General features: G+C 48.7%; 1 protein-coding gene across 1 annotated transcript; it reads left to right on the top strand.

Moving 5' to 3' along the window:
• Positions 1 to 40,884: 40,884 nt before the first annotated feature.
• LOC140391873 (uncharacterized) lies at positions 40,885 to 64,682 on the top strand. The gene is made up of 2 exons (XM_072476863.1): positions 40,885 to 41,033; positions 63,396 to 64,682. Exons 1-2 carry the CDS (start codon positions 40,885 to 40,887, stop codon positions 64,492 to 64,494), a joined length of 1,248 nt encoding a protein of 415 aa, XP_072332964.1. The 3' UTR covers positions 64,495 to 64,682.
• The last annotated feature ends 7,407 nt before the right edge of the window (positions 64,683 to 72,089 follow it).

The following is a 72,089-nucleotide window of genomic DNA, read 5'->3' as shown; positions in this document are numbered from 1 at the left end:
TCGTATTTGGGACCGGTTGACCGTAAGGGTGGCACACCGCTCATCGTCCGGATCGATGCTGTATACCGATAGAGGCTGGATTCTTTGCTTCGGGGACACCCTGTTTTTTGTAATGATACCGACTCGAAAAGGCGCCTTTGGGTCCTTGTGTCAATACTGGGTGGCAGGTCCGAATCGAGCTCGGTGACCATGGGTTGAATGGACTGGACATTCCTGCGAGGCTGGCTGGAGCGACGAGAGCTGCATAAAGCAGCATAGTGGCCAAGTTTGCCACATCGCAGGCATCGTCAGGATTTGGCAGGACATTGCCGCTTTAAGTGGGCAGAGCCACAGTTACCACACATTGTAGCGTCAGTACGTTCGCTGCGCCACTGCGCATGCGCGGTGCAGTCGTAAGTGGTGCGTGCCTGCGCAGTACGTTCGTCGACGTCGCCGTCCCCTTGTTCGGTGCGCACAAGCGCGGGAGTCCGCGAAAAGCGCGTGAAATGGCCGCCCTCTTCCACGCTGAGGCCCCTGATTTGCTCAATTGCTTGGACCCGTCCTGCCTCGTGGGGACCTTGCCGTGCCATTTCAGCCGCTTGGATGTGGGAATACCGACTAGTGGCGTGTTCATGTAGCACGCAGGTCTCGATGGCAATCGCTAGGGTGAGCTGCTTTACCTTGAGGAGCTGCTGGCGTAGGGGGTCCAACTGAACACTGAAAACGATCTGGTCGCGTATCATGGAGTCGGAGGTGGACCCGTAATTACAGGACTGTGCAAGGATGCGGAGGTGGGTGAGAAAGGACTGGAAAGGTTCATCCTTACCCTGCAAATGCTGTTGGAATACATAGCGCTCAAAACTTTCATTCACCTCGATGTCGCAGTGAGTGTCAAACTTAAGGAGGACCGTCTTGAATTTTGATTTATCTTCACCATCAGCAAAGGTGAGAGAATTGAAAATGTGGATGGCATGTTCCGCGGCCGTGGATAGGAAGAGACCGATCTTCTTGGTATCCGAGGCATCTTCCCGGTCTGTGGCTTCCAGGTAGAGCTGGAAGCGATGTTTGAATATCTTCCAGTTGCCCCTAGGTTACCGGTGATGCGGAGCGGCAGCGGCGGCGGACGCTGTCCATTTTGCAGGATGGCTGTATGCTGGTGGAAGGCAGATCACTTGCAGGTAGGTCTAAGGAGTTCTAACATCCCTCAACTCCTGGTATCATGATGTGTTGGGTGCTCTGGATCCGTGGAACACAGACAGGCCACCAACACTTAAAATAGTGCAACACCATTTTATTAAGCTAGAAACTGTTGAGCATACTTTCACTGTGGGTTAACACGATGTTAGATTAAACTAAAGACCTATGCCTGTCCGGACCAGTCTATGCACTCAGCACATGGTGAAGATCTGTGCTGTAAGCTGTAAGCTCTGTCCTTCTGAGAGGCTGCATCCCGAATGAGCGGGAACTCTGATGCCCCCTGGCTTTATAGTGAGTGTGCTCTAACTGGTGATTGGCTGCGGTGCTGTGTGTGTTGATTGGTCTTGCTGTGTGTCCATCAGTGTGTGTGTCTGCACCATGATATACTGGTGTATATTATGACAGGGATGACGAACGACCGCCAGAAAAGAATGCAGGAGAAACTGGAGGAACTGGAGAATAGGTCCAGGAGGCAGAATCTCAGAATTGTTGGCCTCCCTGAAGGCAGTGAGGGATCGGATGCGCGGGCCTATGTGACGGACATGTTGGAGACGATGATGGGCGCTGTGGCGTTCCCTCGGCCCCTGGAATGGGACAGAGCGCACAGAGCCCTCGCGAGGAAGCCCAGAGCGAATGAGCCGCCGAGGGCCATGGTGGTACGTTTTCACCGTCTCATGGACAAGGAACACGTTTTGCGGTGGACCGAGAAAGAACGGAGCAGCAAGTGGGAGAACTGAGTTGCACATTTATCAGGAGCTGGGAGCAGATTTGGCCAAGAGGCGAGCTGGGTTCAATCGGACAAAAACAACCCTCTTTAAGAAGGGGGTGAAGTTCAGGATGCTGTACCCAGCCCGTCTGTGGGTCACACATGAGGAACGGGACTTCTACTTTGAAACGCCAGACGAAGTATGGACCTTTATTAAAGAAATGAAGCTGGGGGCGAATTAAAAGACACTTAAGCCTTGGAGAAGTACTGTGGCAGCGATTTGTGTTGCTGGATTGTAAAAATTTAAGTAGCTCTATGTGAAATAATGGGCTGTGTGGAGGGTTAATGGTTGATCTGTCTTGCAGGGACCTTGTTAGAGGGGGGGATGGGCTTTGAATTTAGTTCTGCTTTTTGGGTGACTATTTTTCTAAAGTGATTGTTTCTTCATTGTTTTTTTCTGTTGTTTGCTTACTGGGGAATGAGATGCTTTTAAAGTATTTATTCATGTGGGGAGGAGAGAGGCGAGTACAATAGGGAGACAGACTGCTTGGTGCCGGGGGCGGGAGCTATCGAGTCAGCATGAGTCAGCTGACTCTTGGAAGCGCAGTAGGGGGTTGACAGGTGTTAAGCTGGAGCTTGACTTGGGGGATTGGGTTTTTAGTGTTGTTGCTAGGGGGGAAGGGAGGGGGGGAGCTGCTTTGCTGACAGGGGAGGAACTGTTCCTAGGGGACAAATGGGAGGTCGGGAAAGGCGACAGCCCGAGTGGGGACTCGAGGAAGCGGAGGGTGCAAGCTCGAGGCCGGCCTAAAAAGGGTGATGGCTAGTCGGCAGGGGGGTGGGGGGTGGTTGGAAGCCCGTCCAGGCTGATCGCATGGAACGTGAGAGGACTGAATGGGCCGGTCAAGAGGGCTCGCGTGTTCCCGCATTTGAAGGAACTGAAGGCGGACGTGGCAATGCTACAAGAGACACACCTAAAGGTTACAGACCAGACGAGATTGAGAAAGGGGTGGGTTAGCCAAGTGTTCCACTCAGGACTGGACTCAAAGACCAGGAGGGTAGAGATCTTGATCAGCAAACGAGTGGCATTTGAGGCAGGGAGAATCGTGTAAGACAAAGAGGGTAAGTACATAATGGTGAGTGGGAAGCTGGAGGGGCTGCGAGTGGTAGTTGTGAGCATGTATGCTCTGAATTGGGACGACGTGGAATTTATGAGGCGGGTGTTAGGTAAGATTCCAGACTTAGAGTCACATGACCTGATCATGGGAGGGGACTTCAACGCAGTCATTGATCTGTAATTGGACCGGTCAAAATCCAAGACAGGGAGGAGGCCGGCCGCGGCAAAGGAATTGAAGGGTTTTATGGAACAGATGGGAGGAGCAGACCCATGGAGGTTTGCACGGCCGAGGACGAAGGAGTTTTCCTTTTTTTCACATGTCCACAAGGTATATTCTCGCATCGACTTTTTTGTTCTGAGCAGGGCGCTAATACCGAAGGTGGTGGATACTGAATACTCGGCATTGCAGTGTCGGATCATGCCCTGCACTGGGTGGATCTATGAGTTAGTGTGGAGAGAGGGCCACGCCCGCTGTGGAGACTGGTTGTGGGGTTGCTATCAGACGAGGCGGTCTGTGGGCAGGTTAACAAGTCCATCCAGAACGACCTGGAAACAAATGATACGGGGGAGGTCTCTGCAGCGACGGTCTGGGAAGCTTGGAAGGCAGTAGTCAGAGGGGAATTAATCTCGATATGGGCCTACAGAGAAAAGGTGGAACGGACTGAGAGAGATAGATTAGTGGAGGAGATGCTGCAGGTGGACAGGAGATACTCGGAGGCCCCGGACGTGGGGTTGCTGAGGGAGCGGCGGAGGTTACAGGTGGAGTTTGGGCTGTTGACCACAGGGAAAGCAGTGGAACAGTTGAGGAAGGCAAAGGGGGGGGGGGGTGCGATCTATGAGTACAGGGAAAAGGCAAACAGAATGTTGGCGCACCAGCTCAGGAAAAGAGAGGTGGCCAGGGAGGTAGGTAAAGTAAAGAGTAGAGACGGTAACACTGTCCTGGACCCAGCGGGGGTGAACGAGGTGTTTAAGGACTTTTATAGTAAATTATATGAGTCGGAACTCCCGGCTGGGTTGAAGGGGATGAGGCAATATCTGGATCAGTTGAGGTTCTCGAGGATGGAAGAGGACCTGGTGGAGGGGCTGGGAACCCCAATTGGGATTGAGGAAATAATCAAGGGGCTGGAGGGCATGCAGACGGGCAAGGCCCCGGGGCCTGACGGCTACCCGGTGGAATTCAATAAGACGATTTCAGAGATATTGAGCCCACTGCTGGTGAGGACATTTAACAAAGCAAGAGGGAAGGGAGTCCTCCCCCCAACAATGTCACAGGCCTCGATTTCATTGATCTTGAAACGGGAGAAGGATCCGGAGCAATGCTGGTCATACAGGTGGATTTCTCTACTGAATGTGGATGTCAAACTGCTGGCTAAGGTACTGGCCACAAGGATAGAGGACTGTGTCCCGGGAGTGATAGGGGAAGACCAGACGGGATTTGTTAAGGGCAGGCAACTCGAGGCCAATGTTCGAAGGCTTTTTAATGTTATTATGATGCCCTCAGAAGGAGAGGAGGCGGAGGAGGTGGTAGCGATGGATGCGGAGAAGGCTTTTGATCGGTTGGAGTGGAATTACCTGTGGAAGGCGCTGGGAAGGTTTGGGTTTGGTGAGGGCTTTATTGACTGGGTGCGGTTGCTCTATCAGGCACCAGTAGCGAGTGTGCGTACGAACCGGCTGAGGTCGAGGTATTTTGAACTACACCGAGGGACGAGGCAAGGTTGTCCCCTCTCCCCGTTACTGTTTGCTCTGGCCATAGAGCCATTGGCCATGGGGTTAAGAGCCTCTAGGAACTAGAAAGGGCTGGTTCAGGGGGGGTGGAGCTCCGCGTCTCGCTCTACGCAGATGATCTGCTCTTGTGCATTTTGGACCCATTGGAGGGGATGGGGTTAGTAATGTGAATCTTGGGGGAATTTGGCAATTTTTCGGGGTATTAATTGAACATGGGGAAAAGCGAGATGTTTGCGATCCAGGCAAGAGGGCAGGAGAAGAGAATGGGAGAACTGCCGCTTAGAATGGTAGGGAAGAGCTTTCGATATCTGGGAATCCAGGTGGCCCGGAAATGGGAGGTACTACACAAGTTAAACCTATCCCGGTTGGTAGAACAAATGGAAGGGGACTTTAAGAGATGGGACATGCTCCAGCTATCACAGGCGGTGAGGGTACAGACCGTGAAAATGATGGTCCTCCCCATCTTCATCCCTAAGGCCTTTTTCAAGCGGGTGAATAAGATTATTTTGGGCTTTGTGTGGGCGAGTATAACTCTGCAAGTGAAGAAAGTGTTGCTAGAGCGCAATCGGGGAGCGTGGTGGGGTCTGAGGATCTGGGGCAGTGGAGGAGATATAAGAGAGTGGAGGGAGCATAGATTTGGACCCTGATTTATAACAACCACAGGTTTGTGGGTAGGCTAGGCGGGTTCCGGGGTTGGCAGAGGGCAGGAATTAGAAGGATGGGGGATCTATTTATAGATGGGAGCTTTCCCAGCTTGAAAGCCTTGGAGGATAAATTTAAATTGCCAGCAGGGAATGGTTTTAGGTATTTGCAGGTGCGCGACTTCCTGAGAAAACAGATGCCGGCCTTTCCGCTGCTGCCGCCACAGGGGATACTGTAGAAGTCAATAGTTTCCTGCTTCTGGACTGTAGCAGAAAGATTCAACAACGCTCGTTAAGGCAAAATAACAAGGCTTTATTTACGAAAAGACTGCATGCAGTAATGGATGAAACTTGAGGTCAGAGAGCAGTTAGTACCACTGCTGATTCCTTCACAAGTCCCCGCTTTTACAGAAAATCAGGTCAGTATTTATACATTATCATTATCAAGATTGCGTGACTACAGCTTAGTCAGGAATTCGAACCGAAGTAGAAACGGAAGCAATGTCATAAACCAAACATGAGCTGTTGATCTTCTCGGACTCTTTGTCTCATCCCTCATACCATTATCTTGTTCTTTGATAGAACATTAAAAGGTCGGAGGAGACTCATCCATTCCTTATCTTGCCTTATTCATACCACCTGGGTTATGCCGAGTTAGCCTTATCAGAATTTATAGAGGTCAGTCATTTTGGAATATCTTGACCTTCTCTGATCTTATTCATGCCTTAGGTCAGCTTTTCTTACATTGTACCGAATAGTTGACCAGTTTTCCCATCATGCCACTACTTAATTCGTACAACATCACAATACAGGATAGAGTAGTTTCCAGTACCTGGGAGGGAGAGGGGAAGGTATCGGATATTTACCAGGAGCTTTTGGAGGCGGAGGAAACTCCGGTGGAGGATCTTAAGGGCAAGTGGGATGACGAGCTAGGAGGAGAGATAGTGGCGGGTCTATGGGCGGATGCCCTCCTCATCATGCGCCAGGCTTAGCTTGACACAATTTAAGGTAGGCCACCGGGCACACATGACAGTGGCTAGGATGAGCAAGTTTTTCAGGGTAGTGGATAGGTGTGCGAGGTGCACGGGGAGCCCAGTAAATCATTTCTACATGTTTTGGGCATGCCCGAAGCTTGGAGGGTTTTGGCAGGGTTTTGCTAAGGCAATGTCCACGGCGCTAAAAACACGGGTGGTGCCGAGTCCGGAGGTAGCGATCTTTGGACTGGCGGAAGACCCGGGAGTTCAGGGGGCGAAAGAAGCTGACGCCCTGGCCTTTGCCTCCCTGGTAGCCCGGAGACGGATCTTGTGGAGGGACTCGAAGTAAGCCCCCGAGAGTAGAGACCTGGGTTAGTGACATGGCTGGGTTTCTCAGTCTTGAGAAAATAAAGTTTGCCTTGAGAGGGTCAACGTTAGGGTTCTCCCGGAGGGGGCAGCCGTTCGTCGACTTTCTCGGGGAAAATTAAAAATGTCAGCAGATGCAGTATTCCAAGGGGGGGGGGGGCGGATTGTTGTTGTATGGTTGAGGTGTGTGAAGATTGGGGTGGGGGGGAAATGTTTATTTTAATATGTTGATGTCATTGTTTTTGTTACTGCTATAAAAAATTTCAAATACCTTAATAAAATATTATGGAAAAAAAAACAAGCTGGGCTTGAACAGCACCAAGTTTGGATCTCATGACCTCTGTTGGAGTTTCCACGAAGCAATGAGATGTTTGTTCTGCAGTGGAAGTTGAAACAACAACCACCTGACGCTCCGCTTTGGTCTGGTCTCCTCGTTCAGTCTTGAAGTTCACCAGCACTTCCGTTCTCACTTCCCAGCACGGGCTCCTATCTCGGCATGGTGGCCACACTGGAGCGAGACTCCTCCACGCTGCTTGACAATGACTATGTCTGGCTGGCCTGTTAATGCATCAAACATCTCATGGGGCTGAAGCGTCTCAGGGGGTTGCGCCGGCTGAAACCTTTGGCAGGTGGGGCAGTTGAGCACCATGTTGGCGATGTCGTTGCTGATGCCCGGCCAGTACACAGCTTCTCGGGCCCTCCGCCTGCACTTCTCAACCCCGAGATGCTCTTCGTGTAATTGTTCGAGGACCAGCCTGTGCATGCTGTGTGGAATCACAATCCGGTCCAACTTTAGGAGGACACCGTCAATGACGGCCAAGTCGTCCCAGACATTGTAGAATTGTGGACACTGTCCTTTGAGCCACCCTACCGTCATGTGGCGCATCACACATTGTAGAAGGGGGTCAGCCGCAGTATCCCGGCGAATACGGGCCAGACTTGTATCATTAGCTGGCAGATTGGCCGATGTGAAGGCCACATGCGCTTCGACCTGACATGCGAATCCCTCCGAATCGGGCGGTGTGCTCACTGCTCTGGACAGGGCACCTGCGATGATGAGGTCCTTTCCTGGGGTGTAGACCAGTTGGAAGTCGTACCTCCGGAGCTTGTGCAGAATGCGCTAGAGGCGAGGGGTCATCTCATTCACGTCGTTTTGTATGATGCTGACCAGGGGGCGATGGTCGGTTTCCACGGTGAACTGAGGGAGACCATATACGTAGTCGTGGAACTTATCTATGCCGGGAAACAAACCCAGGCACTCCTTCTCGATCTGCGCATAGTGCTGTGCTGTGGGGGTCATGGCCTGCGAGGCATAGGCGACCGGGGCCCATGATGCAGTGTCGTCCCATTGCAGGAGTACCGCCCCAATGCCGGACTGGCTGGCATCAGTCGAGATCTTCGTATCTTGAGAGGTGTCGAAGAACGCCAATACCGGGGCTGTGGTGAGCTTAATCTTGAGCCCCTCCCATTCCTTCTGGTGTGCGGGCAGCCACTGGAACACCGTGGTCTTCTTCACTAGGTGGCGAAGAGCCGTTGTGTGGGAGGTAAGGTTGGGAATGAACTTCCCCAGGAAGTTGACCATCCCGAGAAAGCGTAGCACTGCCTTCTTGTCTGCCGGCTGCGGCATGGCTGTAACGGCGCTCACTTTGTCTGCATCCGGACGCACTCCTGACCGGGATATGTGGTCCCCCAGAAACTTTAGCTCAGTTTGGCCAAAAGAACACTTGGCTCGGTTGAGGCGCAGGCCGTGTTCTCATATCCGAGCAAAGACACGCTGGAGACGACTGATGTGTTCCTGCGGTGTGGTGGGCCAGATGATGACGTCGTCAACATAGACGCGCACCCCTTCGATGCCCTCCATCATCTGTTCCATGATTCTATGAAATACCTCGGATGCCGAGATGATGCCAAACGGCATTCTGTTGTAGCAGAACCTGCCAAAGGGAGTGTTGAAGGTGCACAGCTTCCTGCTGGATTGATCCAGTTGAATCTGCCAAAAACCCTTTGAGGCATCAAGCTTTGTAAAGATTTTAGCCCGCGCCATTTCGCTCGTCATCTCTTCTCGTTTGGGTATGGGGTAGTGTTCCCTCATGATGTTGTTGTTCAGGTCTTCCGGGTCGATGCAGATCCTGAGTTCGCCAGAGGGCTTTTTAATGCACACCATGGAGCTGACCCATGGCGTGGGCTCCGTGAACCGGGAATGCACTCCTTGGTCCTGGAGATCCTGCAGCTGCTGCTTGAGGCGGTCTTTGAGTGGTGCTGGGACTCTACGCGGTGCGTGAATGACCAGGGTGCCGTCCGGTTTGAGCCGTATTCTGTAAGTGTAGGGTAGTGTGCCCATGCCCTCAAAAGCATCCTGGTTGTGGGCGAGGAGCGAATGGAGCTGCGCCCTAAATTCTACATCCGGGAAGTCGGACGTGCCTTCTGGAGACAGAGTGTGTACCCGCTGAACGAGGTGGAGAACCTTGCACGCCTGTGCGCCTAGCAGGGTGTCCTTCGATGATCCAACTATCTCAAAGGATAGTGTGGCTGTGTATGCATTGTGTGTGACCTCGAGCTGGCAGGATCCCATGGCCGGGATAACATTTCCGCTGTAATCGACCAACTGACAGCGGGATGGCTGAATTGGTGGTCTGACCTTCAAGGTGTAGAAGGCTGACCATGCTATAAGGTTGGGGGAGGCACCAGTGTCTAAACGGAATGTGATTGGTGATCGGTTGACCGTTAGGGTGGCACACCATTCATCACCCGGATTAACGCTGTTCACTGGCATCGGCTGGTGGGTTCTGCTTGGGGACACCCGGTTCCTGTCAATGACCGCAACGCGGAAGGCTTCCCGGTCGTCGGTATCACCGGTCTGTACATCTTCAGGGTATGACTCGGTGGATGGAGGCTGAATGGCCTGCACGTCCCTGTGAGGCTGGCGGAATTGGGGAGCATTGGCAGGCTGAGCTGCTCGACAGCAGGCAACGTAGTGGCCCATCTTGCCACAGCGGAGGCATTGTCGATTCTTTGCTGGACATTGCCGCTTTAAATGTGAGGATCCGCAGTTGCCGCACGGCGTGTCATCATGGTGTTCGTTGCGCCATCACGCATGCGCAGTTTGGTCCTCCGTAGAGCGCGCCTGCGCGTCGCGTCCCTCTGCGTCGACGTCTCTTTTGGCATGTACAAGCGCGGGAGGCCCCGGAAAGCGCACAAAATGGCCGCCTTCGTCCAGGCTGCGGCCCGGGAGGAACTCAATCGACTGGACCCGCTCGGCCTCGTAGGACCCCTGCCGTGCCGATTCGGCCGCCTGGAATTGGTAGTACCAGCTGGTCGCGTTTTCATGGAGGACGCAGGCTTCGATGGCGATGGCTAAGGTGAGGCTCTTAATCTTGAGGAGCTGCTGGCGTAGGGTGCCCGAGGTGACCCCAAAAACTATCTGGTCCCGAATCATGGAATCGGAGGTGGCCTCATAACCGCAGGACTGCGCGAGGATACGGAGGTGTGTCAGGAAAGATTGAAAAGGCTCATCCTTACCCTGCAGGCGCTGCTGGAAGAGGTACCTCTCGAAGCTCTCACTCACCTCGACGCTGAAGTGCTGCTCGAGTTTAAGAAGGACCGTCTTGTACTTTGTCTTGTCCTCACCATCCGCGAACACTAGGGAGTTGTAGATGTGGATGGCGTGTTGCCCTGCCGTGGAGAGGAGGAGGGCGATTTTCCTGGTGTCCGAAGCATTCTCCCTTTCTGTGGCTTCTAGGAAGAACTGGAAGCGCTGTTTAAACAGCTTTCAGTTGACGCCGAGGTTTCCAGCGATTTGGAGCGGCTGCGGTGGGCTGATGGTGTCCATGACACAGGATGGCGGATTCCTGAAGATGTGTAGGTAGGTCTCACAGTTGCTGGGTTCCAAACCTGGTACTATGTCGTGTTGGGTGTCCTGCTATACAGACGAACCAACAGGGTTGCAGATGGTACAACTCTGTTTTATTACTATCAATAACAACATCTGTAAACATATGACTGTGTTTCGTTCTTTACCCTTTAACTTGTGGACCCAGCCCTAACACTATCTTAGAGAGGCACTCAGCACATGGTGTATGTCTGAGTGGCACGCTGTGAGCTCTGTGCCCTGAGCTGTCTCCTGCTGGAATGAGCGGGGACTGTGGTGTTACCCGTTTTATAGTGTGTCTGCTCTTGTCCGTGATTGGCTGTGATGTTGCATGTGTGTTGATTGGTCCGTTGATCTGTCCATCAGTGTGTGTGTGTGTTTGCACCATGATGTTTATCTGAATATCATGACAGTTACCAGACCACCGACAAACAAAATGACGGCAGCTAACCTTTGCTCACTGGGTTCTCATTTTCTCCCGTTGATGATATGTAAAATATTTCAGAGGATGGAGCTTTTGAATGCAACCCGAGCTGCCTCCTGCTCAGCTGAAAATGCCACATCCAGCTGAGATTGTAGTTGGTATATTAAGCAGCATAATGAAAGGATGTAACTGGAGACAAGACTAAACGGGATTGATGCTTCACAATATGAAGTTGGACGGTTGTTGAGAGCATGAAAGCTTTAATAAATATAGCTGGTTGGCACGAATGAGCGGAGATTTTCCATTGCCTAAAGGCCTCTCCAGTAACCCTGATGAAACAATTATTCGCTCTGTGAAGCTCTGGAAATGAATGAAGGAATTCCGGGTAGTAGTCCCTCAGAGTCTCACCGACGAGGGCCAAAGATTGCAAAATCGCAGTCTGTTTATTCTGTGTAGATTTAGAAAATCTCTTTTCCACGTGCTCACGGGGCGCTAAGACTGCTGTTCTAGCCGCATCTTGTCGAAGCCAGGCATCCTGGCTACATCTCTGCCATGTTGGCGAGGATGAAGACGCACGATGGAATAGTTAACCATACCATGTCAAATTAATTTTAAAATTTATTGGACCGTATCGAGCCCAGGAACGAGAATGGTTTTCCCGTAAAGCCTGTCATGTTCCGTCATTGTGCGATCCTGGACGAGGTCTTCCATCTGCCGTATCATTGCTATAATGTACAATTTGGCAGCCTCCCAATAAGTACATTGTAATAAAGGTACATTGTAAACCATAAACCCAGCTTTCCTTTTGGTGCAAAGAGCCACTTGATTCCGTAGAGTTCCAGGCAGTCTGTGGAGACTGCACGCTAAGATGCTTGCTGCTTCTCCCATTTGTCAAAGCTATCGAATGCTGCGGATCAATAACTCTATGATTATCTAACGAACCACTGATTAACTGAGTCATACCAATCAACACTTTGTCCTGGATGTTCTCCCTTCACAGTTTTACTTGACCTCCTTAAACAGATTTGAAACAGTATTGAACATATATGCGACACTGTCCAGAGAGCTTAAGAAAGATTTTGATGTAGTGAATTCCAACACTTTATGGAATAGATGGAAGGGCTTAAGTAGCTTAACATTTGACACCATTATTTCACTCAAAGGAAGAAACGTACATCAAGGTCTGCATTGACAAAACTGCTCAGTTTTTATTGGAATCCCTCAATGGTTTGTCTTTAGTTGTATCTTTGTTATTTTAAATGACTTGTCCAATTTCAATTTTTTGAATAAACTGACGACTAAGTCCTATTATATTATCAAAATATAGCGCAGGGTTCTCGACGCAAATCAGGAAGCGCTTCCCAATGATTAGCCATGCAATGTTTTGCACGGCAGGGATTGTGAGAGATTCCCGAGGGAATCCTGCTAACTGGCCACCATTTTGAGTAGGCAGCCCAATAGCGAGGTCCAGCGGATGGGCCGCCACCCCCCCCCCACAGCGCAATTCAGCCGGGGTACCCTTCGCCCACCCCCCAGGTATGGGGGTGACTTGACCCCTCCCCCACCAGAGACCCCCTAATTAAAGAGATCCCCAGAAACCACCTGAATAAGGAGACTCCCAAGACCCCCTAAATAAAGAGATCAACTCAGAGATCCCCTAAATAGAGGCCCCACAAAGATCCCCTAATTAAAGAGGTCCCCTAGAGACCACCGAAATAAAGAGACTCCCCCACAGAGACCCCTAATAAAAAGACCCCCTAAGTAAAGAGACTCTACCAGAGACCCCCTAAATTGAGACCCCTCGCAGAGACCCCCTAAATAGAGACCCTCACAAAGAGATCTCCTAAATACAGACCCTCTCAGAGGCCTCCTAAATAGAGACCTCCCCAGAGGCTCTCTAAATAGAGACCCCACAAAGAGATCTCCTAAATAGAGATACCCTCATAGACCCCTAAATAGAGACCTCCACCAGAGGCTCTCTAAATAGAGACCCCACAAAGAGATCTCCTAAATAGAGACACCCTCATAGACCCCTAAATAGAGACCTCCACCAGAGGCCCTCTAAATAGAGACCCCACACAGAGACCCCTGAATAAAGAGATCCCCCACACAGAGACCCCCTAAATAAAGACACTCCCCCACAGAGACTCCCTAATCAAAGAGACCTCCCCAGAGGCCCCCCCAAATAAAGAGATCCCAGAAGTGAGGTTTGTGCGGCACCGATTCTGCTTTATCCCCAATGCTGGATTCTCCATCACATCGGGAACTCCGCAACTGGCGGCGAAGGGTGGAGAATTCAGCCCAGAATGGCGAATCATGATTGGAACCATTGTGTCCAGTCAGAAAACTGTGCACTTACCTGTTGTGTATGGTGACCAAGGTCCTTCTGTGTAGTATGTCGCATGGTTATGAGGTGACATCATCAGAGGGACTTGGGAGATTTCCCTCTATTTCATCATGGACTGTGAGCAAGGAACACCTCCGCAATAAACTCTGACAATTGCTTAAGCAACCTACGGTGTGGCAACCTGGTTATCCTTTGTCTATATTATCAGTAAAAGTAAGCTCCCACACACAGAACAGTATTAAAGACAAAGCTGGCGATGAGGATGCTTTTCCAGCGAAACAGTCGGAAAAAAAAAGAACTCTGACCTGGACGTCGAGGTGAAAATCGATTTTCGGGAGACTTCTCCACCATCCATAAATGCATGGTAAAACTGGCTGTCGGAAATGGGGGTTTTAGCCTCGTCAAGAGTGCATGTTCATTTTAGAAGTGATGTCAAGCACTCAGGGCCGTTTTTAATTATTTTTTTTCTATGCGACCCGAGAACGCTGGGAGAGTCGGAGGCGGGAAAAGCGAGAATTTGTCCAGTCCGAACGCTCGTGCCTTTGTGCTCGTCGATTTGCACATTTGGTGGGCTGAAAGAATAAATTCATTCTGGAAAGTGAGCCGGGAAAGCCGGGAAATCTTAAAAAAAAATAGCTGTAAAAAAATGAGTTATTTCTCGAACTGCGGTGCCTTTTCCAGCTGCGCGCCTTCGCACGTGCCGGGCTGCAGGATTGGATCGTCAAAGACGGAGAGAGAGAGAGAGAGAGAGAGAGACCTGCTCTGGGGAAATGTAACTGCTAAAAATGGAAAAGTACATCGATAGTAACCAAGGCTGACAGCACAGTGGGTGTACCGACACCTCAAGGACTGCAGCGGTTCAAGAAAGCAATAAATGTTGGCCGAACCAGCGATCCCACATCCCGCTAATGAATTTTAAGACAGCTGAAGTCTTCGATTTTAAAAAGAATGATATTTGCAAAAAAATAATTTCTTAAGATACAGTCCCACCAAGGGAAGAAAAATTTAAAGAATGAACAAAATAAATAGTACAAATTAATTTGGAAGGGAAAGAAATTAAAGGGAGGAAGTCGCGCCCTACGTGCACCTACAGATGACAGGCCGATCTTCACAAACCGAAAGGGGTTCCACTCGATGAATGTGCTGCTGGTGTGTGACCATCACTTGCGTATCATGCTCGTCTGTGCCCAATACCCAGGCTGCGTGCACAACGCCTTCATCCTGGCACACTCGACGATTCCAGCTCGGGGGGGAAGGGGGTTGGCAGTGGTTATCCACTGTGGTCGTGGCTAATGACGCCTATCCGGAGGCCACACACAGACATGGAGACCCGCTACAATGGCACCCATGCTGTGACCAGGGGCGTGATCGAGCGGTTCTTCGACATCCTGAAGATGGGGTTCAGGACCCTAATTTGGCGCCTGGATCGCTCTTGAGGGCTCTCCAGTATGGCTCAGCATGGGTCGCCCGCATCGTGGCCTGTTACAGCCTCCACAACATTGCATAGCAGTGCTGTAGGATGAAAATTAATGCCCGTCCTTGTCTGATGAGAAGGATATGGGGAAGGGGGAGGATGGACAGGGCATGGGGCCCAGGCAGGCACGGGAGTCCGCACAATGTGTGCGCCAGGGCCAATGTGCACGGGACGTTCTGATTGCCTTCAGGTTCACCGACGAGGGAGGGGGAGTGGCCACGAGTACGGACACCGCATCCCACCCCCACACCGCCCGTGATACATATCCGCAGCACTACAGGGTGTAGGCCCTGGTACGACAGTAAGAGCGGGTCTGGTCCATGGGATGGAGATGATGTCAACCCACTCTACGATGAGCTCTGATGCTCTGCATCGTCTGACAACGTTTGACTCCTGCCCATGTTAGCACTGTCCACCTTCCACCTGGGTGATCCCTGCATGCAAACTGGCCATCCCATCAGACGGTCCCGTCGAGTCCCTGGGGTGCCGAGGTGGGAGCAGTGGGGTGGGGGTGGGACCGGAGCGGTGATTGCTCGCTGAAGTGCAGTCACTGCATCAAGCCCAAGCCCAACCCCACGTCCACCCATTTCCCCCCCTCCCCCTCACGCGCTCTCTGCAGCCAGCCCAGGACAGCCCACCTCTCACACACATCTCACAGAGCACCGAAGCAGTTTGGAACATTGTGCACAAATGTTTAATGGCAAAACATTTATACAGATACATGCCCTAACCCCTATCATTAAACTATGCTTTGCACCCATGCCAACTTAACCAGTGCCTACTTTTCTGGCATTACGGGCCCTAATGCTTCGTCTAGATGGATCCCCAGATGGTACATCAGGCGTGGAGGTGGCCTGCTGTGAATCCCGCTCTGAACCTGGGTCCCTTTGGCAGGTGTCTTCTAGGGCGACCGGGCTTGGATGGGCCCAGCTGCTGCTCAGGTATCCCAGGTGGCTTATTGCTTCCTTGTTCTGCCCGCTGTCCACCAGGTGCACCAGTCACAGAAGGATGGAGTCCAAGGTGCTGCGGTGTTCCGGCACCTCCCCTGCCCAATGGCCCCGGGCTACTCCATGGGACGAGGGTGCTAGTGGAGCCAACCCCTGAGGCTCCCCCGCCACCTGCCGCTGCCAATCCTGCAGGCCCACTGCAGTCTCGACCAGGGTCTGCATGCTCGGCCATGGAGCCATGGAGCACAGGGAGTAGACCACCGCCATCTGGGACTGCGCCACATTGGCCAGCGCCTGGGTAATGCCACCGATGCTCTCAGCCATAGCCCACTGTGACTGGGCCACACTCAGGAGCGCGGCTGTGATGTCCAGGTGGCACTGGGACATGGCTGCCTGTGAGAGGGAAGCCCTGTCCTGGGCCTCAGCCACCACCTGCACAGATTGTCGTAGGCCTTGGACATGCTGATCCATAGCCAAAACCCTCGTCCCCCATGGCCTCCACTGCAGACGCCGCCCGTGCAGTGTTGGCCTGGGTGGAAGGCATGGCTGACACGGCTCCTGCAGACGGTTGGACTCCTCCACCTGCACCTGCAGGTGCTGGATGGCTCTGTGACTGCATCTCCACAATCAAAGGGACTGTCCGTTCCAGAAGCCTGAAACCTGTCTGAATGGCGCTAGTCCCTGGGGTCAGCACGCCCTCCTACTGACGGGTGTCCCCAGCTCCACCTGCTGTACGGGAGCAGCTGTGTGGTGTGCACCATATAGTGTCCCAGCAGCCTCTTCATTAATGTGCCCAACCAAGGTGAGTGTCTCTGGAATGGTGGAAAGTCTTGGAGACAGCTATGACGGGAAGTCAGTGTCATCCTCGTGCTCGGGCTCTGGGGCGCCCTGGGTCTCAGGTCTATGGCTCACGTCCGCGTCGGTGTCCCCACCGCTGCCTGGCACCTAGGGCTCAGGCTGGGCTGTGGCTGGCGGCAGGGGATACCAGATGGACCTGCCCCATCACTATCAGCTCCTCCGAGACACAAGACAAGACACATGAAGCGAATGGATGTGGTGGGGGTGGTGGAGCGGGGGGTAGCAGCGGTATGTGTCTGTAGGTGGTGTGAGGGTGGTGTGGGGGTGAAGGTGGTGTCAGGATGGTGTGGGGGTGGTATGCGCGTGTTCTGGATGCGAGGGTGGTGTCAGGATAAGGGTGTTGTTGGGGGGGTGAAACCGTAACTCAGTGGGGCCTCACTTCCTCGCCCAACACCGATCTCCACCCGAGCGACTTTCATCCAGGGCCCACCGACCACGTCCAGGGTCTACTGCCCTGCTGCGGCGAGGGGGCCGTAGGTCTCGGAGTACCCCCGTAGTCTTCTCCGGCTCCCTGTAGTTATAGGAGGCCTTCTCCTGGTGTGGAGTAAACAGAAAATGACAGTGTTAGACAGCGCGACCCACCCTCCCCCCGCATCAAAGAGAGATAAGTGCAGTGAAATCACATGTTTGAGCGATTGGAATGTACTTCGTGCAACTTACGTCTCTTTGAGATGGGCAATGTTCACAAACATTGGAGTTTCACCACTTAGGCCACTGAAGTGTGAAAAGATATGAATGGATCAAAGCTGAAGATGGTTTTTACGAGCTGTCAATTACACCCCACTACGCAAGCCATGAATGGATTGCAGACAGTGAGTCTGTGGGAACCAGATGTAGGCACAGCTGTTCTCCTCAAAGGAATGGACAAGTGGAGCTGTGAAGTAAGTATTACAGTCCTAACGGAACCAGGCACGGTCCCAGAGTGATGTGGCACGGTCCCTGTGCTCCATGGCTGCAAGCACGGAGACTCTGTTCGATACAAGAGGGGGTCTCCGGGACCGGCAGCACCAGGGAACGATGGAGCCCCTGGCTCACTCCAGTCGCACCCTGTCCCAAGGAATAGCTTGGGGGCCACTGGGCACGCCGAGGGAAGAGGCGGTGATAGAGTCCATGCCAGTGACTCCCGCAATGGAGATGCCAGAAACCCTAGCACCTCAAATCCACCACACCCAACCCTGGCGCAGAGTGGCACCATACTATCTGTGGCACCCAGAAGACAACCGGGCCGACCCAGTAACTCGCGAGGATGGCCACCATAGGGAACCCAGCTCACAGGGTGGGAATCGCAACAGGCCGCCTACACTCCTTATGTACCACCTGCAGAACCACCTGGATGGGGCATTAGAGCCCGTAAGGACAGAGAGTTAGACACCAGTAAAGTTGGCACGGGTGCAGCACATAGGTTAGCGATAGGGGCTAGGGATGAATACTTGTAAAAAGCACAATAAACACCTGTTCACCAACGTTCCAAATTGCTTTGGTTCTCTGTCAGAAGGGTGTGAGAGTTGGGCAGGGCTGGGAGCTGAAGGTGGGGCAGGAGAGTGGGTGGATGCGTTGGTGTGGGGCACAGACATTGGAGATGGGTATGGGCCAGAGCCCCCACGGCAGCCTCTGCACATTGCCTCGCTCGTTATCCAACCTCATTCCACCCCCACCCCCACCCCTCCTCCACACCCTACCCCGGACACTATCCCCACCCTGCCACCCCAGGGGTTTGATGTTACTGTGAGGTGGAATGGCCAGCATGCATGCAGGGGTCACCCGGGTGGATGTCGGAGAGTACTACCGAGGGCAGGAGTCAGACTGCCGTTCGAAGATGCAGGGCTCATCGCAGAGCCGGTCGTCATCATCCTCCATCCCATGGACCAGACCCACTGATACTGCCAAGCCAGGGCCCACATCCTGTAGTGTGGCAGGTAGGAAGCACGGAGGGGGTGTGGGGGCTGGGGGTGGGTGTAGGGAGGCTGCACGGGGGGTGATTGGACGGGGGGGGAATGTGTGGGGGTGGGATGGGGCAGTTGAGTCGCTGGTAACCAGGCCCCCAGTCAATAAACCTGGTGGTGCTTAGAGTGTCTCATGCGCAGCGCCAGGCTAGCACATGGTGCGGCCTCCAGTGGTGGTCGGTGTCCCATGCCCTGCCCATCTTGGCCTCCTCCATATTCTCCTCGTTGTATGAGATGTGACGCTGAATTAGGCACCCACAATGTGAGAGCTCCTCCTAGAGCTACACTGGAGGGCCCTCCAGAGCGGTCCAGGTGCCTGAACCGCATCTTCAGGACACTGGTGCACCGCTCAATCATGCCCTTGGTCATGGCAATGGCGTTGTTGTAGCAGATAGGCATCATCAACCACAACCGCCACGGATAATCTCTGTCACTCAGGAGCCAATCTCTCAACTGAGGGTGCACTTTGAATGTGTTGGACAACCGTCACGTGCTCCAGAAGGAAGGCGTCGTGCACACTACCCGGGTATCAGGTACAGACGTGCATGACAAGGATTTGGTGGTCACGTTCATCAAGTGAAACCCATTTCAGTTTGTGATAGGCACCTCCTCATGCAGTGGCACTCTTAGGGGATATTGTGCCCCGTGGATCACCCCCTGTACCTGGGGCACCCCAGCGATGGCAGTGAATCCCGTTCCCTGGGCAACCTTGTGGGCTCGGTCCATATTCAGCTTGAAATATTGCACCACCCAGCATATAGGGCTTCAGAACCGGCATTGGATGCACCTTTGCACGGTGGTCTATGAGATCGCAGACAGGTCCCCACTCAACGCCTGGAAGGACCACGTCACGTAGACATTCAGTGCGACCGTCACCTTGACAGCCACCAGGAGTGGGCATCCTCCTCCATTCCCCACAGTTCCAGGTGCGCCATGATGCAGCAGATGTCGCACGGTCCCCTAACTCAGCCAAAGGATTCGGCAACATGCTCGGCCCGGCAGTTCCTCGAATGACAGGCGCTGCAGGTACACATGAGGCCTGATGCGGTGCTGCCTTCCCACCTCCTCCTCAGCCTGTCGGATGGCTAGCTCCCCGTCCTCACCGGCTGGCCCCTCTTTCTCTGATACAGGCTCCTGTTCTTCAGGGTCCACTTCCTGCTCATGGAGTCAGCCAGGGCTGCGGCGGCTAGGCGGATACCATCCATTCCTGGTTGGATACCGAAATTCATTTCCTGTAGGGGTGAAAAGAAGACATGTCCGCGTGGCGTTTACCCCCTCCTCTCTCTCTCTCAGCAGCCATGGCTCCTGTTTCCTGATTTTAAATGCCACAAGTGAACCTTGCCATCGGTAATTCCTCTTGGCGGAGACGAAGCATCGTGGGAGGCCCGGAGAATGCCGGGACGGGCCCATTAGTGATATGGCAATGGCGTTTACTGTACAATTTGCATGACCACGCCGGCGTGCCGCGTGGAACACATTCACCCTGCTGCTGAAATGCATGGCATTTCGTATGGCGCCTGGCGCCGGCATTTTCGGCTGACGCGCGATTCTCCGCTCGATCGTGCTTCGCGTCGCTGGATGGAGAATCCCACCCAAGGTCTTTTTCCAAGAAAACTCTATCTTAAAGAGAATGCTTCCATTTTGCCATGTCCCTATTCTGCTCTATAATGTTCTCTTTCCGAAAAACAAGCAAAGTTCATTTAAAAAGTTGAAAACATTTATTATCTTTCACGGGGGGGGGTTCATTTAAAAGGTTACCCAAACTTGGTGGAGAAATGCGTCGAGTAAGATTGGCAGGTTGCGGTGTTAGCAGCTGCAACGCTATCCTCTGTAAACTTTGAGCACTGTGTTTTTAAATTCAATCTTTAAATCTCGTTAAACATTAATACAGCGTCAAAACTGACCTTTCCCACCACTTTATTTTTTTCGAAAAGGGATTTTGTTTTCAAAGAAAATATAATCTATAAGTGAAGCATTCTTTCAGATCTCTCAATCCAAAGAGGTGGTTTGAAATAGTCTTAGCTTTGAGTTACATTATCATCTCGGTCAAAGAGATGTATGATCTACATATTGATTGTGTTGCTTTGACCTGAAGTCCACATCAGTCCAAACAGCTGCAGCTTTGTAATACCTACAGGAATTCTACCTTGCTCAAGATTAATTTAATTCGGCAGAACTTTGTATTAATGTCCTGAAGATCTGAGAAAGGGATGTATTTTTAATGTTGCTGAAACTGCCCACTTTTCACTGAGTATGCTTCAAACCTATTTAGGCGGCCGCTGAACCATGTCAAAACAATGGCACAGTAAATGAAAGATCTATATTACTCCATGTCTCATGTCACAATAGAGATAGGTGAAAAAAAAGAGAGTTTAATACTGATGGTTAATCAATGAGGTCAGCGGCCTGGTGTTCGCACTGTGAAAAAAATAATCCTAATAACGTAACAATAGTGAGGTGATGCACTGTCTCAGTTCATCTTTAACGAGCCGTCAGTTACGTGGTCGGTGCATGAGGAGGAGTCGAGGTCTATAAAGCAGGAAAATCGCAGATCGTGTCTTATCACATCAAGAATAGTCATCCTGGGTGGAAAAAGCAGAAATAGCTGAGGTCCAAGTACCGCAGGTCAGCAGGATCATTGACTGCAGGAGAAATAAAATCAAGCATAATAATTTCAGCACTACATTACTAGTTTATATTTACACCAGGAGCAATTTTAACATAACCCACCCATCGGTAAACTGACAGGACCAGATGCAACACTAGTTTTGTATTCCACCCTCGCTTTCTATCGAAATTTGTGGAGTATATCACTGGGAAAGATCTAAAACTAGCGTTCTACCTCAATCCTGTATGTTTCCCCCTGACGGGTTTGATTAAAATGACACCCAAAATGTGTAGAAGAGTGTCTCCAACTGGGGTCTGTTCAGGTTTTCTTCTTGAAAACTTCTGTTATGTAGTTGGCTTTAGTTCTGCATTATTTTGCATTGAGAGGAGGATGCCTTCTGATCATTTTTGGCCAGTTTTTTAAGCATTGAAGGACTAGACTCTCAACTCTGCTGTAGACACAGTAACCTGCTGGATCGGATCGTTCAGCTGGATGGGGCTGGTCAATGGAATGATGGTCGGGCAGCTTATCTGTAGGGTGGGTAATCAACTTCTCTAGGTGACAGTGCAGATGGTGAATGCCATGGCCTACCCCCCCCACCCCCCAATGCATTTGCGAGGTTTTCAGATATATTTTGCATTTCTCTGTAAAGTGGTGACTGTATTCGGTCAATCTTAAAAAGAGTTAACACTTTGCCTTAACCATCAATATTCAAGTCACCAATATTCGCACATTTGACATGTTTGGATCCAAAATTGGACATGTCAATGCAAAAATCCTCTGCAGTAAATGAGTGTCCATCCCATTTCTACCAGCGAAAGGTGGAATCTTTCCTTTGTTTACAGTGCAGGTTAGTCTGATGGTTAAAAGAATGTGATGGCAAGAAAGCTTCTTCAGGCAAAGCCCCCTGCTTCTTGTGTTGGCTGCAACAATGGCAGAACTTTGCATCACCCATTCTTGTCAAGGGGGGGTAGGTTAAAAAAAAATACCAGCCTCCATTACCATGTAAACATGGAGAGGTCTATTATCGTGGCTCCAGGGACATTGATAAGCGAGGACAAAGCAGCTCGAGTTGTTGCGACTGCATTTGTTGGCCTGTCTTGGACTATTCTTTCTGTCTGGAGTCCCAGAAGGTATGTTCACCTTCCGAAAGAAGGTATAACTTCAGCAATTTATAATTGATACTTTAGGGCAGCACGGTGGCGCAGTGGGTTAGCCCTGCTGCCTCATGGCGCCGAGGTCCCAGGTTCGATCCGGGCTCTGGGTCACTGTCCGTGTGCAGTTTGCACATACTCCCCGTGTTTGCGTGGGTTTCGCCCCCACAACCCAAAGATGTGCAGGCTAGGTGGATCGAACACGCTAAATTGCCCCTTAACTGTAAAAACAGCTGACGAGCCAATAAAGCCTCTAAAATGAGTAAACAAATGCAGAAAAACATAGTTAAAACTGAAAACGAAGCACTTTAGCTCAGGATTAAAAGTACCCTTGTTTAAGTTGCCAGGTCCCAGGCTTCCCAAGCACCAGAATCTGTTTCAAACAATTTAACTTTTGAAATAAGATCAGTTTTTGGCAGGAGCACAGCCTGATATATTGGCTTTAATACACCTCCCAGAAAATCTGGGAATGAGCTATCCATAATTAGGCCAGACTTTCCTCCCGTAACCATTCTTTTGTGTGCATGCGTTCCGCCTCTCCTGCACATCAGCCGAATCCTGTTAATGAAAACAATTGCCTCAGATATTCTGCCCTGGGTCAAATGTCTATGCATCTTGATTGTCAGTCAGAAGCCCCTATAGGAGGTCTGCAGGCCTCTTCCCTTAGGGAACAAAACAAAAGAACAAAGATATGCTTTTATCTGAGGCAGTTATTTTGAACTGGTCCTAGATTGTGACAGCGTTGGCATTCCTGTGCTGACTACTGGTGTACAGCGGACCAGCATCTATTGTTTGAACTTCATGTGTTCCCAAGACACCACAAACATTTATAAGCGATCAGTTCTAACTAAAGATTAGCCTTTGATGAATCACCGTGCAGCAGTCCTAATCACACAACTACATTCTCTTTTTGGCCAAAATTGAAAAACCTGCTGCGATTATTGCCGATGAAGTCATTCATTGAAATGGGATGTCAGCCAGGATACTGCATGGTCGGAGCAAATTGGAGGGTTTGATAAATTTGCTACCTTGGGTGTGCCTGAATAAAGGTTGTGATTTAACGGGAAAGAAAACAGAGTCCCGTTGTGGGCGCATTTAGCGGGGTGTTTTCCAGTACTTGCAGCAGGAGAATGACCCCGCTATTCAACGAGACTCTATTCTTTTATTGGGCCTTGACGAGGAAGGTCACAATTTCCTTCATTTCCTGAACTGAGGAGCTCAGCTCGGCAGAGTAGGAGGTTATCATGGCGTCATTTTAAAATCTCGACCTCCCAACGTGACTCCCCCCCCCCCCCCCTCCCCCCCCCCCCCCCCCCTCCCCCCCCCCCCCCCCTCCAATGTCCTAACTTTCTGATTAAGGGGTCCTTGAGCCCCCCTCACCCCACCTCACCTCATAAGGTTGGGGCCCTCCAGGCCTGATCCTCAGCACAGGTAAAATGCCAGATGGCCACCTTTGCGCTTCCAGCCTAGCACCCTTGGCAGTTCCCCTGCCAATATGGCAGTGTCCCTGCCAACGAGGCAGTGTCACATGGCTGGTCAGGTGGCACTGCCAAGGTGCCCAGGTGGCACTGCCAGTGTGTCAAGTTGCCACACTGCCCACCCGGGTGGGGGCCTCCGATCGCCTGGGAGACCACCCCAAGTGCCGTTCCACGTTTGTGAAGAACAGCTCAAGACGAGGACATTCGATCCCAGGCGCTGGGTACATCCGGCGTAGGCATATTCAATCGAGGCTAACTACTCACTTGAATGTGCAAATCTGGGTCCACCCAATGTTGGCAGGATCCAGATTGTGATGCCTTGCGAGATACCGTTAGATTTACTGGCCGCGTTGTGTCCCAAGTCGGATGCAGCTGTTGGATCGCGAACAAAGGCTGCAATATCCAGACTTGTTGATTAGAACCAAGGACAGAGAAATTAAAAGTTACATTTTTTTTTTCATTAACTACAGTTAATTTTAATCTGCCATAGTCATAACTAATCAAGGTTCAATTGATTGCTGCTGTATCCCAATGGGAAACAATAAAAATGAAGAGATCCTTCACAATGTTCCCTCCCATGTTGATTCCCAATGCGAATGGGCATTGCATCTCCTAGTGGTGACTGGACAGCACACACTTTTCGGAATTCCATCCAGTGTGTCGGCCAGAATTCTCCGATACCAGTCCCCCCCAGTACTGCTGCCAGTGAGGGCCGAGAATTTGGTGCTCAGGCAAATCTCCCATTCACTGCAGTAGAATAGGAGGGTCCCGCTGTCATGAGCAGAGACTGCATAGGTTTACTTTGAACGGGACTGTTGAGTATTCATCAGAGAATGAATTCAATGGTGTGATGTACAGGTCTCTGAATAACTTAAAGCAAAGGTAGAAACGCTGCAGCCTTTTAGCTGTTTTTCAAGAAATTGATTTAAGGAACATCTTCAGCAATCAGATTAAGAATTTTGAGATGTTTTGGCAGGAAATCCAACGTTATATTCGTTAAATAGTAACAGTGAACTTCTTGTTCCCTGACTGAGCAGTGAGCTTACCTTTTAGTTATACATGTTAATATTATTAGTGTCCCAGAAACAAATAATTTCTCCTTTCGGGTATGTCGGACTTTGTTTCCGTTGGTAGCAAGGATTGCAAAATGGATGAAGAGCGACAGAGCTGCAAAGAGGTTGTGGTTTCAAGATACTGAGCTGGACATTAGAATACAAAAAGCCCTCAGATTCCTCAGTGATACTCCTGTCATACAAACATGACAATTCGGCAAATCAAAGGGCATCTCACACTCACCTGCGGCCAAACCTGGATGTCAGTGAGTCACCGTACATCCTGGAGCTAAGTTGTGTTATAATGATTTTATCAGTGAAGACCTTTGAAGATGTCCGTGTGCCGAACTATTTCGAAGTGCAAAGTGGTTCGCACAATTGCTTCACGGCTCCAGGGTCCCAGGTTCGATTCCCGGCTTGGGTCACTGTCTGTGCGGAGTCTGCACGTTCTCCCCGTGTGTGCGTGGGTTTCCTCCGGGTGCTCCGGTTTCCTCCCACAGTCCAAAGATGTGCAGGTTAGGTGGATAGGTCATGCTAAATTGTCCTTCGTGTCCAAAATTGCCCTAAGTGTTGGGTAGGGTTACTGGGTTATGGGGATAGGGTGGAGGTGTGAGCTTGGGTAGGGTGCTCTTTCCAAGAGCCGGTGCAGACTCAATGGGCCGAATGGCCTCCTTCTGCACTGTAAATTCTATGATTCTATAATTTGAATGTGTGCCTGGTTGGAGCATGAATATGTGTAGCCAGTAATGAAAAGGCTGTGTGGTTGCGTAAACACGTGACATGGACCAAATATGAAACAGGTTGGCAGCATAAAGGTTTGCGTCAGATCTTCTTGGACCACCTGTCCATTAGTTGTTCCCATAATGATCATATCTCTATGAATATAAGGGTGGAATGCCCCACCAGCAGTGCGTTTGGAGGTATGGGGACATTTAATCAGGAGGGAGAATAGAGGGCGTGGATTTTGTTACCTTCCTGCCTCAGCCCGGGGAGGGGAGGCATGTGAAGGGCCTTCCTGATTGGATGCTGACTGATACCTTAAGTTGAAAATCTATGGCTACTTAAGGGTTTCATTCCACTGTCACCAGTTGAATATTGGCGGCGAGTGGGGGTGTAGCTGTTCAAAGGCACTCGATGCCTGATCGGAGCGTCCAACATTCGGGAAAAGGAGCGGGGTGCCCCACTGAAAGTCAGGCTCCTGTCCTTGCCACCAGCCCTCCTCCTCCCTATCCCACAATTCCCACCATGTGCTCACTCACTCACTTGTGGACTGGGGTCCCTCGTTGGTCCTGAGTCTGTGGTGGGTGTTCAGCTGCCTCCTGCCCTGATGGCACTGTCGGCAGTGGAGAGCTGTCAACCTCCAGTTTCCTCCCACAGACCAAGGATGTGCAGGTTAGGTGGATTGGCCATGCTAAATTCCTCCTTAGTGTCCAAAGATGTGCAGGTTAGGTGGGTTTACAGGATTACGGGGATAGGGTGGGGGTGTGGACCGAGGTGGGGATGCTCTTTCAGAGGGTCAGTGCAGACCCGATGGGCCAAATGGCCTCCTTCTACACTGTAGGGATCCAGTGGTTCTATTCTATGGTACTATGAGCTGTGGGCATTGATGTGTTGGGTACTCTGCTACACAGACGAACCAACACGGTTGTGAATGGGACAACTCAGTTTTATTGCTAACATTTATTTACAGTGGTAAACTGGTCACTGAGGTTCGATCATAACCCTAGAATCTGTGGACCTATTCCTAATACTATCTTGTAGTGGCACTCAGCACATGGTGGATGTCTGAGTGGCTTGCTATGAGCTCTGTGCCCTGAGCTGTCTCCTGCTGGAATGTTCAGGAAATGTCGTGTTCCCTGTTTTGTACTGTGTATGCTCTTGCCTGTGATTGGCTGTGGTGTTGTGTGTGTGTTGATTGGTCCGTTGATCTGTCCATCAGTATGTATGTGCTATGATGTTTACCTGAATATCATGACAGGCATCATGTGCACAGTACATTGGTTATTGTTGCTCATGCCTGGTAGGCAGGTTTCACTGCTGTCCTCTGAAGAGGGTTTTCTTGGAATAACAGAGAAGGATAGATTCCTCAGAGGGCCACACTTCTTTAAATTTGATTGGCAGACCTTCAAAGTTAGATGATACACTGGATTTCCTCATACCACATTCACGCCCCCCCCCCCCACCCACCCCCACCACACCCCCCACCCACCCACCCCCACTCCCCCCCTTTGGCAATTCTTCAGCATCATGCTGCCTGTTTTGTGAAATTATCTTGTATTTTCTCCTAGGTTGGGGAACTAAGGCTGGATTCTCTGATTTTACAACTATGTCTGGAGCATGTGTCCAGTATACGTCGGCGCTGCCCCTGCACCGATGTTCCGTCTGGTGGGTGGCAAGCAGCCGCGCCAGGTAAAGGCTTTACCTGCAGATATGGACGGAGAATTTCCCGGTCCGTGGCCGTGCATGTACACGGCGGAGTCCAACATGGCGCCAGCCGAGCGCGTACCCGGCCTGCCAGATAGTGCCGCCTGTTAGCCCTCCGACTGGGGCGGCACTGGACACAGTCCGTAGCCGCCTCGCGAGGTTGACGAAACCTCAGAGCACACGCACCCCACATCGTCGGGAAGTCGGCCCATCGGGGACGGAGCTTCAGGGGAGGGCCTCCAGTTGACGTCCTGGGGTCATCCCAATGGCGTGCGCCGTACTCACCAATGTCGCCGTTCTGGTGGGGGCAGAGCATCTGAAACAGGCACGACCCCCGATTTGGCGTCAAAACGGATTCTCCGGCCAATCGACAAATGCGATTTTGGCGTCTGCACCGGAGAATCCCGCCCTAAGTTCTTCTGCCGCAATTGAATTGCCCATGATTTGCCCTCCCTGCACTGAGCAATTCAGTGGGCTAAATCCTTCCCCCGTTGGCGCTGGGATCGCAGATCGGTGACAGAATCGGGCATCTGGCTGAAATTGAGGTTCGTGCCAGCCGTCGAACGGACCACAATGCTCTGGCCCCCGCTCGTGGCGGGATTGGAGTTCGCACCTGCCCGCCAGCGAGAGATTGCTAATGGATGCAAATGGCTCATAATGACCCATTTACACCTGCTTAGTGGTCCGACCACCATATCCTCTGGATTCTCTGATCCTCTGGACCGGGAATCAAGTGGGTGGGATTTGCAACAGGTCTCACCAAATGCGAGCCTGATGTGGTGGACCTGGCGGCGGGCCAAAGTGGGTAACTCCATAAGGGGGTTGCCCCCAAAGTCCATCCGAGGGCCACTCTCCACACACACATGCCCCACCGCCCACAATGTGCACCCTGCCCATCTCTCCACAAAGCAAGCCTTTAAGTTTAGGCCATGGAAAGTATACAGAGCTCAGTCTGATATGACATGAGTTGAAATTCTTTCAGACAATGCTGCAATGTCTAACGTTTCGTGAACCTTAAGCGCTGAGAAGTGAGCCATCAATATGGTCTCTGATTCGGAAGATGTTGTCAGTTCAACTATCAGAGAGATATCAGGGTAAACCTGAAGGGTTTGACATGGCAAACAGCCAACAGAAGAGGGAATCGGACCCCCCCGAAAGGCAAGCAATGTGTAAAATGAAGATGAACTCCTTTGTACCGCTTGTAAGAGAAATGTGCATTTCAATAATTTAGTCATTTTCCTCAGAATTCCTGAGGCCTAAAAAAATGTACAGTGGGTTTCAAAAATCGAAGAAATTCCCATCCAGGCTTTACCCAGCTGGTAACACTGGAAAAACATGCATTCTACTGATACAAATTAGCTGCAAGCGGTTCAACCAGCAGGTTGGCTTCGTAGTGAACCTAATGAAATAAATAATCTCTTCAATTCCTTTATCAACTAACCTCAGGTTTGTAGCCACCTTGACATGAACCATCAGACATCCACGCTCTTGGCAATGTTCAATGTTACAGCTGAGACCAAATCCACGAGTTCTCAGCATTGATTCTCTCTTGCTGAGATCTGTTCTAAGTAGCCACAATTGTTATCTTCAACAAGGCAAACTGTTGCTCTTATTTTTTTTCGATAATGCGAAAGCATACCTTTTTTTGCCTCAACATAGTTCAATTGTTAACATTTTAAAACATTTTACATGCGTTGCGATCCCTAGGAACTGTTAACCAAAATAACCAAATTTACCAAATGACCCTTGACGAAGACATTACCAACAAGGTTTATATTTTTGTAACTTCAATGTTAACAGGAATCCCGAATTAATGTAAATTAAGCATGAATTAACAGGTGAATGACAGTTCAAGTAAAAAAGATAAATCTCGGGCAGAATTTTTCGGCAGTTCCCACTCGCAGGTGTGGTGTTCTTTGTGTTGCTAAATTTAGGATGTTTGGCGCCGTGTTCACAAAGACCACAAATAGCTTCAACTTGAACAAAGCTATAAATTTATTAGCACTACTAATTTGGATTTGACACTTACTCCAAAAGAATACACAGTTGATTATTAACATTTAACCTACACTCATCTACAGCTAATCCTAATACTGATATAAACTATGATCTGCTCTCACTCACACTATTTGTATTTCTGAATCTCTCTAGCTAACTCCTGCACACACTCTCCCACAAAGCTTAACATCACTGCCTTATATACTTGTAACTGTAGCTCCCGCTAGTGGCTACTGTAGACACTTCATTAACCTTGCAGTTCTTACAGTTATGATAATACCACAGCGGGGTCATCCTGTCCCTTGGATGGCGACCCCCGGCTGTGGGCTCCCACCGTCGGCCAATGGCAGGCCATCCCCACCACTTTAATACATGCCGGGGGCGGGGGGGGGGGGGGCAGAAAATCTTGCCCCTCATTTTAAATGTTCCATACCACAAAGCTGCGTCTTACCAAAGCAGAAGTATTTCCCCACCCCCGGCCCCCCATACCCCCGCCCACCACCACACAGATATGGAACTGCACAGTGGCACAATATGCTTTTTTTATTCACGTAGAGTAGGTGAGGAGGTGAGGAGTTCTATCCAACAACAGCTTTCATCTTTAAGTTTCACAGGTAAGATTATCATCAGCAAGACTCACTTCTTCAAACCGTCTCTTTGCCTCAAGTCGTGATGTGATAGCTTTCCAAAGTTTCTTCTGAAGCGACCAACCAATATTACCCCAGTTCATGGTTTGGCCACTTTTGGGCAGACACCCAAGGCGGGATTCTCCGACCCCCCGCCGGGTGGGAGAATCACCAGGGGTTGGCGTGAATCCCGCTCCCGCCATCCTCCTAATTCTCCCGCCCCCCAAAAACCGGCCCGGCGTGAGTCGCGCCGCCCACCTCGGAGAATGGCGGTGGCCAGCGCGACTCAATGGGCACCGGTGCTGCCCGAAATCTCCGGCCCACGATGGGCCGAAGTCTGTTGCCGGTCCCGCCGACGTAAATAGGAGTACGTCCCTTACCGGAGGGACCTGGCGGCGGGGGCGGGCTCCGGGGTTCTTGGGGGGGGCACGGGGGGATCTGGCCCCGGGTGGTTCCCCCGCGGTGGTCAGGCCCGTGATCAGGGCCCACCGAACCGTGGGCGGGCCTGTGCCGTGTGGGCACTCTATCCTTCTGCACTGGAGGCTGTGGTCCTCTGCCATTCCCGATGCGGAAGCGAATCCCTCTGCGCATGCACGGGGATGACACCAGCACACGCTGGCGCTCCCGCGCATGCGCCAACTCGCGCCGGCCGGCGGAGGCCCTTCGCCACAGGTTGGCGTGGTGCCAAGCCCCTTTCCCATTGGCCGGCGTGGCGCAAACCACTCCGGGACGGGCCTAGCCCCTGAGGGTGCGGAGGATTCCGCACCTTTGGGGCGGCCCGACGCCGGAGGGGTTCACGCCACTCCATCCCGCCGGGACCCCCCTCCCCACCGGGTAGGGATGAATCCCGCCCCCAGTTCTTTAGTATCACTGAACTATTCACACAACTTTCCAGTTTTTTGATCATTTTAACCAGCTCACTGAATGCCTCCAAGATCTCCTGTCTCCATTTCTACCTAAAAAAACCCAAAAAAACTGCTCTCTTCCTGGGAGAGATTTGCTTCACCTCACAATAAGTCAGTGTGCTCCTCTTTATGTCTCTGTCTGCTTTCTCTTTGTGTTTGGCAGCCACACAGCTTCTGGTCTTAACTTCCTTCCAGTTGGTACTGCTTCCAGGTCTCGGGTTGCCAGGAACCAGTACAGTATTTCTTCATGAAACTTACAAATTGAACCCTTCACAATTGATGCCAACTCTTAAAAATCCTCTACGAACATTCTGAAAAGCAACTGTAGATTGCCTTGGCAATTGGTCAGGGGTTGCCCCTGGGCTGGGGAGGTGAGGGGCCCAGCGCCTGTGGGTTTTACAGGACATCCCTCAAATTGTGTATCAACATAACAGGGGCAACTGCAACTGCTGCCTGTCTGCCCCACCAAACTCCTCCAGGGCAGAGCCCAGATTGCGGTTATACAGTGAAGGTCACTTTAACTCCCTCTGGCTGCACAGCTGAAGGCTATTATTAATAGGGAATTGGTAGTGTTAGCTAGGCGAGCATTTCACAGCTGCAGGTTGTGTTTGCTGCTTGCTCCTGCTGGTGGTTGCAATGCCTGGAGGCTACTGTTGCTGCTTCCTTCCTTTTCTGTAGCCAGAAAGGAGGACAATTTTTTTCGAAACCTGGCTCCTGGAACACCGGACTCAGAGGGTGGATGAGTCCAGAAAGCAATCCGGTTTGAAGCAGGAAGACGCTGCAGGACCTGATGCACAACATTGATCCAAAATGAGGATGCCATTGGAAGAAATGTTTTTGCAGATTGGTTGCTGGTGTGGTGAGTGCTGCATGGAACTGGCACATCACCGTGGGTTAAGCACACTGGAAGCCAAGGATGTTCAACTGCTTCTTGACGCCAGTGGAATATGTGGATGGCAAGGATTTGGTTCTGGTGAGATTGGGTCATGTGGGAGGGGCCTGCACAGCTGCTGCTCCTGAATGAAGAATGGCACTGATATGTGGAACAAGTAAAGTATTGATGGACAGATCATTTCTACGACAAAGTTCTGGACATGATAACACATTCTCAGGCTGATCCTCAATTTCTGTTGAGGAATCTGCGATGGGTGATACTGTGTGGGTTTGTTTTGAGAAACTGAGCTGCTATATGGAACAATGATGTTTTCTTGTTGTTCAATGGTTAATGTGATATGTGGAATGTTATGGAGTTGATTGTTAAATCTTTGTTACTGTTGACCATTCAATAAACAAAATATTCTCAAGTGCATTCCCAAGTGCCATGTCTCAGGCGAGTGTTATTGCCAAGCAGTACAATCAAAATGTGAGGCCTGGACATTTTGCCTGAACCATGGAGGTGTCAGCCCCACAGAAGCAGCAGCCAATAATCAAACACTCTAGAGCTAGGCTTCAGCCTAGCTGGGGCTATCCCTGCGACCAGAGCGTGAGTGGGTGAAGCAGGGGAGGCTACCTGAGCTCGGTCCTCCTCATGTTCCCGGCAGGGGTCTGGGGTCGAGGGGCTCCTGATGTGGTCGGGGTGAGTAAGCAGGGTGGGGTCCCCAGCACAAATGGCTTGGTGGGTGGCACTCTGAGAGAAGGTAGGAAACATGAAGGATTGGGGGAGGCTTCGGGGATTTTAGGCCTGTGGGTGGAAGCCCTAACTGATTGTCTCTCGCCCTCTCCAATTCCTTACATATATAACAATACGGATGGTATTGTCAACCCTGCTGTGGCAGCCCAGGTGTCCAGATGCCATCAGGCTGGGAAGAGACCTAACAGGGCAGGCCAGCAACGGCCCAAGGTGTACATGCGTTGTTGCTTGTTCAAGGAAATGACCGACAGCATGTGCCTCAGGAGGCTCCTTCTCAACAACGGGACTGGCACCTCGTGGAGGAGGAGAACACATGCTCCCAGTGGCTGTGGTGAATGTGAATACAGTTAATTCACCAGTTATGTTCTATGTTATTGACCCTGTGGGTTTTATCTGTGGGCCATTGTATGGCTTCACCCACAGGGGGAGATGTTGGAGGAGGTTGGAGCATGTACGGGCTCCGCCCATGGCTCCGCCCCTTTGAAGGAGTATAAGAGTAGCTGGCCTGTGGGACTGTCCTCAGTATGTACCAGTCGCAGGCAGGCAAAGTTAATAGTTAATTAAAACCACTGTTTTACTCCGACACGAGTCCTTGAGTGAATTGATGGTCGCATCAGTAGCCATGAAGCCCACTGCAACCCTGAACTTTTATGCCACCCGTTCATTCCAGGACCCGAGTGCGAAATTGTGCGCCCAATCACAACCGAAAGCCCACAAGTGCATCCATGAAGTCACGGATGCCCTGTATGCCCAGGCAGCTGACTAAATCAACTTTGAGCTGGACCCCCAAGCCCATCAAGATGCCCGGGCAGCAGGATTGCCCACCATCGCCGGTTTGCCCCAGGTGCAGGAGGTAATGGCACACGTGTCACCTTGCGCACACCGGCGCGTCAGAGAGCACCCTTCATTAACAGGAAAGGGGTCCACTCCCTGAATGTTCAGCTTGTGTGCGACCACCAGCTCCGGATCATGCGCGTATGTGCATGTTTCCCAGGGACTGTGCGTGACAGCTACATCCTGGGACACTCAGAGATCCCAGCGACTTCTAGGGTCACCCCAGGATGACGTTTGGCTCTTGGGTGATAACCGCTGAGGTCTTGGTTGCTGACGCTAGTACGGAGGCCGGACACTGAGGCGTGGCCCGGTATAACGAGGCCATGTTGCCACCATGTTGTCACTGTGTGGTGCGTCGGATTGCTGAAAATGCAGTCCCGATGCTTGGACTGCCCTGGTAGTGCACTGCTGTACACCCCCAGAGGGCCTCCCGCATTGTGGTGGTCTGCTGTGCCCTCTACAACATGTCACAGCTGTGGGGTGATGCACTGGAGGAGGAGGGACCCACGGCCTGGTATGAGGAGGATGAGGAGGGGCCGGACGAGCCCAAGGAGGACGCTCGGGAGCAGCTGGAGAAAGAAGGGCAGGCGGCGGCAAGGGTCCACCATGCCTGGAGAGCCAGGGAAGCCCTCATCCTCACCCGCCTCTCATAGGGTGAGGCTTTGTCCATCAGCTCCCCCCTCCCCACAATCCCCCCTCCCCTTCTAATCCCCCCTTCCACCCAAATCCCTCCTTCCCCCCTGCAACCTCCCCCTGATCACTCCTTCCCCCCATTAATCACCCTGAATCCCCACCCACCCATTTCCCATTTCAGCCCCCATTCCCTGACCCCTCTTCACAACTCCGCTGTTCCACCCTCCCAGCGTCTGTATAACATCACTCCAGGGTGATGGGCCTGTGTTAGCAATGTCAATCGGTCAATGTACAAAGCAGGAGAGTGATGATAACCCGCTGTGAGGATGATAACTCGCTGTGAGGTAAGCTCTGGTGCTCCTCATTCAATTCCATAGTCTGACTCCTATCTTTCTTCTGATAGCACGCTCACACCAGTCACCTGCATGTGGAATGCATCAGAGGTTCCTGATCGAGGACACTGTGCCCGGGGGGGGGGGGGGGGGGGGGGGAGCAGAGGTCAACAGGGGGTGGAGATGCAGGGAGGCCCACTGTGAAGATTAATGTGACAGAGGCTTCACATCTATCAGGTGTAATATGTTTTAATTGTGAATATTCAGAACCTTCATTGTCCCCAGCTTCAGATGGTACCCCCAACCCGTCCCCCCAGTGCCCATTCAGTCACCCTCAATCTTCATAGAATCATAGAATCGTAGAATTTACAGTGCAGAAGGAGGCCATTCGGCCCATCGAGTCTGCACCGGCCCTTACAAAGAACACCCTACTGAAGCCCATGTATCTACCCTATCTCCGTAACCCAGTAACCCCCAATTAACATTTTTTGGACACTAAGGGCAATTTAGCACGGCCAATCCACGTAATCTGCACATCTTTGGACTGTGGGAGGAAACCGGAGCGCCCGGAGGAAACCCACGCACACACGGGGAGAATGTGCAGACTCCGCACACACAGTGACCCAGCTGGGAATCGAACCTGGGACCCTGGAGGTGTGAAGCAACAGTGCTAACCACTGTGCTACCATGCTGCCCAATCTTCTTGAGTTTCCATGCTCTGCCGTCTAGGTGTGTCCCCAGGATGCACATTGGAGGTGCGGGCAGCCAGTTGCTTCTCAAGCCCTTTGACACCCCTGGCAGGTGTGAACGTGGAGCCGGAGTGCCCTGGCCGACTCTCTGGTGTCACAGCATCGCCGTGCCACCCTGTCCTGCCCGCTGACCATCGCCGTGCCACCCTGACCTGCCCGCTGACCATCGCCGTGCCACCCTGTCCTGCCCGCTGACCATCGCCGTGCCACCCTGTCCTGCCCGCTGATATTGAGACCCGCAAGGTTTCAGGAGGGGGGATTTCAATGGGGTGGAGATTGCCTTTGTATCCCTGGTGGAAGGCACCGGATCGACCTCCAACGCTCCCTCATTCTGAACAATGCCTGTGGGGCCCTGTGTCTCCATGGGATGGAGAGGCAGCTGGAGTGAGCTCCAGAGGCCCCTGCATCATCAGACTCTGCCAGTCCTGGCGCCTCCCCATTGTCTGCACCATGGCGTTGATGCCCTCAGCGATGCTGCTCAATGACTGAGCCGCATTCTGGAGTGTCTCCCCAATGTCCACCTGTGTCTGGGACTTGTCCCCCAGCAACTGGGACATGCTGTCGAGGCCCTCAGCCATGGTCGTTATTGACTGAGCAACACCTTGGACACCGCCCTCATGATGCTGACATTGGGCTGCAGGCTTTCCACCACAGTTGTTGGCCTCAGTGACATGCTTTGCTGGCATGAGCTCCTGCACCCGTAGCCTTTCAGACTCCTCCAATTGGCTATGCACTCTCAGGAATGTCGCTGATGTCCCTTTCTGAATCTCATGGTTGTTCTTAGCATCTGTATCAGCTCCGGGGTAACCTTGTCCAAGGCGCAGTATCTGACTTGGACCCAGCTGAGTCCTGGGATCCAGCAGACCTCCGACGGCTGACTCCCTTTGATGTTTCAGCCTCCAGCTGATGTGCTTTGGCATCTGTGTGGTGCTCACCAGATTGTGCCCCAGAAGCCTGTCCATTTGTGTCGCCCATCGAGGTGTGTGTGCTGTGTTGCCGGAGGATGGGGATGACAGCTATGAATCGGTTCTCTCTTCTGAGGTGTTTTCTTGGGTGGCGGGGGGGGGTGGCGATTGTGGTTGGCCCGAACCCATCAACTGGTGACCCTGCGAGAGAATGGAAATGTGGTCAGTCTGAGGGATCGGCCATTTTGCCTGACATGAACAACTCACTTGAGACAGAGCATCTGGGTGAAGAGGAAGTAGATCTTCACCTCTGCGGCGCAGGCCAATCTCGCAGTTGGTGACTGCTCTCTCCTCGGACAACTCCACAATTTCCAGGGCCCGTTCCTCATAGGAGGTGAGGATTCTTGTGCCCGGCACCCTGCCGCCCGTCTGGGCCTTTTCCCACGTATGACGTGCTAACGGCTCCGGCGGGGACAGAGAGAGGGCATTGTGAGCAACAGGCCTGATGCATCATGGGGGATTGTTGGCATGTGTGGGCCCCGCTCCTGGGTGTCCGTGGTTTGTGCTGGTGAGTACCGCGGTCTGCTGGGGCACAGGTGTGATAACAGGTGCGGGGGGCGGGGGTGCGAGGTGTCAGCCGCTGACTCGTTGGCTGGGCTGGGGGGGAGGAGAGGGGGTTGGTGTGGTGGGGGGAGGTCAAGGTGGCGGCAGGGAGGACCGATGCCAGGGGGCCGGTGTCAACTTACTCGTGCGGCCGCTGGAGATCGGTGGTCTTCTTCCTGCACTGGACGGGGGTCCTCCTGGTCACACTGCCCAAACTGATGGCCAATGGCACTGCCTTCCAGGTAGCATTGGCAGTCCTGTGGCTGGTCCTCCAGCCCCCTCGGAGGGACAGGGTGTCTCGTCTTGACACCACGCGCCCAGCAGCATGGCCAGGTTGACATCACCGAAGCGTAGTAGCATGGCTGCGTGCTCACTGGAGTGTATCCAGAGGGAGCATTTATGAACAGCTTCCCCTTTTTATTGGGGAGCAACAAGGCGCAGTCCAAGTGAATCAGCTAGCGGGGCAGTCATAGAACATAGAACATACAGTGCAGAAGGAGGCCATTTGGCCCATCGAGTCTTCACCGACCGACTTAAGCCCTCACTTGCACCCTATCCCCGTAACCCAGTAACCCCTCCTAACCTTTTTGGTCACTAAGGGCAATTTATCACGGCCAATCCACCTAACCTGCACGTCTTTGGACTGTGGGAGGAAACCGGAGTACCCGGAGGAAACCCACGCAGACACGGGGAGAACGTGGAGACTCCGCACAGACAGTGACCCAGCAGGGAATCGAACCTGGGACTCTGGCGCTGTGAGGCCACAGTGCTATCCACTTGTGCTACCGTGCTGCCCTGGTATTTTTGCCATGAAGCCCATAGGGGATCCTTTCCGGCTGTAAGTGCCATTAGATGCTGGCCATGGTCTCACCAGCTCCGCCATCTTGAAGTCGCGTCCGATATTTCACTTAGAACTTCTCCCGTTAAATCGTGCCCAGTATTGCTCCATATCTGATTAATCTGCAGCATTTGGTTGGATGGATCCATTAACACACCAGCTGTTGGCCACAAAATGTTCACATGCTTTGCATTTGCAGAAATGTCGACATACTGGAATGATGAAAATTCTTGAGGTAATATTCCCCCTGTCTCCAGCCCCCATCCCTCCAGACCCCCCCCCCCATCTCCAAAACCCCGGCCCCCTGCCTTTACGGTTACAGTTATGATCTCTGAGGCAATGTGCCTCTGAGGGAAGATTTTCCTGGCAACATCAAGGCTGATAGAAATTTGAAATAAAGTGACTGTGGTTACCACTGAAATTAATGATTTAAAAATGTCAATGGGCAATGTCCCCAGTAATGAAGTAAGTTGGCTTTTGACAATTCCAGGACTTGGCACATTGGTGATCAGAAAAGCAGAGGAGAAATTCTGACCAGCCGCAATTCTATCAATTCACCACCCACCCAAATATTGCCTCCCTTGCTGTCACGTTCCCCCTGCCCCAGATATTAAATTAAATCTAACCTGCATGTTCATAGTGAAATATTGAATAGAATATTATCATAAGCTTTTGGACAAACAATAATTTGTAAATGGAAAACTAAGAATCTGAAGGGACCTGTTGATGAATTATGTGTCGGAGGAAATTTGTTTCTGAGTTTAATGGTGGCCTATGTTTGGCTTTGAGGAACAAGCTGAGAGATTGCAGGAAAGGATAACTATTACAATATGTAACTTGGCAAAACTAAGCAACATCTTATTTTTACTTGACACGGTTGCGTTTTGTGCTTACAGCTAAATATTTTAACGAAGATTTCCTTCACTGCCTGCATTTCACCGACCACCAAACAGGTGATTCTGTTTCCTACCTGCCCTTTAGATAAGCCACCTATTTACTTCTGCCGTCACCTTTGAGCAGTTGTTGATGCACAGTTATCGGATTTCTTTTACATTGTATTGGAATTGTTTTCCCGCTACAGCAACACTAGGGTGTGAACTTTTTCCCAGGAGAGCTAATTCCAGGATTGTTCCTCCTGACTGCTCCGGACCCTACCTAATTCTGCCCAGTTTTTCATCCACCACAGACCCTCCTAACCCACCGTCTGCAGTGCACAGGAGTGCCGTTATCAGAGATGGTGTTTGCCAGATTGTGGGTGTACTAGTAATGGCGCTTCTTCCAAAGGACTTTGCTCCTCATATTCTGCTGTGGCTTGACATGGAGCTGGAAAGTGGAGAGAGAGAGATGGGTCAGCAGTTAGCAGCAAGGCGAAGCAGCTCCCAGATGTGTGGCAGCTCCATGCAGCGCCAGGACGGCGGGCAGAATGTATGACGGAGAAAGCACGGTGAGAAACGAGGAGAGGATGGACATACAGCTTGCCGGATCTTTGCTCGCGACGTGTCACTTGTCAAACTTCAGGGCAACACTTTGCCTGCTAAATCCATGGCAGTCTCTTCCATAGGCATGAGCACTAAGAGACACTGCTCCTGTGTTTGGCTGGTCTCTTATTCATTGTGTACCAGCTGGTCCTGAAGATGTGTGTGTGTCGGGGTTTAGACGGTGTATGAAAAAAGCAGAAAGTGTGAGAGGTGAGGTGTATAATTGTGGAGACAGTGGAAGGTTTTGAGTATGGCAGCTGAAGGAGATGCCAGTGTTGTGTGTTTGGAGGGAATAATGGAGATGAGGGAGGGAACATTGGCAAACGCGGAGGCTGTATATCGTGTTGGACTTATTTAATCAAATCATCAAATTGTTTACGTACAGATACCTGAGGCCGGATTCTCCGTTCCTGTGTCTTAGTGCTGACGCCAACGGATGATTCATGGAGTTCCACGACGGAAAAATTGGCGCCACTCCCTCACCAATTCCGCTACTGGTGAGGGGCTAGCACCGGTGGTGTATGGAACACCCGCGGAACATGCGAAAAACGGTGGGAGAATCGGCGGGTCCATGCTGGACCCACGCAGGGCTGACAAGCTGCAGTCGCGCACGCCTATACCCCCCCACCACATGCACTGATCGCCCCCGAAGAGATGGTGCCGATTGTGCTGGACCGCGTAGCCATCCACCCCGACCCCACAGCCCGCCTCCCGGCCACCCCCCACTACTCCCCCCAGCCCTGGCAGAAGCCCCCCACCGCCCCCGGCCAGTGGCACAACTGTCAGTGCAATGTGACGGTGCTGGACGGTGTCCGTCCGCCCTCTCTCTCGCTCTCCGCAGCCACCACGCCTGGCTCACGACTATTGAGACCGCACATGGCCCGCGTCGTCAGGAACACGGCCAATCGGAGGTAGAGTATCGCGGGTGGGCCCGATAACGTGATGCAAAGGCGGTTGCAACAAGCGCGGCGCACGTCGCAAAGATGCCGATTTGGAGGGGGCGGAGCATCGCAATTCGGCACCAAACTGGGGCCTGCCGTGATTTCGCCGTCAGAAGCTATTCTCCGCCCGATCGCATATTCCCGTTTTCAGCGGGGGCGAACGGAGAATCCCACCCCTGGCCTTTCAAACGATGCTCCATATATTTAAAGGTTTTTGCATCAGTATCTTTAATTGTCGGTGCTCCTCTAATCCTTTTAACGTTTGACCATTTATTGTAACTCCCTCTTTCTATCCTTCCTCACAAAATATGTCACCTTACGCTTTCTGCATTAACTTCCATCTGGCATCTGTTTATTGAAACTACTGACCTGTCTGTTGCCTCCCAAAGTCACCCACTGTCTCCTTTGCAAATAAACCATGAACCCGATCTCTCTGTTACCTACAAATGTTGATATTGCGCCCAACATCTAAATTCAGATCATATAATAAAATCAGGGAGAACAGCAGTCCTATCACTGAGTGAAAGGCACAATTCATATATAGTAGTTGTGAAAGGGTTTGTCTCCATCCGATGCCTTGGACTTGCTTGGGTTGGGGCTGGGTATTGGGGGGGCAGTATCCATTTGTAATGGATGTTTTTCTCTGCAGTCCCTATCATTCTAATGCTTCTTTTTAAAAAATAAATTTAGAGAACCCAATTCAATTTTTCCAATTAAGGGGCAATTTGGCATGGCCAATCCAACTACACTGCACATCTTTGGGTTGTGGGAGTGAAACCCACGCAAACACGGGGAGAATGTGCAAACTCCACACGGACAGTGACCTAGAGCCGGGCTCGAACCTGCGACCTCGGCATCGAAATGCAGCAGTGGTAACTACTGTGCCACAGTGCTGCCCTTCTCTAATGCTTGTTTAGCAATGAGAAACAAAATCACTCCTCTATCAGCACAGGTCACAAACTTAGAGGAAAATACTTCCTCTCTTGTGTGTCCGATTCTGTATCAGTCCTTTTGCCTGATTTTCCAAAGCAAAACGTAGCTCTCTGATTTGGTGAAAGTATCCGTTCAGAGAGCAATAAATCGTTCTCATTTCATGGTCAGTGCTGCTACCTACTGCTTGTCCTGGGTTTGACATGCTACTATCATTTTTTCTCTTGCTGTGGTTTACAGTGAAAGGAAATGTCGAACTCCAGATCGACCGTTGCATCGTCTGTCAAGTACGAAGGTCGTTTTTAGACTGTTTCATGAGGGTCAAAGTTGATCGCCTTTTCAAAACGGACAGGTAAGATTCCCTTTAAAGTGCTAGGAGAAGTAAGATCATACAGTGGCACAGTGGTTAGGGTTTGCACTGCTGTCTCATAGATCCAGGAACCCCAGTTCAATTCCAGCCTCGGGTGACTGTTTTTGTGGAGTTTGCACGTTCTCCCCGTGTCGGTGTGGGTTTCCTCCGGGTGCTCCAGTTTCCTCCCACAGTCGAAAGATGTGCAGCTTAGGTTGATTGGCCAATTCTAACTTGTCCTTAGGTGGGGTTACGGGGATAGAGTGGGGGATTGGGCCTAAGTAGGATATTCTTTCAGAGGATCAGTGCAGACTCATTGGTCCGAATGGCCTCCTTCTGCATGTAGAGATTCTATGATTCTACGAAAGCACTTTTATATATCTACACACGGCTGTGGAGGAAATTGCCCACCTTTAAGTATTTCCTTTCAAGGTTCCTCACTTTGCCAGTGGATGCATTAACACATTAAAAGAGCAAACTTAGACTAGAAGACGTGTTGAGTTCTAAGGTACGTGTACAGAGGTGAAATCTTATTTTCGTTCAGCACAAATTAAGTAACTGTACCAGGAATAGAGGGAAAATGCTGCCTGTGCCAGTGAAGCAATTTCCATTTCACTATCTTTTAGGAATGTATCGCTGGAGTCAGGGGGTTTTCCTGGACGCATCTTCTCCTTGGCTAAAGCTCATTGAGTCATGGGTATAAAGACAGCAGTCCACCGTTGGTAGCTCACGGATATTTAATGTGTAGCCTTCACCAGTGAGTGTTGGCACATTGTTTTATTGCATCAGGGATTCACAGTCAAGTTTGATCCTAGTCTTGCATGCAGTGCACAAAACTATGTGCAATTCCAGCCAGAATTGCTGGACAGTGATCAGGACGACTTAAATAGCTAATTTAGGGGCACTGAGATCAACGATACTTACCCTGTTGCCACTTTCTCGAGGGAGGTTAACTTAGCACTGAACATAAATCAACGTGTGCATGCAATAAAATTAGAATTTCTATGATGCCAAATGTCATCCCCCTTTCTTTTCTCCTGAGGTACATTTAGGTACTAATTTTTGGGATGGGGTGGGGTTATGCCCCGGGTGCATAAACCCATGAGAAATGTTGTCCTTTTGTGCATTAAAAATGTGCATTTTCATTCATTTCAAATGTTTTTTAATCCCACAAATTAACATTTTAGTTTTTTTTAAAGTGAGTGACTTTTGGTTTATCCATATTCAAATAATGTAGCTAATCTAAAGCCTATCTTGACAGTTCCTCTCTCTTTACTATCATCACTATACTCATCCCTTTATCGACAACCCTACTTAACAGGAAAATCCCTTCCCTCCTGAAGGGGGATGACTTGAGATGAGAGTCCTGAAAACCGGATAGCTAGGATAATACTAGAATAGTTCCACATAAGTTAGTTTATTGATGATTGAGGGTAATCATAGAAAGTATACCCAGTAATCATTATTAACCATTAACCATGTATTTTTAGGACATAGCAGTAATAAGAATTCAAACTCTTGCTAAAAGAAGTGGCTACAATGCATGATAAGATTAGCTGGTTTAACACAGTGGGCTAAACAGCTACTTTGTAATGCAGAACAGGGCCAGCAGTGCGGGTTCAATTCCCGTACTGGCCTCCCCGAATAGGCGCCGGAATGTGGCGACTGTCGTGTTGGGTGCTCTGCTACACAGACGAACCAACACGGTTGCGGAAGGTACAACTCAGTTTTATTACTAACAAGATGAACATCTGTAAACTGGTTACTGTGGTTCGTTCACTACCCTCTAATCTGTGGACCCAGCCCTAACACTATCTTGGAGAGGCACTCAGCACATGGTGAATGTCTGAGTGGCTTGCTGTGAGCTCTGTGGCCTGAGCTGTCTCCTGCTGGAATGAACCGGAAGTGTCGTGTTCCCCGTTTTATAGTGTGTCTGCTCTTGCTTGTGATTGGCTGTGATGTTGCGTGTGTTTTGATTGGTCTGTTGATCTGTCCATCAGTGTGTATGTGTGTTTACACCATGATGTTTATCTGAATATTATGACAGCGACTAGGGGTTTTTCACAGTAACTTCATTGAAGCCTACTTGTGACAATAAGCAATTATTATTATTATTAATAAGATTAAGCTAGCTAACTTGCCCATATTTTTAAGACAAACAGAATTAGACAGAAATAGTGTGGTCAGCAATAACACAGTCAGCTCAGTAAACAGTTCTTATCAGTGACCCCAACATCCTATCTCAGACAATCCATGATGTAAGGAGGAACCAACTTCAGCAACTTGCCCCTAGATGAACAATGAGGTGGGCAGGAACTGGCTGCGATACATAACATGGGAATAGCAGAAAAAAACCTTACAATGGATAAAGTACCCTGGTAAACAACAGGTGGCAGGATGGGGTTAAATCCTGTGTTGATCACAGTCATCATGTTGCTTAAAATAATCTTCATTGGTTAATATAAAATTGACAGCTCCAAGGAGTGAATCAGGCTCCACTGGGAGGGGCTATTGATTTTTGGAAAATTGTATAATTGAGGCGCCCAAGCCAGTGTAAAGCAGTGTGATTTTGGCATTTATGCAGATCACTCTCCGAATTACGTGGACCAAGCTTGGAAAAATAAAGCTGCCTTAACCAGAGTTGATGTGTCTGCAGGTCATTGTGATCAACTGAGCTGTAACTAAGAGGGACGAACCCCATGTAAAAGCTAGCTCAATACTCAGTGCTTGGAAATACTCCTTCATCTCCAACCCTCTGCCCCACAATTCACAAGAGAACTTCCTCTCTTTAAATGCTTCTCCCCTTTAATGTTTGCTCTCCTCTCCCTCAGGTCACATAAGTATTCTACTCTTCCTTTCATCCTTCACAGTTCCCATTGGAACTTTTCCCATGTGGTCCTGCTGACACCTTCCTTGCCCTACCCTCCAGTTCACACTGATACCATTCACCCTCTGTTCCCCCTGAGTACCGACTGGCATTCGCCTTCTTTACCCTTTCCTCATTTCACGTTTTGTGTCTTTCGTTCCTCTCACCCCCCTTCCCTCAGTTCTAGTTAAGTTCATAAGTTCATAAGACCTCGGAGCAGAATTAGGCCATTTAGCGCAACAAGTCTGCTCCGCCATTCAATCATGGCTGGTCTCATTCTTGCCTTAACTCCACTGTCCTGCCCATCCTCCATAACTCTTCAACCCACAACTAATTAAAAATATGACTAGCTCCTCCTTATATATACTCACTGCCCTAACATCCATCGCACTCTGGGGTAGCGAATTCCACAGATTCACAACTCTTTGAGAGAAGTAGTTTCTCTTCAGTTCCGTTTTAAATTTGCTACCTCTTATCCCAAGATTATGACCTCTCGTTCTAGAATGCCCCATTCTGGTCTCACCCGTAACAGTGTTTAATTTCAACAGCAGCAGCAGCAGAAATAAGATTGGAGTGGGGAGTTCTTAGTGTTTTGGGACTGTGTTCATGAGCAGCTGAACAATCTCTTAGAGCTGGCCAGGATGACAATTGCCCCCCCCCCCCCCCCCCCCGGCCAAAAGAATTTGCACAGAAATTCCATTGTGTCCTCATGGTCAATGTCTTTAACCATTTACATTGGTGTCTCCAGGAACTCCTTCCATCTGTACATCTCTCATGGAAGCTCTAGGCACTGTTCCAAAGGCTCATAGTGTTATTATTATGGGACAAAAGAAGCAGATAACCTGGGCTGAATAATAATACACAAACCTAAGAAAGACTTAGTGCCGTAAAATACCCTAATTTAACTAAGTAGTTATTTTAATATTTATTTATTTTTTGTCCACTGACAGATGGAAAAAAAAAATATTTGACCACTTCCACTGTGTTCCCCATGCGTCAAGCCGAAGTAGGCAGTAGAACAGTGGGATAAACTGGATTGGTCCTTCAAAGATCTGGCAAAATGCACCAAAAGGCCATAAGAGACCATAAGACCGAGGAGCAGAAGTAGTCCATTCGGCCCATTGTGTCTGTTCCACCACTGAACGAGACCACGACCGATATGACAATACAAATGCACCCAATGGTCTCCTTTAGTGTTGTGGAATTCTCCAACCCTTGAAGACTCTCAACGGGATGCTCTGCCTCGCCGCGCCACATTTCTGCTTCAACCCGCTGGCGGGATGCTCCGTTACGCCGGTCGGGCAATGGGATTTCCCATTGTGGGGCAGCCTTCGGGTTGCCGGCAAAATGGAGCATCCCGCCGGCGGAGAATCCCGCTCTGTTTCCCATTTTTCATAAAATCGCTGGAGACAATTCTGCGAATATCTAATTTGGGGCTACGGTGTTTAAGAAAGAAGCGTTTGATGTAACGCTGAATCCTTCACTTGATGGATACAGGGGGAAAATAAATTCTGTTTTCACACAGAATTGACGGAATTGCGAATGTACTTGTGTTACATCTGGCTAAATTTAACAGAAGAATAATATTACCATTATTGCCATCTAAGAAACATCTATGGTTAGTTGGCTGACCAGGAAAACACATGGGTCTGGATTGTGCATCACTAATAATGTACAGGCTAACAAAACTCATTATTGTAATGGAGAAAATCAGACAGAGAGCGAAATTCTCCATCCCGCCCCGCCACACTTCTGCCCCGACCCGCCGGCGGGATGCTCCGTTACACCGGCCGGTCAATGGGGTTTCCCATTGTGGGGCAGCCCCACGCCGTCGGGAAACCCCCGGGCGCCGGCAAAACGGAGACTCCCGCCGGCGGAGAATGACGCCCAGAGTCTGCATATAAGAAGTTAAACACAGAAATTCAGAAGTTGCTGTCAGAGATACCCCACACTTTCATAGGGAGCACTGTAACGGATCTCATCAGTACATTAGGCGCTTAAATGAATGGAACATCATGAAGTTGGGGTAGTTACCCACTGTTCCCCATAATTCGCCATTAAAAGTACCAGAAACGATGGGTGCATTCAGGAGGACGTGAGCCGGTGATAATTACTGGACAAGCAAACTCTCTGGAAGTGTCTTTTGTTTTCTGGTCTGTCTCTATTATCGCTCTCTTTCTCTCTCTCTTACCCATCTGTCTTTCCCAATCTTTATTTTGATTTCTGTGCATAACTTGAATCAATTTTGACTTCTTGCAGTGCATGTCATGGTTTTGGCACTGCCTGTCTTGGTAAGGAATCTCCAATCTGATTAGTTGAAGAGTCTTGCTGTTTGCAGCCCAGTTCAAGGCCATTCGAAAAGCCATGTAAAGGTTGCCCTGCTGGATAATATTCCAGATTAGAGCATGTCTCTGTTGTATTATGCCTTTAAGGGCTAGCAGCACACCATCACTGGATGAGAAATGTGTCATGCAATCCATTCTTAGTTTTACTTTTGTTGGTGAGCAGAACACAGCACACCTCTGGTGTCTTCTGGCTTTCGACCATGGTGTAACTATTTTCATGTGTCCAGTCCAAATAAATGAAGGCACAAGGTTTTCACCAAATCTCTTATGAGCTTGGTGCTTTTATATCTTTATAAAAACCTGACAGTCTCTACTCCAAAACCAGCAAATAATAGTTGGATGCCAGTACAGTGAACAGCAGGCACCATTCCTTTGCCACTGATGACAAAATCTGAGCAAATGCACAACAACATATTTTTTTCTGTCTCTTCTTTCAAACTGAAATTCTCACATTGCGTGGGTAGGTGGCACTGTTCTCTTTCATATTAGCTATTTTCTGTTGGGGCTTATGTGCGGTAACCTATACATCTGACAATATTTTTGAAGAAAGCTTTTTCTACTTTTTTCCCTGTAATTTAGCAGATACAAATTAAAATAGTGGTTCAGTGTCATTTTGAATCATTGGCAAATTAATATCACCGTTCTCGGCCAGCCAAGGCTTTCTTCTGGATACACCAGGTTCACACTGTTGAAGCAACCACCAAGTGGCCGGGGAGAGAGGAAAGCTGAAGGAGAAAGGACCAAGAAACATACAAAGTAGCAAAGATCAGTGGGAGACTAGAGGACTGGGAAATCTTTAGGGGGCAACAGAAAGTTACTAAAAAAGCTATAAAGAAGAGTAAGATAGATTATGAGAGTAAACTTGCTCAGAATATAAAAACAGATCGTAAAAGTTTCTACAAATACATAAAACAAAAAAGAGTGGCTAAGGTAAATATTGGTCCTTTAGAGGATGAGAAGGGAGATTTAATAATGGGAGATGAGGAAATGGCTGAGGAACTGAACAGGTTTTTTTGGGTCGGTCTTCACAGTGGAAGACACAAATAACATACCAGTGACTGATGGAAATGAGGCTATGACAGGTGAGGACCTTGAGAGGATTGTTATCACCAAGGAGGTAGTGATGGGCAAGCTAATGGGGCTAAAGGTAGACAAGTCTCCTGGACCTGATGGAATGCATCCCAGAGTGCTAAAAGAGATGGCTAGGGAAATTGCAAATGCACTCGTGATAATTTACCAAAATTCACTAGACTCTGGGGTGGTCCCGGCGGATTGGAAATGAGCAAACGTGACACCACTGTGTAAAAAAGGAGGTAGGCAGAAAGTGGGTAATTATAGGCCAGTGAGTTAACTTCGGTAGTAGGGAAGATGCTGGAATCTATCATCAAGGAAGAAATAGCGAGGCATCTGGATGGAAATTGTCCCATTGGACAGACGCAGCATGGGTTCATAAAGGGCAGGTCGTGCCTAACTAATTTAGTGGAATTTTTTGAGGACATTAACAATGCGGTAGATAACGGGGAGCCAATGGATGTGGTATATCTGGATTTCCAGAAAGCCTTTGACAAGGTGCCACACAAAAGGTTGTTGCATAAGATAAAGATGCATGGCATTAAGGGGAAAGTAGTAGCATGGATACAGGATTGGTTAATTAACAGAAAGCAAAGAGTGGGGATTAATGGTTGTTTCTCTGGTTGGCAATCAATAGCTAGTGGTGTCCCTCGGGGATCAGTGTTGGGCCCACAACTGTTCACAATTTACATAGATGATTTGGAGTTGGGGACCAAGGGCAATGTGTCCAAGTTTGCAGACGACACTAAGATAAGTGGTAAAGCAAAAAGTGCAGAGGATACTGGAAGTCTGCAGAGGGATTTGGATAGGCTAAGTGAATGGGCTAGGGTCTGGCAGATGGAATACAATGTTGACAAATGTGAGGTTATCCATTTTGGTAGGAATAATAGTAAAAGGGATTATTATTCAAATGATAAAATATTAAAACATGCTGCTGTGCAGAGAGCCTTGGGTGTGCTCGTGCATGAGTCGCAAAAAGTTGGTTTTCAGGTGCAACAGGTGATTAAGAAGGCAAATGGAATGTTGTCCTTCATTGCTAGAGGGATGGAGTTTACGACTAGGGAGGTTCTGCTGCAATTGTATAAGGTGTTAATGAGGCCACACCTGGAGTATTGTGTTCAGTTTTGGTCTCCTTACTTGAGAAAGGACGTACTGGCACTGGAGGGTGTGCAGAGGAGATTCACTAGGTTAATCCCAGAGCTGAAGGGGTTGGATTACGAGGAGAGGTTGAGTAGACTGGGACTGTTCTCGTTGGAATTTAGAAGGATGAGGGGGGATCTTATAGAAACATATAAGATTATGAAGGGAATAGATAGGATAGATGCGGGCAGGTTGTTTCCACTGGCGGGTGAAAGCAGAATTAGGGGCATAGCCTCAAAATAAGGGGAAGTAGATTTAGGACTGAGTTTAGGAGGAACTTCTTCACCCAAAGCATTGTGAATCTATGGAATTCCTTACCCCGTGAAGCAGTAGAGGCTCCTTCATTAAATGTTTTTAAGATAAAGATAGATAGTTTTTTGAAGAATAAAGGGATTAAGGGTTATGGTGTTCGGGCCGGAAAGTGGAGCTGAGTCCACAAAAGATCAGCCATGATCTCATTGAATGGTGGAGCAGGCTCGAGGGGCCAGATGGCCTACTCCTGCTCCTAGTTCTTATGTAAGAATGGCAAGTTCAGAGAGTTCAGCAGATTCTCGGGTGCCTGAGTCAATGCATCATCCCAGATGACTGACCGGTTAAAATGAAGCCAGTCCTCTAATGCTCAATTCAGCTTACAGCCCTCTAATCAATGAACAACACCGTGAAAATCATTGCTTGTTCATTTACTCTCAGTGACTATCATGCAGGCAGAGAGGCTAACCGTCTCTGTGCAAACACTGGCAGAGTCTCAAATCCGGAAGTCTTTGCCCCCAAACCTGGTCTCCACCATTTTCGCAGTGAGGGGCGGGGAGGCGTGAATGGGAGCATTCGGAAATTACACATCCATGGTTCAGGGAGGCAACTTTTTGCGTAAGCCATATGTGACTTTTGCGAGGTAGGTGTCAGAAACCCCAAGCAGGATGTCCCTTTGGAGAAGAAAGCTTAAATATGGTTCTTGGTCACCTTTAGGAGAGGTAAGGTGCCCTTGGGGGGAGGTAAGGTCCCCTTTGGGAGAGCCAAAGTGCATTTTGGGATTGTTAAATGTAGACATGAATATACAGAAAAAGTAGATTTTAACTCCAAAAGCAGTCAAAAAACTGTCAAGATACCGAATAATTGTAAAGCTGTGTAAGAATAGTCAAAACTCATTGGAACTGCTGAATTTCTTTGGAACGGTCAAACCTGTTCAGGGATATAACTCTGCTGGGCATTAAATTTTAATAAGTGTGTGGAATTTAAAAATAAATCAATATTTACCATTTCACTATATCTGTTGACATATGTCTGAGTGTTATAATTATAGGATTTGCACAAAATGACTAATTTTGCAACCTAATATTATCTCTGTGGTGTGCCTGTTAAGTTAACCGTTTGATTGATAGCTGAAAGTAATCAATATTTTGTTTCTATTAGAGATGGACTGCTTAATTGAAATGCTTGTTTTTGTACGAGATTGGTTGATGAATTTCCATGTATTGACTGATTATTTTGACAGCAGAGTGTTTTTGTTTTAACATCACCAATAGACACAAAACTGTATTTTCTGACAGTAAAGCTCCTGAGGTTTCCCCATCGTGGATATTGATTGAGTTGGCATGCAATGGGTAAAGGCAAAGTGTGGTTAGTGGGGGGCACATGTTGGTACGAGTTGACACTAATTTGACAAGGGAGCTATAAAGGACATGGGAATGAGAGGCGGGCATGCGTTGGCATTGCGCAGGTCAAGGAGACACAGCCTGAGTGAGAGAGACACAGACCGAGTGAGAATTTGGTAATTTTGTGCAGTGAGGTAACCAGGAAAGGTAAGTGGTTAATCTAATTTTGCTGTTTTTCAGTTAAAAGTGCAGTGTAGATTAGTGTCTGATTGGCTGAAGCTGCCCCCACCCTAATTGCTGAGAGGCAGTTATCTGGCAGTCACCTGAGGCCTGTTAAGGGGCACAAAGGTACACATTGTATTCTTCTCTTTGAAGCTTTAGTGTGAGTCATCCTAAAGTCTGTATAAAAGACAGACAGAAAGCGCACATTAGTAAGCATTGCGCAGGTCAAGGACACACAGCCTGAGTGAGAGAGATACAGACCGAGTGAGAATTTGGTAATTTGGTGCAGTGAGGTAATTCGGTGAAGAGTGGGAGAGGTGCTTTTTCCCTACTGTTTTGTTCTCTCTCTTTCTTCGGGCCTAATTTCTGGAGCCGTTTGGAGGAGGAGGAGCAGTCTCTGTGAGTATAAACACCTAACGGTAACTTCCTGTTTTCCAGTTTTTTTTTCCCAAAAGTGACGTCAGAGGGAAGCTGCGATCTGATTGGTTGATAGCAAATCTGCCCCAAATTTAAAAAAAAACAGCTAAACTCATAAACTTAAATTAAACTAATTAATTAATTAGTGATGGCTGGTCAGGTGATGTGCTTGAGCTGCTTGATGTGGGAGCTGGCAGATCCCATTGCGAGATGCAGCGACCACATCTGCAGTAAGTGTTGGCTGCTCGAAGAACTCCGGCTCAGAGTTGATGAGCTAGAGTCTGAGCTTCAAACACTGAGGCACATCCGGGAGGGGGAGACTTACCTGGACGCTGTGTTTCAGGAGGCAGTCACACCTGTCAGAGTAAGTAGTTTAAATCCTGCCAGTGGCCAGGGACAGCAGGGTGTGACTGCAAGTCAGGCAGGTAAAGGGAACCAGCAGTCAGGAACTCAGGAGCCTCAGCCCTTGACCCTGTCCAACAGGTATGAGGCACTTGCTCCCTGTGTGGATGGCGAACAGGGCTGCAGGAAGGATGAGTCAGCTGACCAAGGCACCATGGTTCAGCAGGCCATTCAAGGGGAGGGAGTAAATAGGCAAGTTGTAGTTGTAGGGGATTCTATTATCAGGGGGATAGATAGTATCCTTTGTGAGCAGGATAAAGAGTCCCGCATGGTATGTTGCCTGCCCGGTGCTAGGGTGCGGGACATCTCTGACCGGCTTGAAAGGATACTGGAGAGGGAGGGGGAGGATCCAGTTGTTGTGGTCCATTTCGGTGCCAACAACATAGGCAAGTCTAGGACAGAGGACCTGTTTAGAGATTATAAAGAGCTAGGATTCAAATTAAAAAACAGGTCCTCAAGGGTCACAATCTCCGGATTACTGCCCGAGCCACGTGCAAATTGGCATAGGGAGGCAAGAATAAGGGAAGTTGACACGTGGCTGAAAGAGTGGTGTGGGAAAGAGGGGTTCCTTTTCATGGGACACTGGCATCAGTTTTGGGACAGGGGGGACCTATACCGTTGGGATGGTCTCCACCTGAACCGAGCTGGGACCAGTGTTCTGGCGAAAAGAATAAATAGGGTGGTCAATAGGACTTTAAACTAAAGATTGGGGGGGAAGGGAAAGTCAGGGAACCAAGAGGTGAAGTAATCAGTGGGAAGCGTAGCTGCTTAGGAATACAAAAAAGCACGAAAAGACAAAACTCAGGAGAGGTTACGATAGTCCCCATCCCACAAACTATGACACAGTGTATGGAAAGGCTCAGTAAACCAAGGTCCACCACACTAAGAAAACAAAAAGGGACGGTCAATAGGGAATTAAAGGTGCTATATTTAAATGCGCGCAGTGTACGGAACAAGGTAGATGAGCTTGTGGCCCAGATTGTGACTGGTAGGTATGATGTGGTAGGCATCACAGAGACATGGTTGCAGGGGGTTCAGGACTGGCATTTAAATATCCAGGGATTCACAACCTATCGAAAAGACAGAGAGGTGTGCAGAGGGGGCGGGGTTGCCTTGTTAATTAGGAATGAAATTAAATCAATAGCACTAAACGACATAGGGTCAGATGATGTGGAGTCTGTGTGGGTAGAGTTGAGGAACCACAAAGGCAAAAAAAACATAATGGGAGTTATGTACAGGTCTCCTAACAGTGGCCAGGACCGGGGGCACAAAATGCACCACAAAATAGAAAGTGCATGTCAGAAAGGCAAGGTCACAGTGATCATGGGGGACTTCAATATGCAGGTGGACTGGGTAAATAATGCTGCCAGTGGACCCAAGGAAAGGGAATTCATTGAATGTTTACAGGAGGGCTTTTTGGAACAGCTTGTAATGGAGCCCACGAGGGAACAGGCCATTCTGGACTTAGAATCATAGAATCATAGAAGTTTACAGCATGGAAACAGGCCCTTCGGCCCAACCAGTCCATGCCGCCCAGTTTTTACCATTAAGCTAGTCCCAGTTGCCCGCACTTGGCCCATAACCCTCTATACCCATCTTACCCATGTAACTATCTAAATGCTTTTTGAAAGACACAATTGTACCCGCCTCTACTACTACCTCTGGCAGCCCATTCCAGACACTCACTACCCTCTGAGTGAAGAAATTGCCCCCCTGGGCCCTTCTGAATCTCTCCCCTCTCACCTTAAACCTATGCCCTCTAGTTTTAGACTCCCCTACCTTTGGGAAAAGATGTTGACTATCTACCTTATCTATGCCCCTCATTATTTTATAGACCTCTATAAGATCACCCCTAAGCCTCCTACGCTCCAGGGAAAAAAGTCCCAGTCTATCCAGCCTCTCCTTATAACTCAAACCATCAAGTCCCGGCAACATCCTAGTAAATCTTTTCTGCACTCTTTGGTGCCTTAGTGTTATGTAATGAGCCAGACTTGATTAAAGATCTTAAAGTAAGGGAGCACTTAGGAGGCAGTGATCATAATATGGTAGAATTCAATCTACAATTTGAAAGAAAGAAGGTAGAATCAGATGTAAAGGTGTTACAGTTAAATAAAGGTAACTACAGGGGCATGAGGGAGGAACGGACGAAAATCGACTGGGAGCAGAGCCTAGTGGGAAAGACAGTAGAACAGCAATGGCAGGAGTTTCTGGGAGTAATTGAGGACACAGTACAGAGGTTCATCCCAAAGAAAATAAAGGTTATCAGAGGGGAGATTAGGCAGCCATGGCTGACAAAGGAAGTTAGGGAATGCATCAAAGCAAAAGAGAAAGCCTATAATGTGGCAAAGAGTAGTGGGAAGTCAGAAGATTGGGAAGGCTACAAAAACAAACAGAGGATAACAAAGAGAGAAATAAGGAAAGAGAGGATCAAATATGAAGGTAGGCTAGCCAGTAACATTAGGAATGATAGTAAAAGTTTCTTTAAATACATTAAAAATAAACGGGAGGTAAAAGTTGACATTGGGCCGCTCCAAAATGACGCTGGTAATTTTGTGATGGGAGACAAGGAAATAGCTGAGGAACTAAATAAGTACTTTGCGTCAGTCTTCGCAGTAGAAGACATGAGTAATATCCCAACAATTCCGGAGAGTCAGGGGGCAGAGTTGAATATGGTAGCCATCACAAAGGAGAAAGTGCGAGAGAAACTAAGAGGTCTAAAAATTGATAAATCTCCGGGCCCAGATGGGCCACATCCTAGAGTTCTAAAGGAGATAGCTGAAGAAATAGTGGAGGCGTTAGTTATGATCTTTCAAAAGTCACTGGAGTCAGGGAAAGTCCCAGAGGATTGGAAAATCGCTGTTGTAACCCCCCTGTTCAAAAAGGGAACAAGGAAAAAGATGGAAAATTATAGGCCAATTAGCCTAACCTCGGTTGTTGGCAAGATTCTAGAATCCATTGTTAAGGATGAGATTTCTAAATTCTTGGAAGTGCAGGGTCGGATTAGGACAAGTCAGCATGGATTTAGTAAGGGGAGGTCGTGCCTGACAAACCTGTTAGAGATCTTTGAAGAGATAACAAATAGGTTAGACCAAGGAGAGCCAATGGATGTTATCTATCTTGACTTCCAAAAGGCCTTTGATAAGGTGCCTCACGGGAGACTGCTGAGTAAAATAAGGGCCCATGGTATTCGAGGCAAGGTGCTAACATGGATTGACGATTGGCTGTCAGGCAGAAGGCAGAGAGTTGGGATAAAAGGTTCTTTTTCGGAATGGCAACCGGTGACAAGTGGTGTCCCGGAGGGTTCAGTGCTGGGGCCACAGCTGTTCTCTTTATATATTAACGATCTAGATGACGGGACTGGGGGCATTCTGGCTAAGTTTGCCGATGATACAAAGATAGGTGGAGGGGCAGGTAGTATGGAGGAGGTGGGGAGGCTGCAGAAAGATTGAGACAGTTTAGGAGAGTGGTCCAAGAAATGGCTGATGAAATTCAACGTGGGCAAGTGCGAGGTCTTGCACTTTGGAAAAAAGAATAGAGGCATGGATTATTTTCTAAACGGTGACAAAATTCATAATGCTGAAGTGCAAAGGGACTTGGGAGTCCTAGTCCAGGATTCTCTAAAGGTAAACTTGCAGGTTGAGTCCATAATTAAGAAAGCAAATGCAATGTTGTCATTCATCTCAAGAGGCTTGGAATATAAAAGCAGGGATGTACTTCTGAAGCTTTATAAAGCATTAGTTAGGCCCCATTTAGAATACTGTGAGCAATTTTGGGCCCCACACCTCAGGAAGGACATACTGGCACTGGAGCGGGTCCAGCAGAGATTCACACGGATGATCCCAGGAATGGTAGGCCTAACATACGATGAACGTCTGAGGATCCTGGGATTATATTCATTGTAGTTTAGGAGGTTGATGGGAGATCTAATAGAAACTTACAAGATAATGAATGGCTTAGATAGGGTGGATGTAGGGAAGTTGTTTCCATTAGCAGGGGAGACTAGGACCCGGGGGCACAGCCTTAGAATAAAAGGGAGTCACTTTAGAACAGAGATGAGGAAAAATTTCTTCAGCCAGAGAGTGGTGGGTCTGTGGAATTCATTGCCACAGAGGGCGGTGGAGGCCAGGACGTTGAGTGTCTTTAAGACAGAAGTTGATAAATTCTTGATTTCTCGAGGAATTAAAGGCTATGGAGAGAGCGGGTAAATGGAGTTGAAATCAGCCATGATTGAATGGTGGAGTGGACTCGATGGGCCGAATGGCCTTACTTCCACTCCTATGTCTTATGGTCTTATGGCATGGGGGCATGAGAGGCTGTGGAGTTGGTTAGAAGGTCATTAGGATGGAATGGGATGTATGAGGAGCCATGGGGCATGACTTGACATGCGTTGGCATGGATGGGGCATAGAAAGTGTGTGCTGTGAGGGGTGAGAGCTGGCGGGTTGACATTTGTTTTATTTATTTTTATATAACTTCAACAAGGGGGGGGATCGTAATGTGAGCGCAGGAATGATTGTGTTTCCATGGACTCTGGTGCTACTAATTATTTAATCCTCGCGTTTATCGTGCTCACACAGCCCATGTTTACTTAATCTGGGAGTGAGAAATCCTGAGACAATTGTCACCAAAAGAGAGCAGTCAGAATCAATTGGGCTGAGTTCATTCCTCAGCATGGACGCTCGCTGCTCAAACAGGCTCTTCCTCCGGCACTCTCGAAGGCATTACAGCTGATGGCTGTTAACATTATTAAGATCATTGACGAGAAACTCTGTTTATCAGCGCAGAATATCAGTGGTCATTCTATAGAACAGTTGGGGCACGGTAGCATAGTGGATAGCACAATTGCTTCACAGCTCCAGGGTCCCAGGTTCGATTCCGGCTTGGGTCACTGTCTGTGCGGAGTCTGCACATCCTCCCCGTGTGTGCGTGGGTTTCCACCGGGTGCTCCGATTTCCTCCCACAGTCCAAAGATGTGCAGGTTAGGTGGATTGGCCATGATAAATTGCCCTTAGTGTCCAAAATTGCCCTTAGTGTTGGGTGGGGTTACTGGGTTATGGGGATAGGGTGGAGGTGTTGACCTTGGGTAGGGTGCTCTTTCCAAGAGCCGGTGCAGTCTCGATGGGCCGAATGGCCTCCTGCTGCACTATAAATTCTATGATTCTAACCGCAGCTGACAACATCGTGAATTTAGGGGGGAAGAAAGGTGCAGGTGAGAAGGAAAGGAGCTCTCACAAAGTCGGGAATTATTGAACCGCGATTGAAAATGCCTACCTTCAGTAAACTAGATCCATTTGACCAAGGGGCTCAGGATTGGCGTCGATACATCGAATGACTCTGTTATCTTTTACCTCGAACGAGATCACAGATCACAGGTGATGACAAGCAGAAGGTGATACTTCTGACAGTTTGCCAGCTCCAAACTTATAATTTGATTCGGAGCCTTGCGTCACCTGAGGAACCTGACTCGAAGACCTTTGACCAGAGAGTGAAATTGAACACTTCAACCCAAGGTCCTCAATTATGGTCCAACATTATCAATTTAACTCTGCAGTGAGGGACCATGAAGCGTCTGCCTCAGCTTTCATAGCCAGCTCACTCAGCATGGTGCAACTGGTTTGTAGATGGCCTACAGCACCTGCTCGGATCACAATTTGCCAATGTAGATGCATTGAGACGTCTCCCCCTGCCGAAGAGAATTCCACCACCACCAGTACCCCAGGAGATCATACCACGCCTGGATGGAGCAGGCGTGTTCTGCTTCATTCTCGACCAGTATCTGAGGAGTTGCAATGTTAGTCTACAAAAATGTATTTTTAACCATGGAGGATTGTGTGAAGGATAAAAGGGGCGAGTATGCGATTGTCAAGAGGCTACTGTATAATGAAAATATGTTGATAATGAATGTCTATGGTCCCCAAAATTATTCCCCTGTTTTTGTTAGTAAAGTCTTCATGCACGTTGCTGAATTAACATCAACTAACTCCGTTATAGGTGGAGACTGCGATTGTCAGCTTAACCCTTTGATTGACAAACTCCCCATAACTGGGAATCCTTCCTCCCATCAGGCAAAGGCCTCAGCGTCTGTTTGCGACAATTTGTGGAGATATGCATATACATTGCAAAGTATATAGTTGGATGTACGCCCTCTGACTAGCAGGTGGGGACAGGGATCTACCATGTGACTCCACAGATCGGGCAGTAGGTAGTAAGTTGTACTGGAGGACAGTCGCATTAAAGGTAGCTGCAGGAGAATTTACTTATTTGTTACTATTTATATTCTAGTTTGTTAGTTATCTTTCCACATGCACGGTCTGTTAATAAACTATCTAGTCAAGAACTAGATGTTCTGTGTGATTCTTTACGATGGCCACAGCACAGAACATAACAATGGGGTGTTTAGATGTAGGAGAATACTTCATCCTAGAGATAAAGAATTCACTTTCTACTCTGCTCCCCACCAATCTCATTCCAGAATTGACTATTTTTTGATGCCAAAAACACCCCTGCACTCAGCGACTTCTTTCTGGGTAGGTAGTATTGTGATTTCTGATCACCCGCTTGTCTTCCTGGACATTTTTATTCAGGGGGATCCAATCCCGCTCTAGATCTTGCCGATTTGATGATTCTTTGTTCAGAAACTTTATCTTGGATTCTAAGGCTGAATTCAATCTCTTCTACTCAGTCAATTCTCTCTCTGACGCAGGCCCCTCAACCTTGTAGAAAACTTGCAAGGGGTTTGATCATTTCGTCTGCGTCCAACAAAAGATGTAAAATGCTAAAGCCACAGCACCAGTTGGAGGTAAAATTGGCTGAAACAGAGAGTGAGTATGGCAGGAATACTAGCCATTCATTGCTGAAAGAAATTAATGCAACTCAAAGGCACTGGATTCCTTGTTAACACATTGCGCTGAGAGGAGTATAACATTTGCCAAACAAAAACTATGGGTTTGGAAACAACCCAGCAGATACCTAACATTTCTTGCTAGGTAGAGGGTAGACTCTAGGGCTCTCTGCGCTGGATTCCTAAGAGTAATCAGTTCATTAAAGCGGAGGATATTAACTATGTATAAAATGTACCCGGCTGGGGATGTAGTGACAAATTTAGAGCATTTCTTCTACTCCTTTAAACTCCCAACAATTTCTGATGACCAAAGGTCGATCCTGGATGCTCCCCTTTCTAGGGGGGAGGTGGTTTGTGCCTTGAGGGAGCTTCAATCTGGCAAGGCCCCGGGGTCCGATGATTTTGGATGTGAAGTTTATAAGGAATTTAAACACTTGCTAATAGATCCTTTGATTGGTATTTAGAAACATTCATTTAACGTTGGTCTGCTACTGCAGTCCCTTCCAGAAGCGAACCTTTCCTTAATTTTGAAGGCAGGCAAGAATCCTGAAGAGTGTGCATCCCATAGGCCGATCTTGCTCCTGAATGTAGATTTGAAGTTGTTTTCTAAGGTGCTGGCACGGCACCTCGAAGAAATCCTCCCTTTGATCAACCAGGGCAATCAGACTGGGTTCATAAAGGGCGAGAATTCACATAACAATGTCAGGAGGTTATTTCATATCATTCGCATCTTTCAAACGCAGGCATTAGATGATCTAGTGATTTCTTTGGATGCGGAGAGAGCTTTTGACTGGCGGAATGAAATTATTTATTTCATACACTGCAGGAGTTCGGGGTGGGAGTGTCTGAAGTAGGTACAAGTGCTTCATAAAAGTCAGCTGACGGCAGTTCTTACTGGTGGTTATAGATCTGGCAATTTTTGTCTCCAGCGAGGGACCAGGCAGGGCTTCCCGTTATCCCCATTATTGTTCGCAATAGCTATTGAGCCCCTAGCAGAGGCAATTAGACATGATTCTTCGGTATTTGGGCTTTGCAGTGGGGGAAAGCAACAGAAGATTGCGGTATACGCAGATGACGAGTTGCTGTTTCAATCCAAACCCTATGTTTCTGGCCCCGCTATTATTGATGTGAAGATTTAGCCTTTGCACGGGTTATAAAATCAATGTCACGAAGCCGGAGGGAGAGCTCCCTGCTTTGCTAATTTCCCATTTAGTTGGGCTCCCCTCAGAGTTTATTTATTTGGATATTTTTGTTACCCCTCTTTCAGACATTTGGATGGGACAAACATTCCCCCCCTCCCCCCCCCCCCCTCCCCACTGGCATCTATCAAGTGGGGCATGCATCATTGGTCCTCCTTGCCAATCTCGTAGCTGGATAGGATCGCACTGGTTAAGATGAGTGTGCTGCCTAGGTTATTATGACGAATGTGATATAAAATAGTTACTTTAGAGATACTAGTTAATGTAATGTAGAAATAAGCCACTTTGATTCTGGCAGTTAGGGACAAAGGGGTTTGAGACCGCATGGAAAAAGCAGGAAGAGGTGTGTCTATGAGAGTGATGCTGCATTGATAGGGGCCAGAGAAAGGGATTGGAAGTGAGCCAATCAGAATAGATCGAACAGGTCAGGAGGGACATAGGCTGACCTATGTCCGTCGAGTATGTGAAACTTGATACCATTTGAATTGATTTGCAGAGATCCCTTTGTTTCTTTGTTCATTCGCTTTCTGGGATATAGGAAACTGGATGTCTCTTATATTTCTATGAAATGAATCAAGCTTGCAAGCTAAATAAATAACTTCTTTTTACTTGCAAATCCATCTCAACTTTTATTGAGGCCAGACTGACAGAGAAAGAAATTTGGGGATCAACATTTGGTGCCGAAAACCGGGATTTCTCAGGGCGATCCTGATCCAACTGCGAAATCAGAATTAGACTGATTATGAACAGGAGGATGGGGAACAAAGGGCCCTCAATGTAGAACTGGAAAACGACCGCGCATTGATTGTTCCCCTCTTCTTATCGTCTGATTAGTCTGGTCACTCGCGGTTGGCACAGAAAGACCGCCTCGACGAAATCACAGGTCAGTCTGGGGATTAGCACTTTAATTGATGGGATTTCATATTGTTGTTTCGGCTTGGGTTAGGGTTTTGGGCTGATGGGACTTTAGTAATGAAGGTTCAGTCTATTATATGGGTTCAGAGGCTGATGTGACTTTAGTAATGAAGGTTCAGTCATTATATGGGTTCAGAGGCTGATGTGACTTCATTAATGAAGGTTCAGTCTATTATATGGGTTCAGGGGCTGATGGGACTTCAATAGATGAAGGTTCAGTCCAGTATAACTGTTTTTAAATCTGAAGATGGGTCAACTCTATGTGTGAGTGTTTTAAATATATAGTTGATTAAGCTAAAATCGTCTCCTTGGACTGTAAAGTTCCGAGGTCTAGTTGAGATTGTGAGGAATGCTGCATATTGGTTGAAGCAGAAGTCTCTCAAAGGGTTAACAGCAGCAGGCAGAGTTGAAAACAGACAGTGCTTCTCACTCAGGCTTTGAGATAACAGCAGCAACCGTAGTGTAATCGGATACCTTTCCTTTGAGTCAGTGAACTCCAGCAAAGTTACGTTTTGAATTAATTAAAGGAAACCAGTGGGTTTCTCCACCTCTTTGATAAAAGTTATTATTTTCGAAAGCAATTGATTGAAATTGCCAGAATCTTAAGTTTTACTTACTTGAAATAAGGTTTATCTCATTTTATCTGGAGATTAATAGAAACTTAAAGAAGATCATGGACACCATTTTTAAAAGTGTCAATCTGGAGATGATAGTTGATTTTGCTAATACTTATGTGTATGTAAAAGAAAAAAAAACTTGTTAAAAGAAAAATTGTTAAGATAAAGAAATAATTAAGTTGTAAATGTTATACAAGTTTGTGTTAAGCAAATTGTAAATTTAGTTCTGAGTTGAGATCAGAGCTAAGCTTGCAAGTTGCAGTAATTCAATTTGAATTTTCAAACATTTTTAAGTTTTAAAAAAAAGAGAGCAAATAGAGAAAAGAAGGACACAGATCTTGAATGCGTTGAATAGCACATTTCAAAGGCCCATAAATCTTTCTGTTATCTTAGACCTAAAACCTAGGAAGATTGAAGAGCCAGAGGAATTTCTGGAGCGTTTTAATGAAATCTACCGGGGGCAGTCAGGCGATTTGCTGTATCAAAATGGTCAGAATTCCCCTCAATACTGTGCTATGTTAATGCATTGCCTACCACCTTCTGTGGTTACTGCTGTGAAATGTAATAACATGAATTGGACAGAGAACGACCCTTCCCAGATGGCAAGGGCAGTCAGATTTTACTGGAAGGAGGGTGTAGGCCAAGAAGGAGGCTCAGTTACAAAGGTTAAGACTGAGTATGTAATGAAAAAGGATGATCTGCGACCCCAACAAGCGGCAGAAATGGTAGTTTACCAGCAGGAGCCCCAATATAGTGACTTTGGGTGGGTGGATCAGCGAAGAGGAGGATGAGACAACAGTGCTATATTTCTATCACCCCCCAGTGGTGGACGTTAGACGTTGAACAGTCACTGCATCACGTTACCCTGGCCTATGACAGAACTGGACGAAACAGGGAGTTGGAGGACAAATACCGGCCATTACTTGAGACTGAATGGCCAGTCAAGATTACAGCCACAGTCACGGGAAAAGAAGGTACAGCCGATTTTGTTACAATATCACCACATTTATGGCCACAGTCAGCTTCGGTAAGCCCTCATATTACACGTCAGGTCCATGACCAGTACCATGCCAGGGATATGGGGCGAATGGTCAGCATCTTACCGCAGCTCGTCAGAATAGGTATGAGATATACCTTTTGAACAATCCACGTCTGACATTTAAATACTGTACCACTATCAATCCAGCCTGTTTTCTTAGTGGTCCCCCTGTCCATGAAGACGCACCTGGCCACGACTGTTTAGCCTTGATTCAGGAAACTACCACAATAAGGGGCGATTTGAGTGACATTTCGTCAGAACAACCTGACATGATTATGTGTGGTCAAATATCCCACCGGGGTTTAGTTAATGACCTACTGCAGGCCCTCCTTCTGCCAGCGCAGATTTCCGTTATTAAATGCGCTGCCCACACGAATGGTACAACCCCAGTTGACGTTGGTAATGAACGAGCAGATCGTGCAGCGCGCACTGCCGCACAAATTCAGCAAGTGATGGTGCCTAAAGTGTTAAGTCAGACTAAACGATCTACTATGAATATGTCTGCTTCTGACAAGCCAATGCCAACCATCCAAGACGTCATAAGGTTACAGGAGGACGCTCCTGAGAGTGATAAACAAATGTGGAAACGGTTAGGTTGTACATATGATTCTGTTTCCTCTTTATGGACCACGCCTGCACATCAGACTTGTATGTCTGATGTGCTGGCTTTATGGGTCATTGAATGTGTACACTTTGCAACTCATTGTGGGGCTCGAGGGACTAGTGATTTGTTGCTGGACACTTGGTGGCACCCTAAAATGCAGGGGTTGGCCCAAAGTATCAGTAATCGGTGTTTGATTTGTCAGCAATATAACACCGGAAAAGGTACCCCTTGTGGGAAGGGGCAAACCCCGTTGCCCAGTGGTCCCTTTGAGACGCTCCAAATGGATTACATTGAGTTGGAAAGGTGTCAATGTTACAAATATGTTTTGGTCATTGTGGATGTGTTCAGCAGATGGGTCGAGGCGTATCCGACTATCTATAGTAAAGCTGCTACTGTGGTTAAAGTCTTGATGAGGGAAATCATTCCCCGGTACGGTATACCAGCTCAGTTAAGTTCTGATAATGGGCCTCATTTTATTGGACAAATTAACAAGGAGCTTTGCTCCCAGTTGGGCATACGCCAGCAGTTACACTGTGCTTACAGACCGCAGGCGGCCGGGTTGGTTGAGAGACACAATCAGACCCTCAAAACTAAATTGGCTAAATTAAGAGCAGACACGGGACTGACATGGCTTAAGTTGCTCCCCGTTGCCCTCTTCCAGCTGCGGGTTACACCTGCGGGACCAGCCCGGCTCTCTCCCGCTGAGATTCTTTATAGCAGGCCTCTTAGAACTCCTTGGAGCCTGCAGGTTCCCAGACGGGTTCAGTTTCATCAGATGACTGAAGAAATGACCACCTATGTTCTAGCCCTTACGCAAGTGCTCAAGGAACTCCATGGCCAAGTCCGCGCGGCTAACAAGCCATTGCCCCCAGTACCTAACTCACTTTCAGTCCAGCCCGGTAGTTATGTCATGGTCAAAAATTGGACTAGGAAGGGGTCGGAGCCGCGATGGGACGGGCCCTTCCAAGTTCTCCTTACCACCCCCACAGCAGTTAAAGTGGAGGGGCGAAGTGCTTGGGTCCACCTACATCACTGTAAATTGAGTCCATCTCCACTACTGTAAAAGGTCGGATACTAACCTGCCTCCCTTCTCCAGTGCTATTTTACAGGTGTGGAGCATGATGGAGTGGCTACGCATCGTCTGTCTGATATTTGGCCTCACTTCGCTTGGCGTGTTATTGGCGATGGACATGGAAAAGGGGAATATTATGTATCTGTGTCGCCCCAACCAATCTACAAGGATACATCACCTATGCAAAGGTGATGTTCTTCGCTGCCCCCATATACGAGGACATGGTATCGACTCATGGAAGGTCATCAAAGTTAAGGAGAATGCAGGAGTCATGAAGCAGCTGCACCGGTCCCGGCGATGGGAAGGGAACATTATATGGACATTGCCTTGTTTTTGGAATACATGTAAATTTGATTTTGGATGTATTAAAAGTGGTACAATAAAGGTAAAATCAGGCTGTCAGAAGAGTGTAGGAAGAGACCATGAGAAAGAGAAAGGGACTAGAGAGAGGACGGGGCGTGTGAGAAGGGAAGTACAGCTAGAACGTAGGTTACCGGGAGATACACTTAAGTTAATTAAAGGCCAAACTGAGGAAAACCCGGGTAGTATGAATCTCTTCTACCAGATTTACCACCGCTTGTATGGCCAGGGACGGGTTGTCTGCTACCCAAACCCCGCAACGGTGTCTAGGTTATTTTCTGTTTCACCGCTTTGGGGCACTCCCCAAACGGTGGTTCATTGTCAGCATTCCGAGCCATTGCCCGAGCAAGTCACTCTTCCTTACGATCCGGATTCAGCACCACCGGCTATTTGCCTTCCCCTTCCTCGGGATAATTCCCATTCACAGTACGATAGGCTGCGACGGTGGAGGGCGTACATACCTAGCCACTTCACTCCCAATAGGGATTCCCGGTCGTACGAGAATTGCTTCAGCAGTGAAGGATATGGCTGTTTGCTGGTAGAGGTGGACACAAATATAACATGTCTGTTTCCCACCTGTACGGACAGGAGGTGCCATATCACCCAGGCGTCTGGCCAATGCGTTTGTTACAACACCACTTGCGTTCCATTGAACGCCGGCCTCCAGCTCCTCTGTGGCTGGGCGAATGTCTCTCATATCACTGTTGGGACGAGGGCTTTCCGCATTGCTGGGCGGCCCGAATGGCATTTCAAAGTTGGATAAACTGGGAGGTGTGGGGGGTCCCTTGGCTGTCAGTGATCGGAATTATTTTATTTGCGGCCTTACCATCTTGGGAAATGAAACCTTGGGAGCCCTCGGGGCAATAACTAAGGAGTTGTCTCAGCTACGGTTGTTTGCAATGCAGAGCCGGTATGCTCTTGACTATCTTCTGGCCCGTGAGGGTGGGGTTTGCGCCATAGTACAGGGCAAGTGTATCATGGGGGTTCAGGACTTGGCTCTTGGGGTAACTGGGGATTTGGAGGATGGAAGGACTGGTTGATAAATATGGCCATGTATCTAGTGGTAGCTATCGGCTGCATCTTTGTGGGCCTGGCCATCCTTAAATGTGTGATGGGTAGAATGCGGGGTGCACTAGATCAGATCACCGCCCCAATCACCGGAAATTTTTTTTTAACTGTTAAAATCCATGAGGGTGAGGCAGATGAGGGGGGGTGCTAAGACAGGAATTGGAAATGCAGCGACGGATCTTTTTAGATGAGGAACCGTAGCTATGGATTGGATAGTTCGGTTATCATGGAATGATAAAAGGAGGGAATGACGAATGTGATATAAAATAGTTACTTTAGAGATACTAGTTAATGTAATGTAGAAATAAGCCACTTTGATTCTGGCAGTTAGGGACAAAGGGGTTTGAGACCGCATGGAAAAAGCAGGAAGAGGTGTGTCTATGAGAGTGATGCTGCATTGATAGGGGCCAGAGAAAGGGATTGGAAGTGAGCCAATCAGAATAGATCGAACAGGTCAGGAGGGACATAGGCTGACCTATGTCCGTCGAGTATGTGAAACTTGATACCATTTGAATTGATTTGCAGAGATCCCTTTGTTTCTTTGTTCATTCACTTTCTGGGATATAGGAAACTGGATGTCTCTTATATTTCTATGAAATGAATCAAGCTTGCAAGCTAAATAAATAACTTCTTTTTACGTGCGAATCCATCTCAACTTTTATTGAGGCCAGACTGACAGAGAAAGAAATTTGGGGATCAACAATTATATCCTTTACAGATGCTGCCAATCTTGTTTTCTGTTTAGATAGAGTCTTGGATTCATAGTGGTTTACAGTATGGAAACAGGCCCTTCGGCCCAACTCGTCCATGCCGTCCAGCTTTTACCACTAAGCCAGTCCCAATTTCCCACATTTGGCCTACATCCCTCTATACCCATCTTCCCCATAAAACTGTCTAAAATAGAGTCAAAACCCTAAAGGAAATTAATGGGAAGAATAAACAAGTGCTTTCTGAGATTTGAAAAGAGGAAGTGAAAGCACTTAGAGTTTTTGAAGTGGCCTACAGCTGTCAATCGGAACAAGGATGTTTATAAACATTGCAGCTAGGATCAATGGAGGGCTATATGAGCAATGGGTTAAACTTGTTAACCACCAGCGGAGTCCAGCACTCAAGGACTGCGCATGTTAATACTTGCACCAAAGTCCTTCTGGTGGAGTTCCTGCTGGCGGGGGGGGGGGGGGGGGGGGGCGGGGGTGGAGGTGGGGGGGGGAGTGGTTGGAGCATGATGGGTGGGGATGGAGTGCAGATTTGAGCATCCATCCATTAATTGCATTCAAATGAATGCATATGAACTGTTTGCGTGCTCCCACAAGGTGTGTGTGTGGTGGTGGGGTGGTGGAAAGCCCTCTATGGTTGGTGGGGCAAGGCCGGTGGCTGGGGATGGGTTTGCCGCCGATCCCACTTTTGGGTTGTTGCAAGATTCTCCGCCAATCGGGATTCCCGATCTTTACGGCGGGGAGTGGAAAAATCCCCCCATTGTATTTGGTCCTGTGCCAAAATTAAATCCTACTGGTCAGGTGCACTTAAAGAAATTGACAAAATATTCGATACAACCTTAGAATGTATTCCTTTGTTCTTAATTCTGTGGCTCCCATATAGAAATTTAATTGATACTAATGAAACAAGGTTATATAATATCCTAACATTTTGCTCCTGGATTAGCGATCCTGCAGTTCAGAATTAGCATAATGTATCCCGATGGAATTCTTAACCTATATCCTCCCTATATGGGGCCCCTATCTCAAATATGTAGGTTCCATAATATCTGACTTGCTCCTGCAAAGTTTTCCATAACTATGCAATTCTGCCTTTAGATGCTGTATGTGAGGTTGTGAACCAGGCTTTATCCTTTTTTCCTCATCCTCTTGCTTGTACTTACAATGTTTATTTTTTGTATAAATGGAAGCGCCTTGCAGAATGATTAAGCTGAAACAACTACGTTGGTGTACTCCTTTCGTTTTCTGTATTAATATATGGAGAAATATTCATGCTGAGCGGGACTAGTTTTGAGCGATTGTTGCATTAATTGTGAAAATGGAAAGACTCTAATAAAAACAAATTTAACAAAATAACTTCAACCAAATGCAGGGGCACCAAGGAAGGCCTCCCCACCCAGCCTGCCTCTGCACCTAGCAGCTCCCATCCACACCCCGGAGTTACGGTCCGACTCCCAGGAAACCCTGCACGCTGGTTTGAAATTCCAACTTCCGGGGCCCTTGCTCTCGGATCGGGTTTGCAGAAGTGGAGGGTTGGGGTAGCGGAAGGGCTGGTCTGACCTAATTCTGCCCTCCTGAGCCGGCTGCAAAACGTCAGACCACTGTTCTCTCTCTTCGCAGGTGCTGCCATACCTGCTGAGTCACTCCTGCGTTTTCTGTTTTTATTGCATTGTTAGGCCCGATAGCCTTCCCTGTGTCAAGTGAACTCTGTCACCTCTTAATACCAAGTGGAGAGAATCAAATTAGCTGAACACTGTCATTTATGATGGTGGGAACATCAGGAGGGAGGCAAGTAAGGTTTTGACTGAAAATGCTGGCAAACACTTTAGCCCTTGTCTCCTGCACGCCCTGCTGAGCAGCAGCGGAATTGAGAATGGAGATGTTCATCTCATTAGCTATCTGATTGTCCCCAGCATTCTAGAGCAGATGTGAAAGGGCAAGACAACTTTGCTCTGATCATTTGCTTGTGGGACCATTTAACTCCAGCTGCAACTTATTAATTTTGTGATGAATGGATCCTTGCGTTGAAGCTCCATTGAGATTGGTGTCTCAGTCTATGACTTGTCATTGCACTCGGAAACCAGATAGGTTATGCTCCCTAATGTGTGAAGGGACAAAAAGTGTGCATGGTGAACCTGCTCATTTCGCTGGATCGATAGCTATTCCAACTGATATTACACAGGGGCGTTGTTTTTGGGTGAAGGGCAGGAGATTCCGAGAGGATTTGAGGAAAAAGACTTTCACTCTGAGGGTGGTGAGAATCTGGAATGCACTGCCTGAGAAGGTGCTGGAAACTTCACAACCTTTACAAAGCACTTGGACAAGCCCATGAAACATTCAAGGCTATGGGACAAGGGCTGGTAAGTCCAAAGGTGTGCGGGTCAGGTAGATTTGCCATGCTAAATTGCCCTTAGTGTCCAGAAAATGTTAAGTGGGGATTACTGGGTTACGGGGATAGGGTAGATAGGTGGGCTTCAGTAGATTGCTCTTTGTAAGGGCCGGTGCAGACTCGATGGGCTGAATGGTCTCCTCCTGTGCTGTAAATTCTATGAAATTCTATAGCAGTGGGATGAGCGCGAGATCAGGGGCAGTTATGTTAGTGCAGACACGAGAGGCTGAAGGGTCTTTTCTGCGCTGTACGACTCTATGACTCCACACTCATCCCACGTGTTGTGTTAAGCACACTGAAATAACATGGGTTGCAACTGGATGCAACTATAACTGAAAGATACTCCAGACCTTGAAGTTAGTTCAATTTGATTTATTGAACCTATCACACAGTTAGCTCAGTTCTCTGTGAGTTTGACTCTTTGCTAACCTAAGTGTGATTACTCTGTCTGACTGAACCAGACTAGCTCTTAGCCACGTGCCGTAGGTGTTATGTGATATGTACACCCTGACTCACTCTGTAGATGTCCCCACTGGAAAGAGGCGGAGTGTGAGTGCCTTGTGCCTTTTATAGTGGGAAACCACCCCCAAGTGTTCTGCCTGCTGATTGGTTATGTCCTATTCTCTGTGTTCATTAGCTGCCTGTCTGTATCTCATTATGTGCATGTCTGCATATCATGACACCACCTGCTCTGATCATGTTGAACAGATGCTCCCTAACGTGTGGTGTGTTTTGACTATGAAACATGCTCTTTGCCACAGAGGAACCAGATCAGTTTCTTGAATTTTATGTTTCTCCTTTAAACAAAACAGTTTACAGATAGTGATCCAAATATTTGATTTTTTAATCCTGGGCTTGAGTAGACTTGCATCATTAACATTTAGCAATGTGGAGGGGCAGGACGTAGATACTTTGCAAAGGGTAAATGGAGGTACATTCCAATTTCATTCGCCAGCTATAATAATCAACTGACTTAAACAATTCAAACTGGATGGAGCAATGAGCTAACTGTATAATGATATATTCCAGAACTTTTATTCAGTAGTTCTCCTCTGTGATATAGCTGTACTCACAATGATGAAAGAATAGTTTGCATCACCGACAGCATACTCTTTCTAAATATATATTTGGATATTTTGCAACAATCATTATCTCTCGATCTTACTCTCTTTTTGAATAGAAAGGACAGAATGTTATTTTGCCTGGCATTGTGTGCAAAACTTTAAATTTCTTATTGCAGCCTTTAAACAAATATTTACTGCTGCTCTTTTCCTGCTTGAACCAGATTTCTGCTGGCGCAGGGGTCGCTAGAGGCCTTTCCTCCTCTCTGCCAATGCACGGTGACTCCTACTTGGACTGTTAGAAAAGTATTGTGTTGGAGTCCTGACTAGTAACAGCTGATTTTCCAAAATATGGGTACCCGATGTGGAGTATAGCTTGCTAGGTGCGTCTATTGGAAAGAGGCCAGCTCCTCAGGGCTTTGACTCCATTAAGAGTAACCCCTGCAGGGGGACTGTGCCTGTGATGTCCCAGTCAAAGCTCTATCCTGGCATGGCGCACCAGCAAAATCTGCAGTGAAGTACTGACACGTCTGTGGCTCTGAGTCTAGTTGTGGGTGTACGGCTGGTTGGGATATTTTTTCTTTTTTTAAATTCTTTTGTCCGATATGGGCTTTGCCCATCCTTAATTGCCCTTGAACTGAATGGTTTTCTGCGCCATTTCAGACGACAGTTGAGAGTTAGCCACTCTTCTGTGGGTTCGGAGTCACATGTCGGACAGACCAGGTAAGGATGGCAGATTTCCTTCCTTAAAGTACACGAGTGAACCAGATGCCGTTTTTCATCAATAATAGTTTTCATGGTCATCGTTACTGAGACAATTAGGGCACAATTTTCCATCCGTGTTGAGCTCAAGCGAGAGCACAACGTGGCCAGAGAATCCTGGGAGAGGCCTGCAGTGAGCCTCCCGACAGCCTCCGCGCCTCGAGGGATTCACCAAAGTCCCGCGAGCCGTCGGAACTCAGTCCCAAATGGGCGTGGCTAAACGCCAATCCCGGAAGTAGGTCGTGAACCTACTTAAGACTTACTCACCCGGGATCCACCGGCCTCCCCCGATTCTCTGGCCTCCCCAGGGAGGCTGCAGCTGGGCGCCGATCAGTACTGGTCCACACAAACGTGCACCAGGTGGAACGGCACCTGGGAGGCATCCCGGGCCATCGGAGACCCCTGGGAGGTCCGGGTCAGTGCAGGGTGGCCCCCTGGCCTTCTCCCTGGAACGTAGGTGCTTTGGCCCTGCCCAGCTGGCACCTTGGCACTGCCACCCTTACACTGCCAAGATGCCTGATGGCACTGCCAAGTCAGCAGGAGCACTGCCTGGGTGCCACATTGGCAGTGCAAGGGTACCAGAGTGCCAGAGTGCCAGGGTGGCACAGTCAAGGGCCGGGGGCGAGAGGGGCCAATGCCCATGAAATGAGGGTATGGGGAGGGTTGAAGGGTGGGGGAGTGCAGCACAGGTAAGTAGGGACCTCTGGGAGGAAGGAGGGGTGTTGGGTGGGGGTCTTAGAAGGGAGGGGGTGCAGTAAGGGGAATTGAGGGGTTCTGAAGAGGGGGGACCCTCAGGCACCCTATAGCAGGATGCCTTCAATTGGGAGGTATGGGGTAGTGTCTATGTGTGTGGGGGACCCACAAGCTCACTTCGAGATCGGGCACCCTCTCAAAATGGCATCCCGATGTCACTGATCCAGAGTCCCTGGGTCGTGCTCTGGGGCAGTGGGTTCAAATCCTGCCACACCAGAACGTGGAATTTAAATTCAATTAATTAAGAAACAAATCTGGAATTGAAAGTTAGGTTGCATCTCTCCCAAAAAATTTCGAAGTTAATTTGTGGTGGGTTTTTCAGAGAGTTTCCCACCAGCTCTGCCGGCGTGTTCCCCGCCGCTATTCAATGGCACTGGTCACTTTTTTGGGCCCTGGGGAGTTTCTCATCGGTTTAGCCCACAATTTTGTTTCGCACTGGGGAGCTGAACTGTTTATTGACCCCTCTTCTAATGGAAAAAGGGTCTTCGTATGAACCTTTTCTATGCCACTCATAATCTTATACAACTCTAACAGGTCCCCTCTTATCCTTCATTACTCCAAGGCAAAGATCCCCAGCTTACCCAATCGTTCCTCCTAGCACAGGACCTCCAGCCCAGGCAGCATCCTGGTAAATTTCCTTGGCACCCTCTCCAGTGCCATCACATCCTTCCTACAATGTGGCTATCAGAATTGCATGCAGTTCTCCAGTTGTGGCCTGTCATGTGAGAGTACCTTTAAGAAATGGGTGTTTAAGAAATGTACCTTTAAGAAATAGGTGTTTATCAGTGATGTCAGAGTGTGGGTGGAGCTGGGCTGTCTGTCAGCCTTTTACTTTCGTTTTAGGCTGTTTGCTGCAATGTGTGTTTTAGTTTCGTTTTCAGTGTTGGAGCTAAAGCCAGACCAAGCAGGTATACTGCTGTTCTCTCTGCCATCAAAAGACCATCTCTTGACCATTTGGTGAATTCAGAATTATAAATGTTTTCAGTAGTGACTTTAACCTGATGTGCTTCTGTTAAAGGTTTTGTTTTTCAGTCGTATGGATGTTAAAAGGAAAGCTTAAAGGATTACTTAGTGTTGTAGTCTTTGGGGGTTGTATTTGAATTAATGGTTGCTAAGATGTTCACTGTATGTTTTAAAAAGGTTAACTTGAGTTCATAGAATAACCATTGTTTTGCTTTACAAAATACTTTTTCCATTTCTGCTCTACCACACCTGTCGAGTGGGCCGTGTGCTCCCCATACCACAATCTAGTAAAAGTTGTGGGTCAGGTGAACTCCATGATACACTTTGGGGTTCTCTAAACCCTGGCCCATAACAGGCCTAACTAGCATTGTATATATTACCAGCATGACCTCCCTGCTCTGTAGTCTCTGAACCTGAACTCACAATCTCCTAATTCAGTAAAAAATACCACCACTGACATGAGGCTGATATCCTCAAGAGCCTCAGAAACATATTGCTGGCAACAGGTTGTAGGGTTTGCTATTAATTCTACTGGCGCCAGTGCAATAAATTTCTAACAACTCTGTGAATTTCTTTAGTTGCCACAAAACCCAATCGATGGAATTGTATATCTCTGAGCATCCACACTCCCTTGCCACCACTCCAC

Source organism: Scyliorhinus torazame, chromosome 15, assembly GCF_047496885.1.
Source record: "Scyliorhinus torazame isolate Kashiwa2021f chromosome 15, sScyTor2.1, whole genome shotgun sequence".
In the NCBI taxonomy this organism is placed as follows: Eukaryota; Metazoa; Chordata; class Chondrichthyes; order Carcharhiniformes; family Scyliorhinidae; genus Scyliorhinus; species Scyliorhinus torazame.
This window is presented reverse-complemented; position numbering and strand designations above follow the sequence as displayed.

Bases quoted from the DNA above. Each gene is read 5' to 3' on its own strand.
- LOC140391873 (XM_072476863.1), top strand. From the start codon at position 40,885: ATGCTACTATCATTTTTTCTCTTGCTGTGGTTTACAGTGAAAGGAAAT. The intron at 41,034-63,395 runs GTAAGATTCCCT...TCCCTTCTCCAG, and splicing joins CGCCTTTTCAAAACGGACAG to TGCTATTTTACAGGTGTGGA.